Source organism: Dendrobates tinctorius, unplaced genomic scaffold, assembly GCF_039654945.1.
Source record: "Dendrobates tinctorius isolate UK_male_01 unplaced genomic scaffold, ASM3965494v1 ptg000158l, whole genome shotgun sequence".
NCBI lineage: Eukaryota > Metazoa > Chordata > Amphibia > Anura > Dendrobatidae > Dendrobates > Dendrobates tinctorius.
This window is the reverse complement of record NW_027361825.1, coordinates 37,937,263-38,009,351: the sequence shown is the minus strand read 5'-3', so window position 1 is coordinate 38,009,351 and position 72,089 is coordinate 37,937,263. Positions and strand designations below refer to the sequence as shown.

The following is a 72,089-nucleotide window of genomic DNA, read 5'->3' as shown; positions in this document are numbered from 1 at the left end:
TGCTGCTCCTCACGTGGCCGATCACCAAAGTCATGGAACATCTGGCGACATATGCGCCTCCATGACGCCTCCTTTCTTGCCCGGTTTGCCTAAATGGCATCCCGTTGGTCCCAGAGTTCTGGCCGCTCCTGTACCAGTACAATGAGTATCTCCACATTTAGGAAATATGGCGCCATGACGCTGCTGTACTCCGTGGAGGCTGACTTCCTGGATGTCTGGAGCGCTATTTGTGGTGCTTTGCATGTCTAGGCTTCCTGATGATGGATTGGGCCATTTCCTGTCACCAGCCAAAAGACCTGCGTATTTCTCGCAAGTCACACGTGTGGTCCGTGTGTAATCCGTATTTTTTGTGCACCCATAGACTTGCATTGGCGTATTATGGGCGTAGTACGCTGACAATCGCAGCATGCTGCTATTGGCACGGACCGTAGAATACGCCCGAGAAATATACGACTGTTGGGAGCAAACCCATAGAGAATAATTTGTCTGTGTGTAATGCGTGCTTTTAACGCCTCTCACTCATCCGTATTCCTCGCCAGTGTGACCCCGGCCTAAGAGTAGAGAGTTCAGAAGCCAGCTCTATAGTCCTCTGTATCGGCCAGAAGGGCCTCTATAACGTCCAGCAATTGAAACCTCCATATATACCTGCCAGAGAGATGTCCATAACAGTGTACCATCTATAGAAGATTCTATAAGTGTCAGCCGTAGATGCCCCCATAACTGTGCCAGTTATATATTTCTCCATAAGTACCAGAGATGTAGATTGTATCAGTACCATTTTGTGTTCCATACGACTTTGTAATCTCTTTTATTCTCTTTTTCAAAGATGAACTGAACAAAAAAATGGTGAGTCTGCCATTTCAAACTTGTTTTTTGTGTTCAATTTGACGTTCACCATATGGAATACATATTATGATATTTTACTGATATGGACGTGGCAATACCAAATGTTTGTTTTTTTTAATCTTTTGTTTCTGGAAAATGGGGTGGGGTGTAAAGTTTTGTATTTGTTTTTTTTTATTTATTTATTTTTCTTTTTTCATTTTTTAAAAAATTTTTTAGTACATTTTGTATTGATTCCATCAGAGGACTTGAACCTGCAATCAGTTGAACACCACAATACTATCCTAATAGTGTGTATTGTAAAATTACTGATATTCTATGCAGTCTAGCCACAGGTATACAAGTATGGCAAAATATGGGCTACCACAGTAGTGCCATCTGTTCCTGGCAATCATGATGCAAGTCGGCCAGTTGGCATTGGACATCTTCCACCATCTTAATCCGCTGAAATGCCACTGTCATAATTTACAGCAGTTCTAAAAGGTTAAACTGCCACAATCAAAACTGGCGTGTAGAGGTGCAGAGTGTGCCCTCCAAACTACATGGGTCCAGGTGCTGGCACCGGATTTGAGGCCAGGTCTGTCTCAAGTCCACCTGCAAATTTTACTGCAAATTCTACAAGTTTACCATATGGATTTCTCTGTTCACTGATTCATGGCGAGTTTCACGCCTCTACATTGATAGATGTGAAATCTATGGTAAAATTAGAATTCTGCATATTGTAAATCCGTACGTCAGGTCAGTTTCCATTCAGAAAAGTGTCTCTGCATGTGGATGAGATTTGAAACTGGTACAGGTTTGGAAATTGGAATGGAACTGGTCAATTTATTCTACAGAATTTCTTTGCATCATGTGAATGAGATTTGGCGAAAAAAACAACACATTTTAACCCATAAAGATCAGTTTAAAAAATCAGCTTCAATAATCAAACCCTCTTTACCTCTTGTGTTGGCCATGACAGAAGACATCACATGACAGCTGCCATTCTCCGCAGCCATGATCACGGCCAAGGAGTTTCGTGAAACGGTGTGTGTGTTACTGGTATTATACTTCAAATAGTCTCTTCCGTTTTAACATAGATTGCATAGGAAATGAGACACTGAAGATTTGGGAACTAGAAGAACTTTAATGGCTGGGTTATAAGGAATTCATTGCAGCTCCCAAACATTCCTCTTGTGCGTGTTGTGCTTTAGAATTCCAATAGTCTCCCTAACTTACCAAATGTGAAATGTCCTAGAAAATGCAGCATCTTAGTATTTGGCTTTAGGCTGACTTGCAAAGAACGCTATAATTTTCAGACTAGATGACAAGAATCTGCATAACTAATCTTATGCAACATAGTTGCAAGTCAAATTTATGATTGAGATAGCCAAGATGATTGTCTCTAAAATGATGGTAGTCGCTCTCATTCTAAGCAGTAGTGTATGGAGAGTTATGGAACCTGAAAGTCAAAAGTTCAAAACATTGTTAACCTATTGCTCGTCTGTGTTGAATATAGAAACAATTAGTGCTGGCAACTCTGGTGGTCTACAGTAATTAAGGCTAAGGATATGGTGGTCCAGTGTGAATGAAGTCCTGGGAAAGAGAGGATGAGGGGAAAGAGAGGGCGAGCTCTATCTAAGCATAGTAGATGAGTAAATCTTACTTGGTGAGAAAAGTACAACTTGAATCTTGCTCACCTGGTGTGGTTGTGTAAGGAAGCACAACACTGGGAAAAATTTGCAAACAAGGGTGATCCTTCCACCGGTATGCTGCCTGTCTGTAATAACATGGAGATGATTTTAAAACTTCTTTATTCACGATATGGTGGTCCAGTGAGTTACCTACCTTTTCTTGCAGCTTTTCTTCAGCTTCCTGATCATAAAGATCTGGGTAATGATCTGGGTAATTAATAGAGAGGGCTTTGGTAGCTATCTTTTTTTTTTTATTTTATTATATTTCTTTATTTTTGTTTATTAATTTACATAAGAAACAACCAGGTTGGCGGCTCTGGGGAGAAGACATGCTTGGCACGAGCTCCTGAACAACCCTGGGCAAAATAGGGTAAAAGTGGACCCTTTTTTTTTTTACATTGACCCTCAGAGCCTGGTTGAACCCCCCTGTATATCCTGGGGGCAACTTTGGGATCAAGGAAGTACCTCTGACATTCCTGCAGACCTGAGAGATTGTACCAGTGGGTCCAACAGGGTGAGGACAGACGCCGTCTTCCCGCCTCAGGACCTGCTTCTGACGGCAATTTGGGGCGCGGTTGCCTTGCAGCATCTTTGACCCTCACTCCTGCCTAGGATGACCACTTCCCCCCTCCTCCTTTCCGGGCTTCGGTGCCTGCATACTTGGTGATGCAGGACATTTATGTGAGCCTCCGGTCCCTCCTCACCAAGTTGGGTGGGCGGAGGAGCACGTCTGTCTGTACGGCGTGTCGGTCCTGCCTGCTGTGGAGCGCAGTATGCATCCTCGGCTCTCCTCTCCTCCGGCTTCCCGAGGTGCGATCCTGCCGCACTGGGACTGAGGCTGCAGCCGCGGCACCTGGGATTCCTCTCCTCCACAGGGCTTCCAAAAGTAGAAAAGAAGTACAGAAAAACGTGCACTCACAGCATGAATTAGTATCAAAAAAGGCTTTTATTAGACATACATATACCAAACAGGAAAATGTGCACAATAAAAAATCATTAAAAACAAGTGAAAAGACATGATAGAAAAGGCACACAGAATAGGCCCCTCAAGGTCAGCTCAGAATGGCGGAAATACCAGGCCCCGCCCAGTTATAGCAAAATACCTCAACTGGGCCGTAAAAGAAAAGGTCTTAAGGGCGTATCGACAACAACGAGAACTATTTGTCCATGATTCAAAGATATTAATCTTTCAGGACTTCTCGGCAGTTGTGGCTTAGAAACGTAAGGCATTTGTACCTATCTGCCGTTTACTGATTGAAGAAAATATCAGGTTTCAGCTGCTTTACCCGGCTAAACTGAAAGTCCAAGTTGGAGACCAAGTAACCATTTACGAAGATCCAGAGGTGGCGAACAGATGATTCCATCATGTCGGATATGTCGCAGTGGGATGATTCACAGAACTGATTATTCATGTTGCCTTTCGCTTTAGGGGGACTGTTGTTCTAGTTATAAAATATTCTTTGTGGTGATGGCGTGGCTCTCCTGGTATACTCCGGGCGAGCCTCTGTCACTGACTCATAAAGTTAACTATGCTGTTTTGCTTGTTGTTCCCTGTTGTCTCTGCCCTCTTGTTTCCCCCCTCTTCGTTCAGGTACCAACGCATAGGGAAACCCACCTCAGATGATGCCTTTAATATCTGTTCATACCCACGGCTCACTGGGACCGAAGGTGATGGACGCATTTTATCGCTGCACACTGTGTTGCCCTCGCCCTTTAGAGACGATTACGTTACTTCAGTCCTCTGTGTCCAATCCTTGTGGTCTTTGGCAAACTTCAGCCTGGCTCTCCTTTGCTTCTTATTGATGAAAGGCTTTTTTCTACTTTTACATGACATGAGCCCTGCCTCTAGGAGCCTGTTACGAACTGTTCTTGCTGTTCCCTTCACCCCAGCTGCCATTTGCCATTACTTTTGTAGGTCACTTGAGGTCATCCTGCGGTTGCTAAGTGACATTCGAATAAGATGAAGGTCATCCCAGTTATTGGAGAGTCATTTTCGCCATCTGCCGGTCTGTAGCTTTGTTGTCCCCAATATCTGCTGCTTGAACTTGTTGAAATAAACTGCCGTCTTAGAAATTTTAAGGATGGAGGCATCCTAGAATGCTGTAGATAAGCCCCCGATGTAACGTGAAAGATAGGAAAAACAAGTTAAATTATACTCACCCAGGGGGCGATCCGGTCCGATGGGTGTCGCAGGTCCAGGGTCCGGCGCCTCCCATCTTCATGCGATGACGTCCTCTTCCTTGCTTCTGTCGCGGCTCCTGCGCAGGCTTAATTGTCTGCCCTGTTGAGGGCAGAGCAAAGTACTGCAGTGCGCATGTGCCACGGATGTAAGGTCCCATAATGCTGGTGTTAGCTCAAACCGTTTGAAGAAATGGTTCCATAGTAAGTATAAAAATTAAAGGCGATAGCAGGCCATGTAATCTCTGACAGCGGCATTTAACATGATCGTGGAAGCACATCACTTATCCCCACCCATCGCCGCCCATCTCACATGACTGCGGGTTGCCGATGGGTTGGCATGACAAATCCCCCCCCCCATTTTCCACATTCAAAATAAAGCAATAAAGCAATTTTAAAAAATGCACATATTTGGTATTGCTGCGTTCATAATCGACCTATCAATATATAAAAATAATCCGATTGGTATACGAAGTAGCGAGAAAAAGAACTCAAAACTCCAGAATTTAGTTTTTTTGGTCGTTGCAACATTACAATAAAATGCAATAACAGGTGATTAAAAGATCGTACCCATACTAAAATGGTATCAATAAAAACGTCGGTTCGGTGTATAAAAAAATAAGCCCTCACTTAAAGCCCCCTTAAATAAAAAAGAACCTATACATGTTTGGTATCTATGAACTCATAATGACCTGGAGAATCATAATGTCAGTTTTTACATTTGGTGAACATGGTAAAAAAACAAAATAATTGTGGAATTGCACTTTTTTTTGCAATTTTACCGCAGTTGAATTTTTTTTTTCCTGTTTTCCAGTACATGATATGGTAAAGCCAATGGTGTCGTTCAAAAGTACAACTTGAACTGGGGGTGTGAGGTTGTCCCCAGTTGTCAGGGATTTATTATATCCCACCATTGGTCACAAATTTACTATTTATTAGTGGTCGTGGGTCCTATAACCACCCACAACTTTTGTTTCCACCTTCAGTTCCAGTTTTGGAATTTGCAGCTCTTTAGCCCCCTCTTACCCTCAGGTCAGTCAGGGAACTACACCTAGGATAAGGAGTTGCCAGAAAGGCTGTCTTGCCGTGTACTGGCTGTTGGGCACTCTGCAGGGAGGGCGATATGTATGTCTCCAGTCTCAGGTGGGTAATACACACATAAAACCTCCGTTCCGGCCCTGCCAGAGTCTTCCAAATCCCCAGAACACTGTGCTGCCACCAGCTCCTCGTTCTACATAAAAATTAATATCGGGTGAGGAGCCAACCCACACGGTAGCGTAAATTTAGAGTGGAAGAAAAATGAAACTAGTACATTTTTATAGATTTACTCCAGAAAATATAGGCAGTGTTTACAAAAATATAAAAGATATTAAACGAGACAAGATACAATATATAAAGGCAATTGCAAAATAAAATGGATTAAAATAGGAACTTGCATATCTCAGACAATGGCACACCATGTGGAGGAGGGGCGCCTTCCCCAAGGGAAAATGGTCTATCTGCACAGCTTTCTAGCTGGCACCTCGGGCAAATGACAACTTCCTAATTGGGCATCCTAGCCTTATACTTTCTTCTGGCGGACCTCACTGGGTGGGCAGAGCTAGGGAATGTACTCCCCTTTTGAAAGTTACTGAAAACTTATGTCTGCCTTATCTCTGGCTGCGATGCTCACAGCGTCTTGACAGAAGTATCATGTTATCTATTGCGAATTTATCTTTCTATCAATACCAAACAAGAACTATCTGTGAGGGGGGATGCAGCATGAGGAGTTCAGTGTTAACTGCACAAACCAGTGGGGGATGGGGCAGCACGTCAACCCCAGTAGATGCAGCGGAAAGTTCTAGAGGTGTAATTGAAACCATGAAAAATGAGTAATATTTTCCTGACACCTTCCCTTTTGGACTGTGCTATGGAGGCAGAACCTCTCGGTACTCCTCCATGCGCACCTCGGCAAGCTCGCCCTGCCTGGACAACCCGTCTGCATTGCCATGCTCGCTGCCCTTTTTGTGGGTGACAGTAAAGTCGTACTGCTCCAGCGTAGCAACCTTCCGTTGGTACAAGTAGGGCTGCCAACGTTGCAGGGCCCAAACCATGACCAGGCACTACTTTTCTATGGTGGAATAGGCCACTTCCCTCAACAGAAGCTTCTGGCTCAGGTACAACAAGGGGTGCTCTTGGTTCCCCGAGTTGACCTGGCTAAGCACAGCACCGAGGCCAAACTCGCTGGCGTCGGTCTGTATTAAGAACAGTCGACTGCTATTGATTGACTATGGTAAAGGAGAGCTGCTCAGGTCTGTTTTCAAAGCCCTAAAGGCCACCTCACATAGTCGACTGTATGGCGTAGCTTTTCCCTGGTGAGGTCCGTCAAGGGCTTCACAAGACTGCTATGGTTTTTTACAAAGCGCCGATAGTACCCTGCAGTGCCCAGTAAGGACATCACCTGCTTCTTGGTTCTGGGGGTGGGCCAAGACACGATGGCGTCCACTTTCCCAGGCTCTGGCCTCACTTACTCACATCATGCTGACCTAAGGTCTAACAGTTTTGGCTCCGTTACTCCTCACTCTCCTTTACTATCCGCAAACCCCAGCACCCTCTAACCAAGTAATAATCTCTCCTCTCTTGCCCCCCCACCTGACCTCTTCTGCCTATTCTGTGCAGCTAGATGTTTTAAGTGCTGTTCCAGTTTTGGTCATTAGGTGTCATAGTTGCCTTTCTCTTTCTTATTCATGTGTCTGGAATCTTCTGTTCCCCCAAATGGTTAACTGTTCAGAACCGCCCCTTCTTCCTGCCTGGGTTTTGCAGCATGTAACCATTCCTGCGGAACTCCTGAGTAGCCCACATGTGCTCAGCTCCATGCAAAGCCACTGCTTATAATAAGTGGATTCCGGTAAGGTTCAATGCATTTATGTAAACTATGCTATGCATCTGTGTTAGCTGGCCATAATGCATGCCTCATGTTTGCTTTGCATTTTCAGCTCCTGTAGTGCTAGTACACTGCATGATAGTTATGCATCTTCTGTTCAGTGAGTGCAAAGCTAGCAGCCATTAGTTGTTTTAGATATCTTTCTCTTTTACTGCTGTGTATGTTATATTACTCAGCTTCTATATAATGCATGCTACCGATATAACAGCATCCTGTATCATTGCTACTGTTGTGATAGTACCTTGTATTGCTGTGATTACCTGCCAGTATTTGTGTATTGTATATTATCTACCAGTACCGACATGCTGCATTATCTGTTTCTTATAGTTTTTATCTGAATCATCCATAACTGTGTTCAACAATCTCTGATATCATCTACAACTTTGTACAACAGCCCCTGATCTCATCTACTACTGTGTTCTACTATACCATCTGTTATCATCTCCCACTGTTGTCCATATCATCCCAATAAATAATAGACTTAAGCACCCATACAGTCTTTTTTTCTGGGAGTGGACGAAAGGTTAAGCGGTATGCTGGAATCCACACAGCGTCATACGTGGAAGAAGGCAGAACAGTAAAAACGGAGCCGCTATCATCCAAACTGCTCAGCATATAGGTACTACAGCAGCCGCCATACAGCCGCAGGGGACAAGAGTCCAGGGACCAGTAAAAACGGACCGCTGGTCGCACGCGGTGGTTACACAGACTGTAAGGGACCTCTATCACCCAGACGGCACCGCATATGGGTATTACAGCAGCCACCATACAGCTGCAGGGAATAAGAGCCCAGGGCTCAGTAAAGGACCGCCGGTCGCACACGGTGATTGGATAGACTGTACGGGACAGCTAAAACCCACTCTGCTCCGCATACGGGTATCACAGCAGCCGGCATACAGCCGCAGAACGCTACTGCAGCCCACCAAGAAGTGCTACATCTTTCCCGCCACGCGGAAGCCCGCCATGCATAGACTCAGCTTCCCTCCAATATACTCAGCAGTACTCAGCTAAACCCACAATGTCTCGGAAATGCACATCCTCACTCAAAACGAGGGCACAAGCAAGCTCCAGCAGATCATCATTAGCAGAGCTAGCTGCTGTCGCTCGCGCCAAGGCCGAAGCAGCCAAAGCAAGATCCTCCTTTGCTGGACGAGAGATGCATCTAAAGCTGAGACAAGCAAATCAAGATGCGGAAACTGCACACCAGCAAGCCGAAACCTCATGTTTGCAGGCAGAGAGGCGGAAACTGCACGCCTGCAAACCAAAGCTGCACACCTGCAAGCTGATACCACACGTTTGCAGGCAGAGAGGTGGAAACTGCTCGCCTGCAAGCCGGAACTGCACATTTGAAGGCAGAACTAGAAAGACTTGCTGCAGACAAGGAGACAGCAGCTGCAATAGCTAAGGCTGAGTGTTTGGAAGCTATGAAGAATCCCGATTCTGAGAGACACAGCAGCATTCTCGGACCAGATCTAAAGCAGCAAGATCCAGCTCAGCGCTTCGCAGAGTACGTCCGTCAACATTCCGGCGTGGATGACAGCCCTGAAGCATCATATCGATCAGCCCATGCCGATTACCAGCGATCCAATCCCAAGCTTCACTACCATAGGCGAGGAGACGTCCAGCACAGAGACGTCGACCACAACTACCGTTCCACTAAGAAGAAGGTACAGCTCCCATCCCTCCTTAAAGAGACACCTTCTTCACCGAGAAGGTACTGCACATACAATCCGGAGTCAGAAGCGTCTTACAGGTATGGTGATACACCACACATTAGACATGACTATTACACACCGGCTCGTGCCAGCGCTGACAGAGCCACCAAGGACTTTGCAAAGTTCTTTGCCTGTCGAGAACTGGTTACAAAAGGACTTGTAACGTTCACTGACAAACCCGAGAACTATCGGTCATTGCGAGCCTCATTCCGAAACGCCATTCATGGTCTGGACCTTTCTTGTAGTGAGGAGTTAGATATCCTGGTAAAGTGGCTCGGAAGTGAGTCAGTCGAGCATGCCAAAAGACTGAGAGACAATACTGTAAAGCATCCTCGCACAGGTCAGCATAAAGTGTGGGAAACACTTGATGAATGCTGTGGGACAGTAGAAGTCATAGAGAATGCTTTATATAAAAGAATTGATGATTTTCCTAAGATAGGACCTAAAGGTTATCTAAAGCTTAGAGATTTGAGTGATTTATTGAATGAGTTGCAGGTTGCCCAGGAGGAAGGAGACTTGCCTGGATTGACATTCTTAGACACCGCTAAGGGTGTCAATCCGAAAGTACAGAAACTTCCTTACAACCTTCAAGAAAAGTGGATTACATGTGGTTCACAGTATAAACAAAATCATAATGTATCATTCCCTCCTTTTACTGTATTTGTTGATTTTGTCACCAAACAATTTAGGATTAGAAATGACCCTAGTTTTGACTTTACTCTGTCATGTTCCACTGCCCCTGGTGTCAAACCCGGTAAGACACATATGGCAGTCCACAAAACTAACATTGTTTCCACCAGGGCTGTGGAGTCGGAGTCTTGGAGTCGGAGTCGGAGCTCATTTTGGTGGAGTCGGAGTCGGTATAAAATGGACCGACTCCGACTCCTAAAATATATAATAAATTGGGTACAGTAATTCAATGCAGAATGTGCTGAATATTTGTTCATAGGAATTTGGGAAAGTTATGAAATGTCCTATAAATGACTGTTCTATTCCTGATCTAAGGCTACATTCACACACAGCGTTTTTGCTGCGTTTTTTGAGGATATGTTTTTCAGCTGCAAAAGCAGGTCAGATTTTTAAAAAAACACATCACCTAAAAGGTTTTTGAGCTCATAATGTTTTCAATAGCAAAAGCAGATTAGAAATCTGCTCCATCCATTTATCCATATCTCTCTGTCCATATCTTATCTGTACCAAAAACAATGAAAGCCGGATAGCACAGAGACTAAAGGCCCTGTCACACTTAGCGATGTACCAGCGATCCCGACCAGCGATATGACGCGGTCAGGATCGCTGGTACATCGCGAAGTGGTCGCTAGTGAGCTGCCACACAGGCAGATCTCACCAGCGACATCGCTGGGGACGGGGATCGCTACTTACATGTCACACCAGGCGATTCTGCGTCTTCCCGCCCGGCTCCTCGCGTCGCTCGTCGTCACAGCAGGAAGCGCCGCAGGAAGCTGACGACGAGAAACGGTCCTGAACGTTCTCGCGCGATCAGCGATAACCAGCGGGGGGAGCCGGTCGTAGGTAAGTATCACACACAGCGATGTCGCTAGCAATATCGCTATAACGTCACAAGTTATAGCGATATTGCTAGCGATATCGCTTAGTGTGACATGCCCTTAACACTCTTTTTTTTTTTTAGCACCAGTCAGGTACATCTCATAGCTGCCCCAAAGGACGCCCAGGACAGGTATTGCTCGTCTTCAGTAACACATCAACATCAATTGATAGTTGGAATAAATAGACTGCATTCACCACATCTTAAGGTGCAGGCTTTATTTTCAAGTGTAGGGGTGTGAAGTATGAGGTTCGCAGCAGCTGAGGTGTCAGTGGTGAACTCTAGCACCAGTGAAGCTCCTCCTCTACAGACAAGGGTACAACACAGACAAGTAAACATATTCAGAAAGAAGGAAGGCACTTATCTCAGAAGAATTGCTAGAGTGAACAGGATAACAAGATTAAGATAATTAATGAAAGTTTAAATATGCTTTAAGAAGTAAACTGTGCATAAATCAATAGTCCAGTATACTGTATATTCTCTCTGTATGCTTGATGCTTGTTTGTTTTTTCTTTGAGCTCATATACTTTTGGGAAGCTAGCTTTTATACAATATACATGCAATATACAGGGAAAATACAGCAACAGGATTGATGAGGACTTATATGAGGACTTGTATACTGTAGGTATAGAAGCCAAAACATCAAGTTATTAGCTCTGTTATCAGTTTCTTTGTTCCTGGAGTATGATACACAACAAACTTGCTCCCTCCCTCCTCCCCTCTTCATAGACTGTGAAGCATTTAGTGAGCTGTACCCTAATAAGAAAAGCCTTGGAAATTCAAAGTAAAGCTATCTAATAATATATTTTACAAACTTTATATTTGTCATCTGTACTATTGATTTATGCAAAGTTTGTTTTATTTCTATCTAAAACTATACGGTGGGGAAAGTATGTATTTGATACACTGTCGATTCCCACCTACAAAGAATGGAGAGGTCTGAAATTTTTAATCATAGGTACACTTCAACTGAAAGAAACAGAATCTACAGGAAATGTCTGACCTCTGTAATTGCAAAGGTTTCTGTACCAAATATAAAGTTCTGTTTTTCTATTGTATCAAATACGTATTTCATTCAATAAAATGCATATTATTTAAATCATACAATGTGATTTTCTGAATTTTTTTAGTCTGTCTCTCACAGGTGAAGTGTACAATTGTAGACCTCTCCATTCTTTGTAGGTGGGGAAACATGCAAAATTGTCAGTGTATCAAGTTCTTATTTTCCCAACTGTACATGGTTCCCTGTTCTTGCTCGAATTATAATATACATTATTTTATAGGACAAAATTATTTTGAGAATAAATTTATATGATTACAAAATGTCTAAGAAGCTCCTCATGAAGTCAGCTGTATTTGAGCATTTCACAGTGACTCAAGATGAAAAATATTTTGTGTGTCAATGTATTGCAAGTGACCCAGAGGAAAATAAATGCTGTGATGCCAAAATCAGTGCATATTCAGGCAGTGATAAAAATGCTCCTACAAGAGCTTCCAATCTAAAAAGACATTTACAACGCTTCCACCCAGAAGTTTTCAAAGCTGTGACTGAGAAAGATAACAGCAGCACCAAGAAACCCACGCCCAGCACTTCCTGCCAGGCAAATGAGGAGGAAAGAGCATCTCAAACATCATTAACAAGATATTTTGTAAGTGACAAGTTACTGTAACAATGACAGCAGATATATTTAAAAGACAGCTCATACAGCTTGTTGTGAAGAACGGTGTACCATTATCACTATTTGCACGACCAGCTTTTACAGCTCTTAATGGAGAAATGGCCCGCAAACTTGGTGTTTCTCTGGAAAGAGAAAGTATTAGAAAATTAGTGATTGAAGAAGCCCTTAAACAAAAGGAAGATCTTAAAAAGACTCTCAAAAGACGCTTCACGTTTCTTAAAATGGATGCCTGCACACGTCACAGAGTGAGCTATTTTGCCATCAGTGTTCTATATGTTTGTGACAACAAAGAAATTGTTACCAAGACATTGGCAGTAAAAGATACTAAAGCTCATCCCAGCAGCCAGTTTCTCCAGGCCTTAGTGGAAAAAGTCCTGCAAGATTACGAACTCAAAAAAGAACAGGTTCTTGCTATTGTAACGGACAATGCTTCAAACATGATAAGTACAATTACACTGATGAATGAGAGTAATGAACAACAGCTAGAAGAAAATTTAGGATTCAGTATGTTTGAGATGGAAGGCCACAGTGCTGTTCATGTAACTGAGGAACAAACAGATATTACAACAGAAGAACAGCAAAATTATACTGTAGAAATAGATGATCTTGTTGAAGCTGCTTCAAAACACTTTCCTATTCATCACATGCGTTGTGTCGTGCACACACTACAGCTGGCAATAAGAGATAGTCTGCAAGAGGGACATGCTGGAAATCTGATTGGAAAAGTGAGGAAATTGGCTATTGCTGCCAGAACCCCTAAAATTGATTCCATCTTGAAGAGACGTGCTGGGAAAGGGGCAATTGTTGATCAAGCCACTCGGTGGGGCAGCACTTATTTTATGATTGAGCGATTGCTTGAACTAAAACCGTTTCTTACAGATATGGCAAACCCTCAGGTAACCCTAAATGAAGGTCAATGGACACAGGTGGCTGAATTGAAGGAATTGCTTAACCACCCATTTACCGTGACTAAAAAATTACAAGCTGAGGATATAACTCCTGGCATTTTCATAAGGGAGTGGAAGAACTTGCTATTTTGCTTGTCCCAAAGAGGTGGTTTAATCGCAGATGGCATTTCTGCTTCAATGAAACGGAGAGAGACACAGCTATTGGAAAATAAAATTTTTCTGGCAGCTGTTTATGTGGACCCAAGTCATCGTATACTGCTTGATGATCAACAGCTTACTAAAGGTAAAGAAGCTCTGACTGAGGTAGCAGTTAGGATGAGTGGCCTACAGGAGGACTGCCAGGTGCAAGAGGACTTGGGTCCTGACAGTGCTACTGCTGCCATATCTTCACCCTCATCAGATGAGGAGTTTGACTTTGACAAGTATTTGGATGACATGGAGCAGGCAAAGCGTTGCCGCAAGGAAAAAGACTTCACTCCATCTCCTATAGCAAGCAGATTAACCATATTTCAGCAAAATGTTTCACTTGCTCTCAAAGAAATAGAAAAATTCAACCGTTCATCAAAACTGACTGTGCATGAGGCAATTCCTTTATAACCAGAAATTGTTAGAGATGCTGACCATGTGATTACGGCTTTGCCTCCAACCCAAGTTAGTGTAGAGAGGTTGTTCTCTGGCCTAAAATTATTAGGTCAGATTTGAGGTCATCTATGAAGGAGGATCTGATGGAGGCAATGCTATTTCTTAGGACAAATTCATAGACTGCACAAATGTTATTTAGTATGCTTTTGTTGAAAACTGTTTTTTACCACTTACATAGTTTATTACACAGTGTTATATATGTAATCGATATTACATAGTGTATTAGATATTTACAATTTATTAGTTTTTTGTGTTCTAAAGTTGTATTCCAATAAATATATATTATGTTCTATCTAAATATCTTGATTATTGTATCATAAAAATCATTAAGTGTCTGATGTTCACATTGTACTACAATACATTTTTCACTTGACTATAAGCAATATATGTGGGAGTCGGAGTCGTGGAGTCGGAGTTGATGTAAGGGAAATTGAGGAGTCTGAGTCGCAGGTTTGGCTTACCGACTCCACAGCCCTGGTTTCCACAGGCCCTCCTCACAAGGTGAATAAACCCCCTCCAGACGAGAGCAAGCCTCAGGATGTCAGTAAACATTGTCCTCTAAATAAGAAACCACATCCTCTACTAAAATGCAGAGCCTTCAGGGAGAAGTCTATAGAGGAGCGCAAAGGTTCCCTCAAGGAGAACAACATCTGCTTCAAATGTTGTGCCACAACCTCTCACTTCCCCAGGAACTGCGAAGCTAGCATGAAATGTGCAGCAGCACGGAGCACAATACAGCCTTGCACCTTGGATCACCTCCACGAGTGTTGTCGCAAGCAGATGGAGCAGCACGTCCACTCTGAACTTTTCTCCCACCTCTCATCTAACTTGCTCTTTGACAATCTACAATCTGGTTTACGCCCCCATCACTCCACTGAGACAGTCCTGACCAAAATTACTAACGACCTACTTACAGCCAAAGCTAACGGACAATACTCTATACTCCTTCTTCTTGACCTGTCCTCTGCCTTCAAGACAGTTGACCCTGCCTCCTACTACAGATCCTCTTTTCCTTTGGTGTTAAAGACCTTGCCCTATCCTGGATCTCCTCATACCTTACCAACTGCACATTTAGCGTTTCCTACTCCCATACTTCCTCTTCATCTCTCCCCCTCTCTGTTGGTGTCAGTCAGTGCTCTGTCCTAAGACGCCTTCTCAATCTCTACTCTCCAAAATCCCAGAGTGTCTATCAGCCATATGCCCCTTTTTCTCCTCTCGCTTCCTCAAACTTAATGTGGACAAATCTGAACTAATTATCTTTCCTCCATCTCGCATACCTTCCCTACCTGATCTATCACAATAAATGAATTCACAATTTCCCCTGTCCCAGTAATCTGACGCCTCGGAGTAACCCTTGACTCTGCCCTGTCCTTCAAACCGTACATCCAAGCTCTCGCCAACTCCTGTCGCCTCCAGCTCAAAGATACTTCCAGAATCCGTCCATTCCTCAACCCTAACTCTACCAAAATGCTTGTGCATGCCCTAATCATCTCCCACCTCGACTACTGCAACATTCTCTGTGGCCTACCTTTTAACACTCTCGCAACTCTCCAGTCCGTCCTCAACTCTGCTGCCCAACTAATTAATCTCTCTCCTCGCTACACTCCTTCCCCTCTTTGCGAATCTCCTCACTGGCTCCCCATTTCCCAGCATATCCAGTTTAAACTACTAAGACTGACCTACCAAGCCTTCCATAACCTTTCCCCTCTGTATATTTCCGAACTAATCTGTCAATATCTTCCCTCACATAATCTCTTGTCATCCCAAGACCTCCTCTCCTCCATGCTAATTCACTACTCACCCAATCGCCTCCAAGATTTCTCCCGAATATTCCCCATCCTCTGTAATTCTGTGCCCCAACATGATCGGTTCTCCATCACATTTGGATCCTTCAAACAGAACTTGAAAACCCATCTCTTCAAAAAAAGCTTACAGCCTGCAATGAGCACGCTGCCACCTCAACAACATTGGAGCTACTGCAACCTCCGACCTGCTGTCTCCGTCCCCATAATCATGTAGAATTTAAGCTCACAAGGGCAGGGTCCTTCTCCCTCTGTACCAGTCTGTCATTGTTAGTTTGTTTACTGTAAGTGATATTTGTATTTTGATGTAACCCCGTCTCATGTACAGCACCATGGAATTAATGGTGCTATATAAATAAACTAGCTGAAGAGCCCGGCGTTGCCTGGGCATAGTAACCAACTATGGTTAGTTATAACAAATTATAATGATTATATTCCACATAAAAACATTTCACCTCATATATTCAACACTACAGATTTGCAACACAAATTAACTAAACGATTACCAAGTATTGATAGTATTTTATTTTCAACTCATTCAAGATTTTTGGTTTCTCCTTTCGGTGCAAAGATGAACAGATTTTTGGCAGTTCCAACTCTTGAACAGACTATGTAAAGTTGACCATGAGAAAAGCATGGAGATTGCAAATCGATCCCTACTACTTTCAAGGACTGTCCCTGAGCATTGTTAATGGACATTGCAAATAGCAGTTGAACTGGAAACTGGAGGCGTTTAAAATAAAAAAACAAATCAGATGGAATGAGTGGACTTCTTGGAATGAAAATGTCCTCTCCTTTGGCACATCCTGTTTCTGAGCTGTGTATCTAACCCTATCCTGTGTGATACTTTCTGCTGAGCTGTGTATCTAATCCTATCGTGTGTTACTGACTGCTGTCGTGTATCTAATCCTATCCTGTGTGATACTGATTGCTGAGCAGTGTATCTAATCCTATCTTGTGTGATACCGTCTGCTGAGCAGTGTATCTAACCCTATCCTGTGTGATACTGACTGTTGAGCCGTGTACCTAATCCTATCATGTGTGTTACTGGCTGCTCAGCCGTGTATCTAATCTTATCCTGTGTGATAATGTCTTCTGAGCTGTGTACCTAATCCTATCGTGTTACTGACTGCTGAGCCGTGTATCTAATCCTATCCTGTGTGATACTGACTGCAGAGCCATGTATCTAATACTATTCTGTGTGATACTGTGTGCTGAGCTGTGTATCTACTCCTATCCTGTGTGATACTGACCACTGAGCTGTGTATTTAATCCTATCCTGTGTGATTCTGACTGCTGAGCCATGTGTCTAATCCTCTCCTGTGTGATACTGACTTCTGAGCCGTGTATCTAATCCTATCCTGTGTGATACTGACTGCAGAGCCATGTAGCTAATCCTATTATGTGTGATACTGTCTGCTGAGCCGTGTATCTAATACTATTCTGTGTGATACTGTGTGCTGAGCTGTGTATCTATTCCTATCCTGTGTGATACTGACTGCTGAGCTGTGTATCTACGCCTATCCTGTGTGATACTGACTGCTGAGCTGTGTAGCTAATCCTGTCCTGCCAATCCTATGTGATACTGACTGCTGAGCCATGTGTCTAATTTTCTCCTGTGTGATACTGACTGCTGAGCTGTGTATCTAATCCTATCCTGTGTGATACTGACTGCTGAGCTGTGTACCTAATCCTATCGCGTGTTACTGACTGCTCAGCCGTGTATCTAATCCTATCCTGTGATACTGACTGCTGAGCCATGTATCTAATCCTATCCTGTGTGATACTGACTGCTGAGCCATGTATCTAATCCTATTCTGTGTGATGCTGTCTGCTGAGCCATGTATCTAATACTATTCTGTGTGATATTGTGTGCTGAGCTGTGTATCTAATCCTATCCTGTGTGATACTGACTGCTGAGCTGTGTATCTAATCCTATTCTGTGTGATACTGTGTGCTGAGCTGTGTATCTAATCCTATCCTGTGTGATACTGTCTTGAACTTGTTTGGATGTTAGTCGAAGTTCTTTATCCCACATCCGCACAATCTTGCGTTGAAATCTCTTGTCAATTTTTCTTTTCCGTCCACATCTAGGGAGGTTAGCCACAGTGCCATGGGCTTTAAACTTCTTTATAACACTGCGCACGGTAGACACAGGAACATTCAGGTTTTTGGAGATGGACTTGTAGCCTTGAGATTGCTCATGCTTCCTCTCAATTTGGTTTCTCAAGTCCTCAGACAGTTCTTTGGTCTTCTTTCTTTTCTCCATGCTCAATGTGGTACACACAAGGACACAGGACAGAGGTTGAGTCAACTTTATTCCATGTCAACTGGCTGCAAGTGTGATTTATTTATTGCCAACACCTGTTAGGTGCCACAGGTAAGTTACAGGTGCTGTTAATTACACAAATTAGAGAAGCATCACATGATTTTTCAAACAGGGCCAATACTTTTGTCCACCCTCTTTTTTATGTTTGGTGTGGAATTATATCCAATTTGGCTTTAGGACAATTCTTTTTGTGCTTTTTCATTTAAGACAAATTAAATGAAGATAATAATACCAAAGAATTTGTGTTTGCAATCATTTTCAGGAAGAAACTGAGTATTATCTGACAAAATTGCAGGGGTGTCAATAATTTTGGCCACAACTGTAGATGCTTTTGTTACTTTAATTGGTCAAAAAGGAAGCCAACATACAGTGGGGAAAATAAGTATTTGATCCCTTGCTGATTTTGTACGTTTGCCCACTCACAAAGACATGACCAGTCTCTAATTTTTAGGGTAGGTTAATTTTAACATTGAGAGATAGAATATCAAAAATAAAATCCAGAAAATCACATTGTGAGAAATATGTATTTGATCCCCTACCAACCATTAAGAGTTCTGGCTCTTACAGACCAGTTAGATGCTCCTAATCAACTCGTTACCTGCATTAAAGACAGCTGTCTTACATAGTAACAACAGACTCATGTCCACAGACTCTAACCTCTACAACAAAGAGCTTTCTAAGGATGTCAGGGACAAGACCAAAGACCTGCACAAAGCTGGAATGGGCTACAAAGCTATAAGTAAGACGCTGGGTGAGTAGACAACTGTTGGTGCAGTAGTAAGAAAATGGAAGCTTTGATTTGATTGAATTGCCCAGGACCAAAGGGACCTAGCGATTAAACCACTTACATTTCATTGTACTTAATTTAATTTCTTATAGAACACAAGCAGGTACATCCATTTTTATTCAGAATAATTACATATGGAAGCCATAAAACCTGTATAGATGACAGAGTCTTGGACATATGATGTACATATAAGTAGTGTCGCACTCAAGGTTAGCCAATTTGGGTTGAGATACATACGATCTCCAGATCTGCCATTGTTGTTTCAATTAAAACGATGCATCGGAGGCAAGAAAACACACACAGCCAGTGGACAAATCATGTCTGACATCAGATCCCAAGCAAGAAGTATTTTATTACACCTACAGAAAAAAGTGAATGGCTAAGTACATTACCTAAGAGAAAAGATATGTAAGGTGGGTCTAACAAAGTTGTAAATTATGGATTTTGCTGAGTTCTTTCAAACTAGTTCTATCCAGCTTTATTTGCCTTCAGTGAGAAATCAAAATTAACTCAGACACCTCTATGTCGGAAACAGCACCCTGTGTTATTGCTTTTATGAATAACACTTGTAAAGCTAATATAAAAAAATTATCACAGATTACATATATATATATATATACACATACACAGTACAGCCCAAAAGTTTGGACACACCTCATTCAAAGAGCTTTCTTTATTTTCATAACTATGAAAATTGTAGATTCACTCTGAAGGCATCAAAACTATGAATTAACACATGTGGAATTATATAATTAACAAAAAAGTGTGAAACAACTGAAAATACTGTGTCTTATATTCCAGGTTCTTCACCTTTTGCTTTGATTACAGCTTTGAACACTCTTGGCATTCTCTTGATGAGCTTCAAGAGGTGTGAATGGTTAAAACTAAAATCAGAGCTGAAGTTTCATTTTCTCCATTCTCTGATGGTTTCGTTTCTCCATTTTTGTTGCTGTAAGATACATTTTTGTAATTGGGATGAAAAGTTCAGGCTGTCATGAAACCAGACTGTTCCTCATCAGGTGCAAGATAAGGGACCCGGGGGTATATTACTCTGAAGAATATGCCATTATACTACTTTCTATGCTATGTAAATACGGGCATAGGTTTTCTTGCAATATAATTGGCTTATAAAGTGAAATGATGCTATTGGTAGTTGAGAACTTTGCATAATTAAGCAAAATATTATAAAAGAAGTGACTAAAATAAAGGGGACTAGTGATCTCTTTGGATCATCCCATACAGAGACACGTCTCCGTGTGGTCATTTGAGTTGCTAGCAACACTCTGTGGAATAATTTGGAAATCACTGGATCAACCGTGAAGGGTTAATTCAACCCTCTCCCTATCAGAGGTAGTCACCGGAAATATTTTTTACTTCACAGGTGTGCCCTGTCAGGTTTAATAAGTGGGATTTCTTGCTTTATAAATAGGGTTGGGACCATCAGTTGTGTTGTGCAGAAGTCTGGTGGATACACAGCTGAGAGTCCTACTGAATAGACTGTTAGGCCTCTTTCACACTTCCGTTTTTGACAATCAGTCAAGATCCGCCAATTTTGAAAAAAAACGGATCCGCCATTTTTCTTTGCGGATACGTTTTTTTCCCCATTGACTTTCATTATTGGCGGATCCTTACTGATTGCCGTCCGTTGCATCTGTTGTTTTGAGCATCCACCACAAAGTTAGTGTCCGTCAACATCCTCAAAATTTCCAAACGGAGCTTGCAAGGTTTTTTTGTCCGGCGGATCCTCCAGACACTGAATTAACCCCAAAATCTGTCTGGCTGCCGGACCAAAAAAAAAATCAATCTCTCTCTCTCTCATCCCGGCCAGCGATTCCTTTAAATTTCCTCATTTTCAGGATCCGTCTAAAAACGGATCCTGTGCCATCCGTTCACATCACTTGAGAACGTATCCGCTTGTCCACCTTTTTGGCGGATTATAACTGATGCAAAAAACTGAAGTGTGAAAGAGGCCTTAGCTGCTTTTTTCTTGCTATAATACAAATTCTAAGTAAAGAAAAACGAGTGGCTATCTTTATTTTAAGAAATGAAGGTCAGTCAGGCCAAAAAATTCGGAAAACTTTGAAAGTGTACCGAAGTGCAGTGGCAAAAACCAAGCGCTACAAAGAAACTGGCTCACATGAGGACCGCCCCAGGAAAGGAAGACCAAGAGTCACCTCTGCTGCGGAGCATAAGTTCACCCGAGTCACCAGCCTCAGAAATTGCAGGCTAACAGCAGCTCAGATTAGAGACCAGGTCAATGCCACACAGAGTTCTAGCAGCAGACACATCTCTACAACAACTGTTAAGAGGAGACTTTGTGCAGCAGGCCTTCATGGTAAAATAGCTGCTAGGAAACCACTGCTAAGGACAGGCAACAAGCAGAAGAGACTTGTTTGGGCTAAAAACACAAGGAATGGACATCAGACCAGTGGAAATCTGTGCTTTGGTCTGATGAGTCCAAATTTGAGATCTTTGGTTCCAACCACCGTGTCTTTGTGCGACGCAGAAAAGGTGAACGGATGGACTCTACATGCCTGGTTCCCACCATGAAGCTTGGAGGAGGAGGTGTGATGGTTTGGAGGTGCTTTGCTGGTGACACTGTTGGGGATTTATTCAAAATTGAAGGCATACTGAATCAGCATGGCTGCCACAGCATCTTGCAGCGGCATGCTATTCCATCCGGTTTGCGTTTAGTTGGACCATCATTTATTTTTCAACAGGACAATGACCCCAAACATACCTCCAGGCTGTGTAAGGGCTATTTGACCAAGAAGGAGAGTGATGGGGTGCTACGCCAGATGACCTGGCCTCCACAGTCACCAGACCTGAACCCAATCGAGATGTTTTGGGGTGAGCTGGACCGCAGAGTGAAGGTAAAAGGGCCAAGAAGTGCTAAGCATCTCTGGGAAATCCTTCAAGACTGTTGGAAGACCATTTATGGTGACTACCTCTTGAAGCTCATCAAGAGAATGCCAAGAGTGTGCAAAGCAGTAATCAAAGCAAAAGGTGGCTACTTTGAAGAACCTAGAATATAAGACATATTTTCAGTTGTTTCACACTTTTTTGTTAATTATATAATTCCACATGTGTTAATTCATAGTTTTGATGCCTTCAGAGTGAATCTACATTTTCATAGACATGAAAATAAAACTCTTTGAATGAGAAGGTGTGTCCGAACCTTTGGTCTGTACTGTGTGTATGTGTATATATATATAGAGCCAGTGCACGTGTCCTGAGTACAGAAGCAGTGCTAAGAGTTACCTGGGGAGCAGGGCAGCAGAGGTGACCATGCGTGCTTCAGGCTAACAGTGTCAGGGTCCAGTCAGCGCTGGAAGGTAAAGAAGCATAGGACCTGCGGACACTGAAACTGAATAGTCTGCACGGGACCTATGGTCATGTGACTGCAAGGGGGCGGGGCTTAGCGTCCTGTATTCAGATAGGACAGGACACCATACAACAACTCAGAGTCAGGCAAAACAGTGGTCACAGCAGTACGGGCAAACGAGGCACAGGAGCGACAAACAGACGGGTAGTCAGACAGAGCCAAAGGTCATACACAAGAGGGCGATGTGGTACCAAGGGGACGAGCAGAGAGGAGTCGGGTCACAAGCAGAGAGTCATACACGAGAGGTAGCGCAGTACAAGAGGGTCAGGCAGAACTCGTAACAGGGAAAGAACCAGATCACAACCGAACAAGCAAGCAAGATATCAGGCACAAGGCACACGTATACAAGAGGTCACTTAACTCAGCCGAGGGCAGGAGTATAACTGACACCGGACCCAGGTCCAGTGAGCACTAAATAGCCTCCTGCTGCCAGAGAGAGGCAGCACAATTAACCCATAGTCTAACCAGGACGGGTCAAAGTGAAATCCCGTCCTGGATCATGACTATATATATATATATATATATATACACACAAATTGTCTAAATCAAAGCAAAGTATAAAATATTTACCATAACAGCAGGTAATAGCTAAGATACAAGCATAAACCAGTTCAGTACACCACTTACTACACAGCTGTCTGATGTATATGATCAGCTTTGCTTTCTATTTTATCTTTTATGCTATATAGAGGACAGTGTAAATCCTCTTCTTGCTTAGATTCAGCTCGTAGGGAATCTTTAGGGCAATGCTCCCTGGCAAAAAATATATGATAATATGAATAACGGTATGTTTCCACGGGCCGTATTGCCAGCGATTTGGGTGCTGCAGAAACCCCGATCCGCCCAAAGCGCCATACCATTTTGTACTTGCGGTGATACCGCATGTGTTCATTGAACACATGCAGTATCACCGCATCGTATCCATAGACTGGGTTATTTATCTTGCGTAGATGGAGTGTCCGCGCAAGAAAAATAGACATGCTGCGGTCTAAAAAGACGTACCACATGTTTGGATATGCAGGGATGCCAGACACAGCCCAGCACGCATAGTGGAGACGAGATTTTATAAAATCCCCTCCACTATGCTGTAACATCTGGACGCTGCGGAATGGACTCTGCGACTGTACGTAGCGTCCAATACGCAGCAATTCCTGATGTAATCCGGCCCGTGGAAACATACCCTTATGGCATTCAAAACTTTGTCGAATGGAAAAATAAAATAGGTAATGACACTTGAAATATAGAGAGAAAAAAACCAAAAGCGCAAAACTGAAGATTGGCCTTGGTGGGAAGAGGTTAAAGAGGCTTAAAATACAGCTAAGGAGATCATCATGGCAATGTTATCACTCCAGTAACTTAGGGTATGTTCATACAATGATTATCTAAGCAGAATAATCCAAGTCAAATTTGCAAGTGAATTTGTGCAATTTGAACACGAGCGTGGATTTCATATTAAAACCAATGGAAATGGAAATTCTGGCATGAAATTTGCCAAAATTGTGGCAAATTTGGCATATTTTAAGAATGTGGTGCCAAGGAGCTTCCAGCTGCACCTCAAATTGTAGAGTATCTAATATACCATATTTTACATCAGCTCTCACTGTCTACTAAATGTATCTATTTAAAGTGGTAATTGATTATAGCATTAGCGTCATGATAGGTCAGAAACTATGTACACAAGGAGCAATCTTAAGGTGCCCATATATCTTCAGTAGCTCCCAGTTGAACCCTTTCAACACTCTCATACAAAGGTCCAGCTGAGCAAATGAGTAGAGGAGAGTAATCTGCTGCAAGATACTTTGAGCAGTAACTTATCTTCCCTTAGAACGAAGGATCGGGTTTTAAACCTTATATCTGACATGATGTGTTGGTGTAGAGTTAGCAAGGCCCAAAGTCACAAATATATATCAGTAGATACAACCACCTTTACACTAATGTGCATGGGCATCTCTATGGAACTAAATGGATGTTTCTGTATTCTTCGATTCAGATGTTAGATTTGTCCTGTTGGAGTCAGGAGTAATTTCCTCTTCCAAGACATCCTTTAGAATGACCCTGATTGACCTTTTAAATTTACTTTTGAAGTTGTGACCAAATAGCACATAAATGATTGGATTGATACAACTGTTCATGAATGCCAATGCAATGAAAATATTAAAAAGATTTAGCGTAGGCTTATAATATGGTGAACTAACTGCACTCATAGCTATGATGGTTCCTGACACATGGTAAGGAAGCCAACACACAAAGAACCCAGTGATCACCACAATGGATACTCTCATCGTCTTAGTGTTTTGTGTAAATCGCAACTTCACCCGATGTATCAGCAAAGTGTAGCAACCAATGATGACCAAAAATGGGATGACAAACCCAAGCAGTAGACGGCAAATTGCGATGGAGTCTTCCACCTTCTGTCTTTGAAATCTGAGAATCCTATAGTCAGCTACACATTTTATCCTTCCCTCGTATTCCTTGACATTTCGAAAGACTAAATTTGGGCTACTTAAGATGATGGCTAGGATCCATAGAATGGCACATGACAAGTATGCCTTTTGCAAAGTTCTGTTATTCTGACACCATACGGGTCTCAACACCATGGCACAGCGATCAATACTGATCATAGTCAGGAGGAGGATACTGGCGTACATGTTAATTAACAGAATGGAAGGGATAAACTTGCAGGTGAAGAGACCCAGGGGCCAGTATCCAAGGCTTATATTCATGATACTAAAAGGCACAGAGAGGCAGCACAGGAGATCGGCAATTGCCAGATTTTGGAACCATATGGTATTCACAGAGCGCTTCATTTCAAAGGCTGTTATCCACAAAACCAAACTGTTCCCAGGAACGCCAAGCAAAAAAACAAGGACGTACTGGAATATGGCAACTCTATCTGTGACTGAAACTTGATCATTCTCATTTCGAGAAATGATGGGGGGAAATGTGTGGTTTTCATCATAGTCATACTCATAACTATCATTCCATGACATCTCCATGACAATCCAGAGAATTCTCAGTCTCTGTGAGACCCTGAAAAATATAACAAAAAGTGGTTCTCTTACTATCCAACATTATTCAACATTTAGAGGGTCAGTCTACACAATTCACAGCTAGTAACAAGTGCTATTGTGGGCTGCAGTCTACTGGTGTGGGAGGAACAACCATTGAAATGGTGATTGGTGGTGAAGTGCAATTTGGCCAAGTGCAATTTGTTATTATAGTCTTTTTAGCAAAAGCACTTGTGATTTTCCCTATTATCTATTCACCTCTATAGAGTAGCAGTCACACAAGTGGTCTCCTTTTTGCAGCCTGCTCTGTTTTTTGCATAGATAGGTGGCAACTTTAGTGCAATTATTATTAGTCTTTTCTGCCCCTTTCCCTGTCACCTTTTGCATGCCACCTCCCCGACAGGTTTCCATGCCAAATTGTGTCTCCCCTGCACCTTCCTACCACATAGCCTATTTAATTTGTGTGTCCCTATTTCCCTATTGCATCACCCCCTTCCACTGCTTCCTATCTCTTATATATTGGCCCCCACACGGTGGAGATCACTAGACCCCTCAAATTTCTTTTTATGAACAAATCAATGGGCTTATGTCTAACTTCAACAGAAAAAACTATGTTATCAAATTCAATTGATAAAACATGGAAATGCAAAAAACACCTTCAGTGAAAATGTCATTGCACCCAACATCCTAACTAGAGATGGGGAAAAAAAAAGATTTTTAGTAACCTGGTCTGGCGTCCACATCAGTACTCCATGTCAGCTGGGCCAAGGCAGTGCAAATGTCCCCTGATGCATCAAAGACTGAAGGAAACCTTGGAGGAAACCTGGGCATGTCTTGCATTTACTAGGACCCAGTAATCACAAGAGGTGCTCAGAATGCTGGGAATGGAAATTTGCCCTACATTGATCTAGTAAACCAGGGTCTCGTGAATATTTTTAACTCCAGTTTTGACCTCCATCAGGACTTAGTGTGGCAGCGCTGGAAATAAAGAGGGCTGTAGAGTACAACAACGGAAATATATGTTGTCAGATTACTGCCTCCTTTATCCTACCTTAAGTGGTTTCCTTTTTCCCAGTCCTTTTCTCCTACCCACAGTACTCTCCTGCCTAGTCTCACCCCATCGCTGCCTGGCAAAGCCCCTGTTCACGTACTATCTGCCATAACACAGAGCCCCTGGTAGTTTGCACCTCACCCCTAATCTTCCACCATACAACCTTCCTGCCACTTTTTTTTGCACTATTCCCTTTTAATAAGTAGTGTAAAGGCCAAGACCTATTGGCTTAGTGGAACCCATAAATTCCTTATGGCAGCGATCAACACTGTATAGGAATTTGGCAAATGTTTGATTGCTCCACAGCACCTTCACAGGGGACATGAAGCATTGCGCTGGTCCTATTAAAATCAGTTTACTCTCTTTGTAATGTGAGAGGAGCTCTATTTGTAGATTTTGTCTACTTTTGTTTATAGATAAGTCTGAGCTCAAATAAAGGTATATTTGAATACCAAAGTAAGAAGTTTGTAAGAAAGAAGTTTCTGCAACTCTCCCATATATCTGAAATAAGTGTGCAGATACCAATGTACAGTGGGTACGGAAAGTATTCAGACCTCTTTAAATTTTCACTCTTTTGTTTAATTGAAGCCATTTGGTAAATTCAAAAAAATTATTTTTTCTCATTAATGTACAGTCTGCACCCCATCTTGACTGGAAAAAAACAGAAATGTAGACATTTTTGCAAATTTATTAAAAAAGAAAAACTGAATTATCACATGGTCATAAGTATTCAGACCCTTTCCTCAGACACTCATATTTCAGTCACATGCTGTCCATTTCCTTGTGATCCTTCCTGAGATGGTTCTACTCCTTCATTGGAGTCCAGCTGTGTTTAATTAAACTGATAGGGCATGATTTGTAAAAGCACACACCTGTCTATATAAGACCTCACAGCTCACAGTGCATGTCAGACCAAATGAGAATCATGAGGTCAAAGGAACTGGCCAAGGAGCTCAGAGACAGAATTGTGGCAAGGCACAGATCTAGCCAAGGTTACAAAAGAATTTCTTCCATGCTCAAGTTTCCTAAGCGCACAGTGGCCTCCATAATCCTTAAATGGAAGAAGTTTGGGACCACCAGAAGTCTTCCTAGACCTGGCCTTCCAGCCAAACTGAGCAATTGTGGGAGAAGAGCCTTGGTGAGAGAGGTAAAGAAGAACCACCAAGATCACTGTGTCTGAGCTCCACAGATTCAGTAGGGAGATGGGAGAAAGTTCCACAAAGTCAACTATCGCTTCAGCCCTCCTCCACTAGTCAGGCCTTCATGGCAGAGTGACCTGACGGAAGTCTCTCCTCAGTGAAAAACATATGAAAGCCCACATAGAGTTTGCTAAAAAAAAAAACCACATGAAGGACTCCCAGACTATGAGAAATAAGATTCTCTGGTCTGATGAGACAAAGATAGAACTTTTTGGTGATAATTCTAAGCGGTATGTGTGAAGAAACGAGGCACTGCTCATCACCTGCCCAATAAAATCCCAACAGTGAAACATGGTGGTGGCTGCATCATGCTATGTGGGCGTTTTTCAGGTGCAGGGACAGGACTACTGGTTGCATTTGAAGGAAACATGAATGAGGCCAAGTACAGAGATATCCTGGATGAAAATCTCTTCCAGAGTGCTCTGGACCTCAGACTTGGTCGAAGGTTCACCTTCCAACAAGACAATGACCCTAAACACACAGCTAAAATAACTATGCGACCATTCTTGACTGGCCCAGCCAGTGCCCTGACCTAAACCCAGTTGAGCATCTCTGGAGAGACCTGAAAATGGCTGTCCACCAACGTTCACCATCCAACCTGATGGAACTGGAGAGGATCTGCAAGGAAGAATGGCAGAGGATCCACAAATCCAGGTGTGAAAAACTTGTTGCATCATTCCCAAGAAGACTCATGGCTGTACTAGCTCAAAAGAGTGCTTCTACTCAATACTGAGCAAAGGGTCTGAATACTTATGGCCATGTGATATTTCAGTTTTTCTTTTTTACTAAATTTGCAAAACTTTCTACATTTCTGTTTTTTTTCAGTCAAGGTGGGGTGCAGAGTGTACATTAATGAGGAAAAAAATGAACTTTTTTGAATTTACCAAATGGCTGCAATGAAACAAAGAGTGAAAAATTTAAAGGGGTCTGAATACTTTCTATACCCACTGTAAATGTTAATGGAAATTTACCCTAAAGTATATCTTTCCATAATTCAATTTTAAAGTAAGGTTCTTTGTTGTTCAGAAATTACCATTTGCTGCTTTCTCTTTTACATATTAATAGAGTAGATTTGTAGCCAAAAAAAAACTGCCAGCATCCATCAAAAAGTGGTGCCAAAGTACGAAGTATTGAGGAACACAACTCTGCTTTCATGTTACGTAAACATATAAAAATATAAAACTACTGCATATTACCGGTATGTATTTTGCATGCAATAAGTGTTATCTTACCCAGAGTCAAGATTTCACGTTTCTCGAGACTTCTAACTGGTAATGTAGTAATTCTCTACAAGTCCTCTCTTTTATGAAGCGGTCTGGTGGTAGATGTCACTCCAGATAACATCATTTGCATATTTGTAAGAAGCTGTTCAAGAATTATCTGTGCACTCCAATGGAGACCTGTAACATAAAAGTAGCACAATATTAGTAATGGCTGTAAAGATCTATTCAACTTTGCCATTCCAATTTCTTTTTTGCCGACCCTGTAACTTTGCGATAGGACTCTTTAAGAATATCCAGTTGTTTTGTGTCAGCAGCTTCTATTTATTTATTTATTTTACTCATTTATATAGCACATTAATTCCACAGTGCTTTACATACATTATCATCACTGTCCCCAATGGGGCTCACAATCCAAATTCCTTATCAGTATGTCTTTGGAATGTCTTTCTATGTTTTCCTATGTAGATCTTTGCATCTCTATGGTAAAAGATTACAAACAATCTTTGTTTAATCTGATCCTGCGGTTCTTTATGGGCAGTATAAACCCATTTCAGAACTTTGTAAACCATTGTTCTAGTCATTGCGGCACTACTTCCATTAGGAGTATCATGGGTTGCATAACAAAAGTCTACAAAGAGGGTCAATTTCCGCGTTTGCATTTACACCCACTTAAATAAAGTCCATTTTGAAAAATAGTCATTAATGGTTATAGGAAGTTTCGCCCCCAGCAATTCGCCCCCAGCAGTTCACCCCCGCACATTTCGCCCCTATCATTTCGTCCCCAGGAGGATTCGCCCCCACACATTTTGCCCCCGCACATTTTGGCCCCCAGCAGTTCGTCCCCGGATGTTTCGCCCCCAGCAGTTCGCCCTCAGCAGTTCGCCCCCGGATGTTTGGCCCCCGGATTTTTCACCCCTGGTAGTTTGCCCCCGGATGTTTGTACCCTGTTTTGCCCCCACAATTTTGTGTTTGGATGTTTTGTCAGTTTGTCCTTGTGGTTCATGAATTCCCATCCGTCATCAATCCACATGTCACAAAAGTACTGTACAGAGTGCTGCACTTTTGTGACATTTTAAATCAACTGTTTCCATCTGTAAACCTCACAACTGATTACATTATAGTGTCAGAGCATTTTGCCCGCAACTTTAACAAGACATTTTCCAAAACGTTTCTGAAATGTTTTTGTGTTGCAAAAACATAACAAAAAAAATAAACGGATTCAAAAAATGTAGTGTAAATAAGACCTGATTAGGTGGGGAATGTAAACCACTCTAAACTCAAAACAATTTGTGAACTTTTACCTGACCCAGCACTGAGCTGCTTTTTTGCAAGTTTTGTTGCAGATGTAACAATTTTCATGTCAGGTGTCCTGCAAGTTACATTAGACTAGCTCTTATTCCATCTTTACATCAGAATATAGCAGTATCTAAAATCTCTACAAAGAGAGAGGTGCACTAGCACAAAACATCAGTCAGCTTCCACAGCAATTCACTTTCTACAAGTATTAATTCAGTTCTATCCCAACATGGGAAGAAGAAGTTGGTCTACGAGAATCACATTTACGTATTATCCAAACGAACGGCTCACAATGTCCATTCCATCTGGGTGTGTAAAAAATGGTCGACTTTCAAGGGACGTGTTTGGACCAAAGAAGCATCTGGTTGAGTGGTGAAAGTAACCAATCCCCACAACCACGCAGCACAAGCAGCAAGACCTGAAGCAATCCGACTTGTCAATGAGGCGGTCACCAGGGCAAGGACAACACAGGAGACACCACAACAGATTCTCACAGAAGTCATTTCAGGAGCCCATTCTAATGTTGTAGCACTTCTCCCAAGGAAAGCATCACTGAAGAGAACAATACAATTATCAAGGCAACGTGGCAATATTCCAAGGTTGCCCCAAATTCTTGATCAACTTGTTATTCCCCAGGAGTTCCAGGGGATTAATATTGATGGTATCCAGCAGCAGTTACTTCTGCATGACTCTGGTAAGCATTTAACATTTCCATTATGCAAAATTATTGCAAAGTTTATATTGCACAAATGTGAAAAATTATCTATTGCAAAGTCCTGATATAGAATACTATGTGATTATTTTGCCTTAAAGGGAAACTTTGAGAATAGTGTAATGTAGGGTGAGGCCTACTGATTCCAACTATGCCTCACTTGTTTAGTTGCAGTCTGATTTTCTGCTCAGCTTCAAAGTAGAAGTCCTGCCTTTAAGATACAGTGGTTTGCCATGTTCACAAGCAGAGTGGTAACCTTGTCCACCAACCATGATTTGCAGATATCCAGCCATTGTCAATCACAGCCAGAGGACAAGGTTGTCGCATCAAACCCGCATCACTAGATGTCAAATTTAGTGTAGAATTTTCTGCTATAAATTAGCTGCAGATCGTCTGCTGCAACTACTTAGTGCATGTGAATGGACCTCAAGGATTCATTAACATGTCTCCTAACTTCTGTGGATTGTCCATGACTGTAGATCTACAGCTATTCTGGTGTAGATAATTCTACACCAAAATCCCTATTTAGTTCTATGGATTTAGGTGCAGGTTTTAGTACGAGATTTTAGCCCCTTGTCTGAATGGCTGGAATCTTTTTTGCATAATGGCAGCATACATTCACATGCAGGGACATAAGTAGTTTGGCCCAGGCCCCATAGCAAAGTTTTGAAGGGGCCTGGGCCCCCCTTCCTCCACGATGGAATGCCCCCTGCCAACAGCCTAAAATGAAGTTCCAATGCTGAATTAGTATTGGGAAGAGGGTACACCATGCTTCGGTAGGTGCCTGTCACCTACCGGAGCTTGGCAGGGGGTGAATTAATATTCACCACCTGCTGCCACACGATGCGGTCCTCTGCTTTAATACATGACATGCAATGATGTATACAATCATGTGATCCCTCACGTCTCAGGATCTGCATCAAAGCAGAGTGAGGAAAGCAGCGCAGCAGCAGGCGGTGAGTATAAATTTATCCTTGCCAAGCTCCAGTCGGTGACAGGCACCTAACAGAGCATGGTAGAGCCAGGGTGCCCGATGTTCATGGACGTATAACACTCCTTGGTGGCAGGCCCCCTGATGGCCTGGGGGCAGTGGCGTCCTCTGCCTACATGGCTGGTCCACCACTGCTGCACTGCATGTCATTTTTTTAACTGTGCATTTTTTCATCAGCATGTGGATGGGATTTAGACATTTACGCTGCATATGACCCCGACCTAATGAACCATTGAGTTAGTATGCTTTTTTTCACAAATACTTCTTACATGTTTGCTCGTTTTTTCTGATGTAAACCTTTTATTATCATGGAATTCTGCATTTTGCTAGTTTCTGCCGCCGTTAATCCTTTCACGACTTTGAAAATGTGACTTTTTTTAAGCTTGGAAGCATTTTTAAACAGGAATATATCATTTTCCACTGGGACAATAATTGTCGTAGAAAAAGCTATTGTTTAGCCCCATCACACCACATTTTGCTTCAGTTTTACGTTTCTGTTATAAAATCAGAAAATCTGAAGCTAAATGTGAGTTTTTAATGTGAGATATGAACAACGGATGCTTCTGATTAGGAAAATTTAGTGTGAATTCATCCCGAAATTCTCTGTCTGCTACTTGTTACTTTTTATTTTGTTTCTCATTATTTCCTGTACTAATACTTTCACTTTTAATTAGGAAGTTGACTCAGCCGTATCTTGATATTTGGAACAAGAGACACTCTCCATCTACTGGCCCAAAGTAAAGAGTGGTTTGCTGATGGCATGTTTTCCACTACACCATCCCTGTTCAAGCAACTTTCTACAATCCATGTAGTCCACAGCAGCCTTGTTGTTCCTGTAGTGTACGCCTTGCTGATGGACAAGAGCCGTTCAACATACCAGAGATTGCTACAAGAGCTGAAGAACTTGCAGCCTGGATTGCAGCCACACAACCTGATGTTGGATTTTGAACTAGCTGCAATCCAGGCATTTGAGTGTGAATTCCCCAACCTCGAGAAGACCGGTTGCTTCTTCCACCTATCACAGTCAGTTTGGCGTAAAGTTCAAAATGAAGGACTCAAGGTGCAATATCAAGGTGACCATGAATTTGCTCGTTGGATACGCATGATACCTGCCCTGGCCTTTCTACCACCACAGAATGTTGTGCCTTCATTTGAAGAGTTAATGGAAAATCCTGACTTTCCACAAGAAGCCATACCCATTGCCAATTATTTTGAAGATACCTATATTGGTCGAATGACTTGCAGAGGACGTCAGGCACCTTTGTTTCCAGTTCAACTTTGGAATATGTATGAACGAACATTAAATGATCAACAGCGAACAAATAATGATGTTGAAGGATGGCACCGTAGCCTTCAAGAATCATGTACTCTTTTCCCAAATATATACCGGTTCATTAACTGTCTGAAACATCAGCAAGAGCTCCACAGTTTAGAAATTATTCAGATAATAGCAGGAAATCCCACCACTGCAAGAAACAAAAAATACGCTGCAATTTCAGCAAGGGTTAAGCGTATTGTGCAAGATTTCAACAATAGAAGCTTAATAGATTATCTGAGAGGCATCGCCTACAGCTTTGAATTTTAGTTGATGGTCACATATTTAGCTGTAAAATAATTCAAACATTAACACCTGCAATTTTTCTTTTCTTTCCTCTTTTTCTCTAACTCTTCCCCCTCTCTACCTTTTATGTTTCTTGTTTAACAGTTTTAATTTTTACAGTTAAAGCGTAACTCTAAAAAAAACAAAAAAAACAAACAAGTTTTGCTATGTTATAGTACCTGTGGCACTGATCTTCTTTTCCAATGGCAACCCCCTTCCAGCAACTTTACTTCTGTGTGAGAAGTCCCATCCAAGTTCCAGCAGCAGGCTCCATGTGATGCAAGATTTCAGTGGCTACTAAGGAGGTAGTTTCACCTTAGTAGCAGAACTTGTGGACGGACTCTAGGGGGAGTGGCTACACAGGACGTGCAACTATCAGGCCTCTTTCAGACTAGCGGTTTTGCTGGCGATTATCGCAGTAGTTTAATAATATTTGATAATATTTTTCTGTCTGTTTGTAAAGTTACTTATCTAGAAAAGTCAAAGTTTTGGAATTAAAAAAATAGTAACTTGATCACATTTATACATCTTAGACCCAAAATAAGATTAGTGAGAAATGAACCTGCTGAAGTTCAGTTCGGGCAGTTCCGTCCCAAACACAAGAAAATCTAGGTTCGGGTTCAGCACCTCCAAACTATCATCTCCTATGAACTCAATGGGTATGGAGACTCAGAGGAGTGGAGAATCTGTCCACCACATCCTCATCACTGACCAGATAGTAAAAAGAAAATATACAGTTACTTACCCCTTTGCTGAGGTACCGGCAGACGCGGAGGGTCCTCTTCAGTCCTCTTCCATGCACTTCCACATTGTGTGAATATGTCATCGTACCCGAGGGAATACCTTTCAGAATTCCTAGCTAGGGATTCCCTTGGTCAAGAAGACCCTCCACACAGGTCGGGACCTCAGCAAAGGGGAGAGAAGCGATTTTTATTTTCTGATGAGCAAACTCCGAACATTGCCTGTTTGGGGTCAGTGTAGTTGAACCCGAGTAGGCAATGTTCGATACGAACCCTGAACTTTCCAGATCGGGTTTGCTCATCACTAGGTATAGTATGATATATAATGGATGACAAAAAGAAGCCATTAAGTGTAACACCACTAGTACATGACAGTAAAATGATGGTCACTTGTCTTAGATCAGGGGTGTCAAACTCATAATCACCAAGGGCCACACCAAGTTAATGGTTGTCCCCAAAGGGCCGTTTGTTACTGAAAGACCGGATGCACACAACAAAGTCCCATCCAGATCATGCATTTCTCTGCACAGAGCAGTGAATGCCCCTGTGTAAGGCATGTCACGGTGGATCAGCTCTTTACCATGCGCTGTCACATCTTCCCTGGATCTCACTGAAATCATGGAGAACTATGGCTGCAGCTTCCAGTCACTTGTCCTTGTCGTTGGTGCTGAAAGCTGCTGATAAACAGCTGGTTCAATGCAGAATCCAACTGGACCCTATTCTTGGCCTAATCTGAGGAATGGGCATCAATAGAAAAAGGGATCCTGAAGTGAGAATACCACTTTTATCTGCTGCTCCATTCTTTGGTATACTGGCAGAGTGTTCTGTGAGGGCTATTCCCAAAACCCCCCTTCTGAAGACCTGATAAAGAGGTTCTGTAGAAGCTGGTTAACCACCACCTTAGTTCAGCTAAGCCAATATCTCAGTTCTGCAGAGATGGTTGGTGGGATTAACCCTGTAGTCAGTCAACAGTCCCCCTGCTTCCATACATAGCCTGCATTAAAGGGGTATTCTCATGCCAAACAGCAAAATAAGGCAGCATGCTTTCAGCAATCAGGTTGCGGTAAGCATGATGCCGATCTTCCCCTCCTGGTACTTACCTAGAGGTCTTCTGCTCATCTTTGCCAGATCTCCTGACTGTGTGGGCTGGCGATCACCATGCTGGATCCAGAGGCCACCACGAGACCTCTCCTTCCCAGCGTCCTCTTCTTCTGCCTGATCTCATCGCGGCGCTGCGCATGCGCAGCAGTGTTTTGGTGACAGGCGAGGCATCCTGCCCCCTGGATTGACTGATGAATGGGGCAGGAGTGATGTCACGTCAGTGAGCAGCCAGGAGACATTCGGCCTCACTGCCGCGGCATTCATCATGCTTCATGAATCAGTGATCCAGGCAAGATGAAAAGACAGCCAGAAGCAGGAGAAGACATCACGGGGAACCGCTAGACTGCACTCCGGGACCCAAGGAGCTGCAGTTGCGACAGGTAAGTATGTCAGTTTTTTGTGCTCTAGGGTGATAATACTCCTTTAAGGCCAGCCAGTAGAGCTGCTGAAAAGGCAGCCACAAAAATCCCCAGCAATTGGGGTCCTGTAAATTTTATCCCCAGGTATGTTCAGCCCTAGATGTTGAGTTCCCTGCATGTTGACCCCAAAAGCTGAGGGTGAAACATCTGGGGTCAAAATGCTAGGGACAAACATCAGATGGTGACACATCCAGGGACAAAATGCTGTAGGTGAAACATCTGGGGGCAAACTGCTGGGGGCGAAACATCTGGGCGCGAAACATCCGGGGGCGAACTGCTGGGGGAAACATCCGTGGGCAAAAAATCCGGGGGCGAAACATCCGGGGTGAACTGCTGGGGGCGAAACATCCAGGGGCGAACCGCTGTGGGCGAAACAGGGGCGAACTGCCGGGGGCGAAACATCCGGGAGTGAACTTCCGAGGGCGAAACATCTGGGGGTGAACTGCTGGGGGCGAAACATCCGGGGGCGAACTGCTAGGGGATTGCTAGGGGCGATATGTGCAGGGGTGAAATGTGCAGGGCAAAACATCCTGTGGGCCAAATGCTGGGGACGAAATGTGCGGGGGCGAAATGTATCCGGGGCGAACTGCTGGGGGCGAAACATCCAAATCCCAACTACCAAAGCCTGAATAGTACATAAAATCTCAAGGTGCTCAGAGCAAAGTGTCCCCTTCAAAAAGCTGATTAGCGCCAAGAAGTAAACACCCATCGATCTAACATTGATCATTTTTAACCCCTTTCTGCCATTAGACGTACTATCCCGTCCATGTGCCCTGGGACTTAATTCCCAAGGACGGGATAGTACGTCTAATGCGATCAGCGGCGCCCACGTGGTGAGCGTTGCTGATCGCGGCCGGGTGTCAGCTGATTATCACAGCTGACACCCGGCACAATGTGTCAGGGGTGGTCACGGACCACCCCGACACGTTAACCCCTTGTACACCGCGATCAAACACGATCGCGGTGTACCGGGGGTTAATGGGAAGCATCGGCAGGGAGGGGGCTCCCTCCGTGCTTCCCTGAGCCCCCCACTGCAGCGCAATGTGCAGCGCTGCTGCGGGGGTCTGGTTTCCAAAGTGGAGTCACTTGTGGGGAGTTTCAATAGTTTAGGTACATCAGGGGCTCTCCAAACACACATGACACCCGCAGACCAATCCATCAAAGTCTGCATTCCAAAACGTCACTACTTCCCTTCCGAGCCCCGACGTGTGCCCATACAGTAGTTTTCTCCCACATATGAGGTATCAGTGTACTCAGGACAAATTGGACAACAACTTTTGGGGTCCAATTTCTCCTGTTACCCTTGGGAAAATAAAAAAATTGGAGACTAATTGATCATGTTTGTGGAAAGAATACGATTTTTTTATTTTCATGCCTGGGCATTATAAACTTCTGTGAAGCCCTTGGGGGTTCAAAGTGCTCACCACACATCTAGATAAGTTCCTTAGGGGGTCTAGTTTCCAAAATGGGGTCATTTGTGGGGGGTTTCCACTGTTTAGGTACATTAGGGGCTCTCCAAAGCATCATGACACCCGTAGACCATTCCATCAAAGTCTGCATTCCAAAACGTCACTACTTCCCTTCCGAGCCCCGACGTGTGCCCATACAGTAGTTTTATCCCACATATGAGGTATCAGCGTACTCAGGACAAATTGCACAACAATTTTCGGGGTCCAATTTCTCCTTGCACCCTTGGGAAAATGAAAAAATTGGTCACTAAATGATCATGTTTGTGGAAAAAATACGATTTTTTTATTTTCATGCCCGGGCGTTATAAACTTCTGTGAAGCACTGGGGGTTTCAAAGTGCTCACCACACATCTAGATAAGTTCCTTTGGGGGTATAGTTTCCAAAATGGTGTCATTTGTGGGGGGTTTCTACTGTTTTGGTACATCAGGGGCTTTCCAAACGCGACATGGTGTCCGATCTCAATTCCAGCCAAAAACGTCAAATGGCGCTGCTTCCCTTCCGAGCTCTGCCATGCGCCCAAATAGTGGTTTACCCCCACATGTGGGGTATCAGCACACTCAGGACAAATTGCACAATATCTTTTAGGGTCCTGTTACCCTTGGAAAAATAAGAATTGAGTGTGAAAAGATCATTTTTGAGGAAAAAATATGATTTTTTAATTGTACGGCTGTATGTTATAAACTTCTGTGAAGCCCTTGGGGGTTCAAAGTTCTCACCACACATCTAGATAAGTTCCTTGGGGGGTCTAGTTTCCAAAATGGTGTCATTTGTGGGGGATTTCCACTGTTTTGGTACATCAGGGGTTTTCCAATCGCAACATGGTGTCCGATCTCAATTCCAGCCAAAAACGTAAAATGGCGCTGCTTCCCTTCTGAGCTCTGTCATGCGCCCAAATAGTCATTTACACCCACATATGGGGTATCAGCGTACTCAGGACAAATTGCACAATAACTTTTAGGGACCTGTTACCCTTGGAAAAATAAAAATTGGGGGTGAAAAGATCATTTTTGTGGAAAAAATATGATTTTTTAATTGTACCGCTGTACGTTATAAACTTCTGTGAAGCCCTTGTGGGTTCAAAGTTCTCACTACATATCTAGATAAGTTCCTTGGGGGTCTAGTTTCCAAAATGGGGTCACTTGGCGGGGTTTCCACTGTTTAGGTACATCAGGGGCTCTCCAAACGCGACATGGCGTCCGATCTGAATTCCAGCCAATTTTGCATTGAAAAAGTCAAAGTCCTTCCCTGCTGAGGTCTGCCATGCGCCGAAACAGTGGTTCCCCCCACATATCAGGTATCAGCGTACTCAGAACAAATTGCACAATAACTTTTGCAGTCCAATTTCTCCTGTTACCCTTGGTAAAATAAAAAAATTGAACCTGAAGTATTTTTTTGTGAAAAAAAGTTAAATGTTCATTTTTTTTTTTAAATATTCAAAAAATTCCTGTGACGCACCTAAAGGGTTAATAAACTTCTTGAATGTGGTTTTGAGCACCTTAAGGGGTGCAGTTTTTAGAATGGTGTCACTTTTGGGTATTTTCTATCATATAGACCCCTCAAAGTGGCTTCAAATGTGATGTGGTCCGTAAAAATAAAATGGTGTTGCAAAAATGAGAAATCGCTGGTCAATTTTTAACCCTTATAACTTCCTAACAAAAAAATTTTGGTTTCAAAATTGTGCTGATGTAAAGTAAACATGTGGGAAATGTTACTTATCAAGTTTTTTGTGTGCCGTATCTCTGTGATTTAAGGGCATAAAAATTAAAATTTGGAAAATTGCGAAATTTTCAAAATTTTCACCAAATTTCCGTTTTTTTCACAAATAAACGCAAGTTATTTGAATGAAATTTTACCACTAACATGAAGTACAATATGTCACGAGAAAACAATGTCAGAATCACCGGGATCCATGGAAGCGTTTCAGAGTTATTACCTCATAAAGGGACAGTGGTCAGAATTGTAAAAATTGGCCTGGTCATTAACGTGCAAACCACCCTTGGGGCTTAAGGGGTTAAAGGGGCAGGAAAACCTTTCAAATTATAGTTTGGCTAGAGTTATTGCTTTTTATGAGGTATTTAAAGCAGGTTAACAGAGGTTTTTGACGTGGGGGAACTATGGATGGTAGCCTACAAGCTCTTCATAGGGCTTCCAACAACAGGTTTAGTGCAAGCCGCTCTGTCAAACATAACCCAGGAGTTTCCCTAGTCTTTACCCTTTAACTCCTGTACAGGTATGTGGACTTGCACAGAAGCCCCTAGATTGGGTCCATAAAGTAGCTTTTGGCCAGTGGAGTGGGCTGGCAGAGGATAGTTAGGAAGTTGTGTGAATACTAGGAGGTCAGGGACAGGAAGAAAGGCAGAAGGATAGTCTACACATGAGTTGAGGTCAGAAGTGTGAAAAAATTAAGGCTGGAATAGAGTTTAATATCTGTCACCTCACAAAAGTATGCTAGGAGTTTTAGAAGGTTGTACTGCTGTCCCATTGGCCACAACAGAGAGCTGATTACTCCTGACAAACAGCACAAACCCATACTGCCAGACTGAACTGTATTACAGGTCCCAGCCACCCTTGCATTTCTGACTGGACAGAGTTTGCGCTGTCCAGAGCTTCTGTTCCTGATGTCTCCTCTATCACCAGTGCCGCCAAAAGAATGAAGACTGCGGCACCTGGTGACAGAATAACACATCACAGGAGCAGGTCCAGGTGGTAGTGCTATAATCAAGCAACCCTTGCTAATAAATCACTGGTAAGATTACATGTAACATAGTAACAGTTTTTAAGGCTGAAGGAAGACCTTATGTCCATCTAGTTCAGCCTATTTTTAGTGCAGCTGTTCTGCATTGTTATCCTGGGGAAGGCAAAAAACCCACAGAGTAGAAGCCAATTTTCTCCATAGGGAAAATAATTCCTTCCCCTAAGCTGAGTCAACCATCTACCTATAATATTATGTTATTCGTAACCTTCTATACTGTTGCTCACAAGAAAAGCATCCATTCCTTTCTTAAATTCATTCAGTGAGTTGGCCATCACCACTTCCTCAGGAAGAGAATTCCAGAGCCTCATTCAAATGTCCATTCACGTAATACATTGACCTAATGTACCTGCCGAATGAGAGCATCTCCTACAGAACCACTCTCCAGTTTGGCACATACTGTAGAGACGAGGTTGGTTCTTTTATGTGATGCCAATGTAAGCCATAACACCCTGATATTAGACAACCCTTTTAAAACCAAGGACCGATACAATGAGAAGGAAAAGAAATTCTACTAGGGTATTTAGCCTTTTATCCTCAGCATGGACCTGCCAAGGGTATTCTCAACTCGATAAATGATGACAAATAGCTACCATATTCCATCATCACTGAAGGACCAGCCTTGGTGACCACTAATCTTGAGAGTGACGGGACATTGTTAGGATTTACCATCACTTAATTATCATTGGGATTCCAATCTTTTTGAGCCTCTTTGATCCTGAGAATGAAAGGCCCACGTTGCAGCTTCACAGTTGTTCCTTTGCATAGGAGCATTCCGAGCCGCCGCTGCAGTGCAGGTAATGAGGCCAGCTGCAGTTCCCTGCACATCTGGATGGCCAAAGCTCTGCTGTGCAGGGAAAAACTACAGGGAGGGATGGAGCACTGAAGTATCAGTGTGGCCCTTTCATTGAGGAATGGTCTGGAGGCCAGACGTTGGCCAACCGATGTCCTAGCGATGTGTCACAATTTACTACGATGGGTATTAAGTAGACAACATCCTGTTTTTTCTGCTGGACGATTGTGTCCGGTGGAAATGCCAGCATTGTAGAAGTCCAGAGTCAGTCCACTGTACAGTTACAAAAAATATTAATATTGTAAATTCTGCATTAAAATAGTTTTTCTTCTGAAACTGTTCATACTGGAGCAAAGCATTTTATCTCTAGTGATGAGTGCAGATAATTAGAACAATCTGGCTGCTATTATCTAGCTCTTATCTGCATCAAATTATCTGCATCCGGTTATTTTACTAAACTAAAATGGTAACTGATTGAATTGCTTGAAGAGAATGTGTCATCAAAAAATCATCTATTGTTTAATATGTGTAAATTAGAAATATTTTAATTTTTGCACTGATCACTAATACTGTTCTGTACTGATCATACTTCCTGTTCTGTACTGATCATACTTCCTGTTCTGTACAGGTGTCTTTTCAGCAGTCTCATCATGACATGAAGGATAACAATGAAAGGTGTGACACCTCTTATATACAGCAGATCACATATTATCCACTATCCACATTCAGTGATTACAACTCACCCCCTCCCCTTCCTGTAAAATGAGCTTTTTCCAGATTAGAACATGACCAGAATCATTTATATTCAAGGTAATAGGGTTAATGACAGAGGACAGAAAATTAGGAATTTAATATTATACCTAGTGTGAAAATTACAAAAATTTCAGATTTTATTTCAATAGATCCTAATATGAAAAATAAAACCCAACTTTAAAAAATAGATTTAAGCTAAAAACGTGATCTAAGCAAGTGGTCATTTTTTGGTGACACATTTACTTTAACTATAAAAATCACTTTTAATTCCCTGTTAAATGTAAATATTTCTATGTAAAAAAAAAAAAAAAAAAAAGACGCGGTCTGTCACCATTAGTGGGTAATCAGAAAAAATTATATTTTGGAGTACAGAGAAATGAATGACTGAGTCAGGAGCAAAGCATGTAAAATACATTACAACACTTTTGCCCCCGTGGCATACCTCACAACCGTTCCAGACCCAATGGGACATTCCCAGACTTGGGAAACAGTCCCAGAAAGTTGGTTGTATGTTCCTAATACAATGATGGAGCAGGTAGTCCTCCCTGATCCACCATTCAACTCAGTATCAGAACTGCCATTGTAGTAGCCATGGCCCTAAATTTCAGTGGGCTCGGGAGTAGAGCTGGTTCAGTAACAATGGCCCCTGAGTCCCTGCCACATACAGTAAGAATTCCACCTGAGAACCCCCACATACAGTAATAATTGGCCCTGCGTACACCCACATAAAGTAATAATAGCCCCTGAATACCCCCAGATATAGCAATAATGGCCCATGACTCCCTCACATACAGTAATAATGACTCCTAAGTCTCCACCACATACAGTAATAATGGCCCCTGACCCCCCACATACAGTAATAATGATCCCTGAGTACCCCCACATACTGTAATAGCCACTGAGTACTCCCACATGTAGCAATAATGGCCCCTGACTCCTCCACATACAGTAATAATGGCCCATGAGTACCATCACATACAGTAATAATGGCTCCTAAGTCCCCCTACATACAGTAATAATGGCCTGTTCGTACCACCATATACAGTAATAATGGCCCCTGAGTCCCCCCACATGCTGTAATAATAGCCCCTGAGTCCCCCGACATACTGTAATAACAGCCCCAGAGTCCCCATCACAGATCTCATCACCACTGCAGTCAGTCACGGAGCTCAACATCTTGTGCCATCTACATAAGTAGAGACACTGATTGGTAGCAGCGGCGATGTGAGTTGTCAACATGATTTCACCGCCGCAGCCAAAACACTAAATTAAAAGCAGCAGAGGAAAGTTGGCACTAGACCTGAGGAGGATGAATACTGTTTGATGTTGTTTTTACATGACTCTTGATGTTTGGGGACAACTTTTTTAAAATGTAAAAACCTCTTTAAGTTTAGTGTGATGGGGGCTCCGAAGCTAAGGGCGAAACAAGCACTGAGATCTGAGGTGAGGCGGGGTGCTCAGACGTTCTCTTCTGCCACTGTTTCCTTCAGGCCACCACAGTGGCAAACAAATGATCTGTGTAAGTGCCAGATATCGGACCCCACCAATGTGATGTTTACCCCCTTATAATTCATTCTGTTTAGCCAATAAAGATATTACTCCTAAAATTAGAGTATTTTTTACTTTTTTTCTATAAAAGTATTTACATCCACTTTTCTCGCTAACATGGCATCAAAATATACATTTTTAATTTATTTTTCTAGGCATATTGTACATCTTGTACCAACATGGGATTAGATTGTCTAACTTTATTACCAGCCTCTGAAGTCATTTGCCATACACACTTGCATCACCTCCGAGGTCACTTGCCTCGTCAGACTGCTCGTACAAAGGCTACAGCGGGGGATTAACAGTTGAGCAACATTTGTTTTTCTTTTCCTAACATTTAGTGAGATTAGTGCAACAGACAACCCAAAACTTTATGATCATCTTTATGCAGGAATAACAATTGCCTGTAGGAGGCGCTGGGTGTCCATTAGTTTACACATAGCTGTTTACAGTGTGTAATAAAGAAAGACATATACATTCAGCTGATTTAGTTGTGTATTGGGAAATATGCAAATTTTCTTTATTACGTGAAACAAACCCTTAGCTTACATATTAGCCAATGTCATTATTAGAAGCGCTCCCTCCGAGCTTTGACAACTGCAGGATTGGTGCAAACCATCCACTTGGCCCTCCACCAATCGCTGGAACAGGAGTTTTATGTCCCCAGATTACAAAGAGCAGTATTTCCAATATAGAGAGCATTCTGATGACGTTGGACCATATTTTAACCCCTTCACCCCCAAGGGTGGTTTGCACGTTCATGACCGGGCCAATTTTTACAATTCTGACCACTGTACCTTTATGAGGTCATAACTCTGGAACGCTTCCATGGATCCCGGTGATTCTGACATTGTTTTCTCGTGACATATTGAAATTCATGTTAGTGGTAAAATTTCATTCAAATAACTTGCGTTTATTTGTGAGAAAAACGGAAATTTGGCGAAAATTTTGAAAATTTCGCAATTTTCCAACTTTGAATTTTTATGCCCTTAAATCACAGAGATACGGCACACAATAAACTTGATAACTAACATTTCCCACATGTTTACTTTACATCAGCACAATTTTGGAACCAAAATTTATTTTTGTTAGGAAGTTATAAGGGTTAAAAGTTGACCAGCGATTTCTCATTTTTACAACACCATTTTATTTTTAGGACCACATCACATTTGAAGCCACTTTGAGGGGTCTATATGATAGAAAATACCCAAAAGTGACACCATTCTAAAAACTGCACCCCTTAAGGTGCTCAAAACCACATTCAAGACGTTTATTAACCCTTTAGGTGCGTCACAGGAATTTTTTGAATATTTAAAAAAAAATGAACATCTAACTTTTCACAAAAAAAATAATTCAGGTTCAATTTTTTTATTTTACCAAGGGTAACAGGAGAAATTGGACTGCAAAAGTTATTGTGCAATTTGTCCTGAGTACGCTGATAAATGATATGTGGGGGGGACGACTGTTTCGGCGCATGGCAGAGCTCAGAATGGAAGGAGCGCCGTTTGACTTTTTCAATGCAAAATTGGCTGGAATTCAGATCGGACGCCATGTCACGTTTGGAGAGTCCCTGATGTACGTAAACAGTGACCCCATTTTGGAAACTAGACCCCCCAAGGAACTTATCTAGATATGTGGTGAGAACTTTGAACCCACAAGGGCTTTACAGAAGTTTATAACATACAGCGGTACAATTAAAAAATCATATTTTTTCCACAAAAATGATCTTTTCACCCCAATTTTTATTTTCCCAAGGGTAACAGGACCCTAAAAGTTATTGTGCAATTTGTCCTGAGTATGCTGATACCCCATATGTGGGGATAAACCACTATTTGGGTGCATGGCAGAGCTCGGAAGGGAAGCAGCGCCATTTGACGTTTTTGGCTGGAATTGAGATCGGACACCATGTCGCGATTGGAAAACCCCTGATGTACCAAAACAGTAGAAACCCCCCACAAATGACACCATTTTGGAAACTAGACCCCCTAAGGAACTTATCTAGATGTGTGGTGAGAACTTTGAACCCCCAAGGGCTTCACAGAAGTTTATAACATAAAGCCGTACAATTAAAAAATCATATTTTTTCCACAAAAATGATCTTTTCACCCTCAATTCTTATTTTTCCAAGGGTAACAGGATCCTAAAAGTTATTGAGCAATTTGTCCTGAGTACGCTGATACCCCACATGTGGGGATAAACCACTATTTGGGCGCATGGCAGAGCTCGGAAGGGAAGCAGCGCCATTTGACGTTTTTGGCTGGAATTGAGATCGGACACCATGTCGCGATTGGAAAACCCCTGATGTACCTAAACAGTGGAAACCCCTCACAAATGACCCTATTTTGGAAACGAGACCCCCTAAGGAACTTATCTAGATGTGAGGTGAGCACTTTGAACCCCCAAGGGCTTCACAGAAGTTTATAATGCCAGGACATGAAAATAAAAAAAATCGTATTTTTTCCACAAACATGATCAATTAGTCCCCAATTTTTTTATTTTCCCAAGGGTAACAGGAGAAATTGAACCCCAAAAGTTGTTGTCGAATTTGTCCTGAGTACGCTGACACCCCATATGTGGGAGAAAACTACTGTATGGACACACGTCAGGGCTCGGAAGGGAAGTAGTGACGTTTTGGAATGCAGACTTTGATGGAATGGGCTGAGGGTGTCATGTTGCCTTTGGAGAGCCCCTAATGTACCTAAACAGTGGAAACCCCCACAAATGACCCCATTTTGGAAACGAGACCCCCTAAGGAGCTTATCTAGATGTGTGGTGAGCACTTTGAACCCCCAAGGGCTTCACAGAAGTTTATAATGCCCGGGCATGAAAATAAAAAAATCGTATTTTTTCCACAAACATGATCAATTAGTCCCCAATTTTTTTATTTTCCCAAAGGTAACAGGAGAAATTGAACCCCAAAAGTTGTTGTCCAATTTGTCCTGAGTATGCTGACGCCCCATATGTGGGAGAAAACTACTGTATGGACACACGTCGAGGCTCGGAAGGGAAGTAGTGATGTTTTGGAATGCAGGCTTTGAGGGAATGTTCTGCGGGTGTCATGTTGCCTTTGGAGAGCCCCTAATGTACCTAAACAGTGGAAACCCCCACAAATGACCCCATTTTGGAAACGAGACCCCCTAAGGAGCTTATCTAGATGTGTGGTGAGCACTTTGAACCCCCAAGGGCTTCACAGAAGTTTATAATGCCCGGGCATGAAAATAAAAAAATCGTATTTTTTCCACAAACATGATCAATTAGTCCCCAATTTTTTTATTTTCCCAAGGGTAACAGGAGAAATTGAACCCCAAAAGTTGTTGTCCAATTTGTCCTGAGTACGCTGATGCCCCATATGTGGGACAAAACTACTGTATGGACACACGTCGGGGCTCGGAAGGGAAGCAGTGACGTTTTGGAATGCAGACTTTGATGGAATGGTCTGCGGGTGTCATGTGCGTTTGGAGAGCCCCTGATGTACCTAAACTATTGAAACTCCCCACAAATGACCCCATTTTGGACACTAGACCCCCCACGGAACTTATCTAGATGTGTGGTGAGCACTTTGAACCCCCAAGTGCTTCACAGAAGTTTATAACGCTCGGATGTGAAAATAAAAAAATAATTTTTTTCCACAAAACTGATATTTTTGCCCCCAATTTTTTATTTTCCTAAGGGTAACAGGAGAAATTGGACCCCAAAAATTGTTTTGCAATTTGTCCTGAGTAGGCTGATACCCTACAGGTGGGGGTAAAACACTGTTTGGGCGCATGGTCGAGCTTGGAAGGGAAGGAGCACCATTTGACTTTTTCAACTCAGAATTGGCTGGAATTGAGATCAGACGCCATGTTGCATTTGGAGAGCCCCTGATGTGCCCAAACAGTGGAAACCCCCAATTCTAACTCCGACCCGAACCCCAACAGACCCCTAACCATAATCTCAGCCCTAACCCTAACCCTAGCCCTAACCCTAGCCCTAACCCTAACCCTAGCCCTAACCCTAGCCCTAACCCTAACCCTAGCCCTAACCCTACCCTTAACCCTAATGGAAAAATGGAAATAAATACATTTTTTTATTTTATTATTTTTCCCTAACTAAGGGGGTGATAACGGGGGGTTTGATTTACTATTTATGGCGGTTTTTATATTTGGCAGCTGTCGCACGCTAAAAGACGCTTTTTATTGTAAAAATAGTTTTTGCATCACCACATATTGAGAGCTATAATTTTTCCGTATTTTGACCCACCGAGTCATGTGAGGTCTTATTTTTCGCGGGACGAGTTGAGGTTTTTATTGGTACGATCTTCGGGCACGTGACATTTTTTGATCGCTTTTTATTCCGATTTTTGGGACACAGAATGAACAAAAACCAGCGTTTCATTAATTTCTTTTGGGGGGGTGCGTTTACACCGTTCCGCGTACGGTAAAATTGATAAAGCGGTTTTATTCTTCGGGTCAGTATGGTTACAGCGATACCTCATTTAGGTCATTTTTTTATGTTTTGTCGGTTTTATGCAATGAAAACTATTTTATATAAAAAATAATTATTTTTGCATCGCTTTATTTTGCGAGCTATAACTTTTTTATTTTTTCGCTGATGATGCTGTTTGGTGGCTCATTTTTTGCGGGACAAGATGACATTTTCAGCGGTACCATGGATATTTATATGCGTCTTTTTGATCGCGCGTTATTACACTTTTTGTTTGGCGGTATGATAATAAATCATTATTTTTTGCTTCGTTTTTTATTTTTATTTTTTAAGGGGTTCGCTAAAGGGGTTAACTAATGTGACAGTTTTATAGGGCGGGTCGTTACGGACGCGGCGATACCTAATATGTGTACCTTTATTGTTGTTTTTTTTATTTCCAAAAAATTGATTTATTTGGGGGAATATTTTTTTTTTCTAATTTATTTGGTGATTTTTTTAAAAATTATTTTAACACTTTTTTTTATTTTTTTTTAACTTTATTAAATAGTCCCAGGTGGGACATCACTGTCCTGTGACAGATCGCTGATCTGTCACATCACAGATCACTGTGACAGATCAGCGATCTATCACAGGCAGTGCAGAAGGCTTCCTCATGCCTGCGCTTTGCAGGCACTGAGGAAGCCAGCTTCCTGCAGGCCCCCGAAGGCCCCCGTCGCCATCTTGGATTCGGTGGCCTGCAGGAAAGGAGCCCCCCGCAGCAGCGCTGCACATTGCGCTGCCGTGGGGGGCTCAGGGAAGCACGGAAGGAGCCCCCTCCCTGCCGATGCTTCCCTTTAACCCCCGGTACACCGCGATCATGTTTGATCGCGGTGTGCAAGGGGTTAACGTGTCGGGGGCGGTCCGTGACCGCCCCTGACACATTGTGCCGGGTGATAGCTGTGATAATCAGCTGACACCCGACCGCAATCAGCGGCGCTCACCACGTGGGCACCGCTGATTGTGGTAGACGTACTATCCCGTACATGGGCATAGGGGCCCGGGTCCCATGGACGGGATAGTACGTCGGATGTCAGGAAGGGGTTAAAATGGAGTAAGCAAGAATTTATATGGGGATGTCAATGGGAAAGAAAAATAAAATAGCTCCAACGGAAAGAAATTAATGGCGGATATTCAATATACAGGACATTCTACTGGCCGGTGTACAATGTAGAGAACATTTTCATTATGTAGCTAACAATGAAAAACTGCAACCACACACAGCCCACATTCAAAGATGCATAAAATTAGAGAAAAATAAAAATTAAATAAAAAAAGGGGAGAAGCCAGCGCTGCTTATGGTCAGAACGCAATACATAAAGTGCATATGCACATATTGATTTCCAACTCTATTTCAAAATGAGACATTTAGCAAAAAATTGATCAATTATTTGAGCCACTCCGCCATGCCAAGGCATTTTCATATGGGGCAGTCCTACTCTTCGTTTTTTATATTTGCTGTGCCATTATGGCCTCCTAAATGTATTAAATGCAGCGCTGGCTTCACCCCTTTTTTTACTTGATATTGGTTTGTGGCTGACCACCACTGTTGCCGTGCGTGCTGGGTTATGTTTGCCGTTCTTTCTGTGTTCATTGTGATTGATCTAAGCTGCTGTGCACACACACAGCAGCCCTGCCCTGCCCCAGGCTCTATTTGATTGTGCACATGTGTCTGGGCCTGTATCACCCTTCATCTGTGGTGCTGGTCAGACAGTGTGGAGGTTAGAACTGAAATGGCTATGTCCGGACCAGGTCAACCTTTATCTGTGCTCACCTTTTATGGCTCCATGGGAGTGATTCAGAAACGCTTCAGATACAGTTTGCATTTAATGTGGTCTTGCTTTTAATACATTTAGGAGGCCGTAATGGCACAGCGAATATAAAAAACGTAGAGTAGGACTGCCCCATATGAGAATTTGTTGCTAAATGTCTTATTTTGAAATACAGTTGGAAATCAATATGTACATATGCACTTTATGTATTGCGTTCTGACCATAAGCAGCGCTGGCTTCTCCCCTTTTTTTATTAAAAATAAAGATTAGTCCATCCTACGTGGAGCCAATTTACTACACTATCGCTATCCCACCCAAAAGGACTGTCCTGTCACTCCCACAGATAAGGTGAATATTTTCCGTAATTTAAAAATATCATTAATATCACTTACCCTTCGTCTGTACCAAATTGGGCCAAGTGGCACTGTCTATGGTGTTCTGCACTCAGTGATCATCTATAGCTCTGCCGCAGTTTCGAATTCTTAATGCTTCTTCCTGCTCTCCTCTGTAATATAATACAGATCTTCTTAACTGCAGTATCCATAACCATGTATCACCCCCCCTAATTAATCCTGGCCTGCATCCTAATGGCACATTTAAAGGCAAGTTCCATCTTCATGGAGATTACTACTAATTCACAGAAGACTTCTCCACTTCTGCTTTTGCAAACCACAAAAGTACCAGTGTCTTGGTATTAGCACTGCCTTATCTTTATGCTTGAATTTCCTGCCAAGTAAAATAATATAGTAATATAGTAGTAATATAGTAAGATACCTATCTTATGCATCTTTAACTCCTTAATAACCAAGCCTGTTTGGTCCATAAGGACCTATCTTTACTACATTATTTTGGTTATTACCATGTTCCAAGAGCCATCACCTTATTATGAGAGCTCGTTTCTTTGCAGGATGATTTTATTAGTCCCAATGTGGAATCCATACATGTTTAATTCTGGTTTTCTGGGAGGCTATAATCTTCAAGATGTACAGGAGAAACAATTATAGTGCAAAAATGTGCACAATCATTTTTCTAAATCATTTTCATTACTGACTGTGCAATAACAGCCAGGGCAGTGGAGTCGGTAAAGCTAAACCTCTGACTCCAACTCCGACTCCTCAATTTCAATGACACCGACTCCACGACTCTGACTCCCTCATACATGACTCATGTTTAAGTTTAAGTGATAAATTTACTGTAGGAAAATATTATCATAAGGCTTTCAATCATTATTTTGATACATACAATAGTCAAATCATTTAGATAGAACATAAAATATATTTATTGGAACACAACGTTAGAACCAAAAATTTTTGCATATTTACAATTTATTATGCACTATGCAGTAAGTGAAAAAAACTGAATAACATTTGTGCAGTCTATGAATTTGTTCTGAGAAATAGTATCGCCTCCATCAGATCCTCCTTCATAGACGGCCTCAAATCTGACCTAATTATTTTAAGGCTAGAGAACAACCTCTCTACAATAACTTGGGTTGGTCGCAAAGCAGTAACCACATGGGCAACATCTGGAGCAATTTCAGGGCATTAAGAAATTGCCTCGTGCACAGTCAGTTTTGATGAACGACTGAATTCGTCTACTTCTTTGAGAGCAAGTGAAAAATTTTGCTGAAATATGGTCAATCTGTTTTCTATGGGAGTGGAATCTTTTTCCCTGCAGCAATGCTTTGCTTGCTGTAACGCCAAGGAGAGGCGAGCTTCCAAGAGTGGACCCTCTGGATCGTGGTACCAAACCTCCCCTGGGCGAGCTAACCAGGCGGAACCAACCCCTATGCAGGGATTGTTAGGGGCAGGCTCAGGGGATTCAAATACCATGAATGCCGGAACAAAGGGCGGCTTAAAGGAATGAGGTAAACAAGCACCAAAAATACTAAGAATGGAAGGAACAGAGTGGACAGTGGAAGGGAAACAAACAGGGAGCAGAGGAAGTAGGACAGGAGGGAGGCTGATGCTAGGGACAGGATCCAAAGAAGATAGGAACTAGGGAACGGAGCAGGAAAAGGAGACCACCAGGAGCGGACAGAGGAGACTGGGGCTGTAGGAGACACAAAGGAAGAAAAATTAATGACCACAGGGTAGACAAAGGCACGGAAGAGAACATGAGAGAGAGCCTAAGTACTGGTACAAGGAAATACACAGTAATCGGGCACCTCCACTAAGGGAGGGCAGCCTGATATACCTGGCGCATATGCTCCATTGGCCCTGCGGTGCTTCCGGGTCAAGGCAAACAGCTGCAAAATGAATTGAGTGTGCGCAAGGCCAGGACCTAAGGCCCATGCGCGAAGCAGGAAGTCTCACAGTCGTGCACAAGGCTGACGGCGCAGAGGGAGCGTGCCGAAAGCGCCGATGATCAGCACGCTGGGATGCAGGCACAAGAGGATGAGTAGTGGGGGACCGCACGGACACAGCACTCACCGTAGGGGACCGGACGACCACGGCACATGCAGTCGGGGACCGCGCAGCCACAGCTGTAGCAGTACCCCCTTCCATACATCCCCCTTTCCTGTGATCATACAGAAACCTTTTAACGATACAGGGTGCATCAATATTCTCCCGTGGCTCCCTGGAGCTCTCCTCAGGACCCAAACCCCTCCAATCAATCAAAAAGAATGTTCTCCTAATTTTCTTCATGGCCAGTATGTCCCTAACCTCAAAGACATTGTTGGTACTAACCAATTGAGGGGTAGGGCCAGATGCTGAATGGAACCGACTAAGTATTACAGGTTTAAGGAGAGAGACATGGAAGACATTGGGAATACGAAGTGAGGCAGGCAGCTTCAATTTATAGGCTACATCATTGATGCATCCAAGAATCTCAAAAGGACCAATGTAACGAGGACCCAGTTTGCAGGAGAGAATCTTCAGTCTGATATATTTGGAAGAGAGCCAAACCTTATCGCCAGGTAAGTAAGGTGGAGAGTCCAAACGCCTCATCAGCATGTCTCTTCATCTGATCTCTGGTGTTTTCGAGCGCTTCTTTGGTCTCTTTCCAAATTTTGGAAAACTCCATAAATAGTCAGCTGCGGGCACACCAGAAGCTGATGATACTGGAAGAGGAATACCTGGATGTTGCCCAAAGACAGTGAAAAACAGAGAGTTGGTTGAAGACTTACTGGAGTGGTTGTTATAAGCAAATTGTGCCCAGGGAAGGAGGCCGACCCAGTCATCTTGATGAGCGTTGGAAAAATGACGCAGGTTGGATGTTAACAACCGGTTAATTCGCTCTACTTGACCGTTAGTCTGAGGATGGTACGCAGAGGAGAAATCCAAAGATACATCCATGAGTTTGCAAAGAGCTCTCCAGAACCCGGGATGTAAACTGGACTACTTGGTCAGACATGTTATGTCGTGGAAATCCATGGATTCTGAAGATGTGGTGAATAAACACTTTTGCTAACTCAGGAGCCAAAGGCAACTTAGGTAGGGGAACAAAGTGAGCCATTTTACAGAAACGGTCCACGACCACCAAATTAACTGTACAACGAGAGGAACGAGGGAAGTTGGTGATAATGTCCATGGCTATATGTTGCCAGGGAGCCAATGAAACAGGCAGAGGAAGCAATAGGTCCGAGGGTAAGCATCTTGGGACCTTGGCCTTGGCACAGGAAGGACAGGAGGCAGAGAATTCCTCAACATCTTGGCACAGAGAAGGCCACCAGTAGTATCGTGAGATAAGGGCGAAGGTCTTAACTCCGGCATGACCGGCGATTTTAGAGGAATGTCCCCAATGTAATGTTCCTCTTCTGTCAGCCTCAGACACCAAAGTCTTGTAACAAAGTTCAAAGGAGCCACGGTGATGATCTTGCTAGGATCAATAATGTGCGCCGCCGCTTCTACCGCATCAGAAGGCTTAAGTGATCTTAAAGGGAACCTATCACCCCCGAAGGCGTTTTTCAGTTAAAGAGCCACCTTCAGCAACACTAAGGCTGCATTCTGTGAAGGTGGCTCTTCTTTTTCTGACCCCTAGTAACTCTGAAATATCAACATTTAAAAATAGCTCCTCATACCTGTAATGTGTCCCATACAGTTAAGTCCATATATATTTGGACAGAGACAACATTTTTCTAATTTTGGTTCTAGACATTACCACAATGAATTTTAAACAAAACAATTCAGATGCAGTTGAAGTTCAGACTTTCAGCTTTCATTTGAGGGTATCCACATTAAAATTGGATGAAGGGTTTAGGAGTTTCAGCTCCTTAACATGTGCCACCGTGTTTTTAAAGGGACCAAAAGTAATTGGACAATTGACTCCAAGGTTATTTCATGGACAGATGTGGGCAATCCCTTCATTATGTCATTCTCAATTAAGCAGATAAAAGGCCTGGAGTTGATTTGAGTCGTGGTGCTTGCATTTTGCTGTGAAGGAAACATTCGGTCAAAGGAGCTCTCCATGCAGGTGAAACAAGCCATCCTTAAGCTGCACAAACAGAAAAAACCCATCCGAGAAATTGCTACAACATTAGAAGTGGCAAAATCTACAGTTTGGTACATCCTGAGAAAGAAAGAAAGCACTGGTGAACTCATCAATGCAAAAAGACCTGGGTGCCCACGGAAGACAACAGTAGTGGATGATCGTAGAATAATCTCCATGGTGAAGAGAAACCCCTTCACAACAGCCAACCAAGTGAACAACACTCTCCAGGAGGTAGGCGTATCAATATTCAAATCTACCATAAAGAGAAGACTGCATGAAAGTAAATACAGAGGGTTCACTGCACAGTGCAAGCCACTCATAAGCATCAAGAATAAAAAGGCTAGACTGGACTTTGCTAAAAAAAATCTAAAAAAGCCAGCACAGTTCAGGAAGAACATTCTTTGGACTGATGAAACCAAGATCAACCTCTACCAGAATGATGGAAAGAGAAAAGTATGGAGAAGGCGTGGTACAGCTCATGATCCAAAGCATACTACATCATCTGTAAAACACGGCCAAGGCAGTGTGATGGTTTGGACATGCATGGCTGCCAGTGGCACTGGGTCACTAGTATTTATGGATGATGTGACACAGGACAGAAGCAGCCGAAGGAATTCTGAGGTATTCAGAGCCATACTGTGTGCTCAGATCCCGTCAAATGCAGCCAAACTGATTGGTCGTCGTTTCATACTACAGATGGACAATGACCCAAAACATAAAGCCAAAGCAACCCAGGAGTTTATTAAAGCAAAGAAGTGGAATATTCTTGAATGGCCAAGTCAGTCACCTGATCTCAACCCAACTGAGCATGCATTTCACTTGTTAAAGACTAAACTTCAGACACAAAGGCCCACAAGCAAACAGCAACTGAAAACCACCACAGTGAAGGACTGGCAGAGCATCAAAAAGGAGGAAACACAGCGTCTGGTGATGTCCATGAGTTCAACACTTCAGGCAGTCATTGCCAACAAAGGGTTTTCAACCAAGTAAAAGAAATGAACATTTTATTTACAATTATTTAATCTGTCCAATTACTTTTGTTCCCTTTAAAAACAGGATGGCACATGTTAAGGAGCTGAAACTCCTAAACCCTTCATCCAATTTGAATGTAGATACCCTCAAATGAAAGCTGAAAGTCTGAACTTCAACTGCATCTGAATTGTTTTATTTAGAATTCATTGTGGTAATGTCTAGAACCAAAATTACTAAAAAGTTTTCTCTGTCCAAATATGTATGGACCTAACTGTAGGTATGGTGTGTCCCCCTGTATCAGCCGCCTACCATCCGTCCATCATGCCTGTCCTGTGTCTCCGGCGCCGCCCACCATCTGTCCATCATGATGCCCCTGTGCGTCGCTGCATCCTCCTGTTTTGAATGCCGGCACCTGCGCTGTGATAAGAGTTCTCGGGCATGCGCAGTGCGTGCTGCCCGAGAACTGACATCAGGCTATTGCGCCTGCGTGTTGTGGAGGCCCCAGATCCCGCCCCACAGTGTGCTGTGATGTATTCATACACCTAGGAAGGCCTCTCTTACCTAGCCTAGGTGGAAGAGTTTCCTGGCCTCTCTGGACAGGATCGGAGTAAGTGTGAAGCCACACCACAATAGAAGCACAAGCCCTGTGCAAGTCTCTCCTTTCAACGTAGCTCCACCACCTTGAGCTGATCCACCTGCATTGTAACGTATTCAGGCATCTATTTTAAGAAACGCAAAGTGTCTCTTTGTAACATCCCTGCTGGCATCACTGCATGGTTTCCCATGCTCCCATGCTGTGAGTTCTGTCCTCTGCCTGCTCCATGCTGTAAACCTCCTGTCCTTGCTTGCTGCATATTTCCTGGCTGTATGCTTAAGGTGGCAGTGCCTGCACTTCCTGAGGCTTATAGAGACAGTGTGCACATTCCTAATGTGTCCCCAGTCTATTGCCAAGAGGTACCGGTTAAGGCATCTCCACCAATAGGAAGATGCCTGGGCAACAAACTCTGTCAGTCTGTACTTTGCTACTGAGTTGCCAGGTCCTGTCCTGTTTTCCGCCTCCCTGGGGGCTGCATACCCAGGCCTGTTTCTGTGCTCTTAGTGTTTTGTTTCTGTCTTCCTGGGAGCTGCATACCCAGTTCTGAATCCTTGTCCTGAACCTGGATTGTGTCCTTCCTTGTCTGTATTAAGTCTGTTTCTTGTACCTGTTCGTATTCTTGCCCGTTTCCTTCCCTACTTAGCTGTGTGTAAACTTGTGTCTACTCCTTCTGCCCTGTGCTCCACTCCCTGTGGCTCTGCTCTCCAGTCTGTGTCCTGCAGCTCTGCTATCCAATCCACACCCTGCAGCTGTGCTCTCCGCTCCGTGCCCTGCGGCTCTACTATAATCTCCACTTCAATGCCCTGCTGCTCTGCTCTCCACTCCACTCCCTGCAGTTCTGCTCTCTGCTCCGTGCCCTGCTGCTCTGCTCTTCGCTCCGTGCCCTGTGGCTCTGCTCTCCGTGCCATGCGGCTCTGCTCTCCGTGCCACACCCTGCGGCTTCACTCTGCTCTCCGCTCCACATCTTGCGGTTATGCTCTGCTCCCGTTCCGCATCTTGTGGTTTTTCTCTGCTCCCGTTCCACACCTTGCCATTCTGCTTTGCTCCCGTTCGGCACCTTGTGGTTCTGCTCTGCTCCAGTCCCACGCTTTGCGGTTCTTCGTGCTTTTACTCTGAACTGGTTCCTAACAGTTCCTGTCCCTCCAGTCTGAACTGGTTCCTACCTTCTCCCTTATCCTACTTGTACCTGTCTGTGTCCCTACACTATCCGTAACTGTTCCGGTCCCTCCAGTCTGATCCATGCCCGCCTGCCCATAGGTCATTCAGAGCCGAGAACTCTACTCCCCATTCTGGTCTGGAAACCCAGCGTGGTGCTTCGTTTGGAACAACCAAATCGTGATAGGTGTCTGGTCCCCATATGTCAATCTCAGTCGGCAATGTCGTCATCTTCTCCACCTGGTCTGCTAGTCATTGAGTCATGGTGTGCTGAAGTCACCAAAGAGAATGGAATGGTGACAATTTCTCCTCACATCGCCAATGATTGTACCAATGATCTGATTCCAGGATCATCCCTGCCTCTAAGATGTCTTTCTCTGGATAACGGGCAGAAGATGGATCCTGTGAGGGTGCCTTCAGTTTCCATGTGGTCGGTTGATGAAGATGTCAAAACAGAAGCTTTCAAGTCTCTGCTTTCCACCAACCAGGAGGAAGAGGTCCAGATTGTTGTATCTTCTGTGATGGGAGCTGACCTTGTCGAGCAGAGAGATTTGGCATTCCGGGATTCCTGATATCACGCCTGACTCATTCTTCCCTAAGGAGGTCTTGATGGACTAGACGGTGCCTGGTCCTGAGGAAAGTCGAGCTATACTCCTTCAACAGACGATCCTGGTTGGCTTGAGGAAGAGGGGGCGTAAGGGTGGGTACTGTATCAACCCTGCTGGCATCACTGCATGACTTCCCATCTCCAATCTTACTCACCATTCCAGGCCATGCTGTGAGTTCTGTCCTCTGCCTGTCCCATGCTGTGAACCTCATGTCCTTCCTTGCTGCATACTTCATGGCTGTATGCTTAGGGGCGGTGGTGCCTGCACTTCCTGAGTCTTATACAGACAGTGTGCACAATCCTAATGTGTCCCCAGCCTGTTGCCTAGGGCAGTGTTCCCCAACTCCGGTCCTCAAGAGCCACCAACAGGTCATGTTTTCAGGATTTCCTCAGTATTGCACAGGTGTTTGAATTCTTGCCTGTCCAGGTGATGAAATTATCACCTATGCAATACTAAGGAAATCCTGAAAACATGACCTGTTGGTTGAGGACCGGAGTTGGAGAACACTGGCCTAGAGGTACCGGGTACTTAAGGCATCTCCACCAATAGGAAGATGCTTGAGCAACAAGTTCTGTCAGTCTTTACTTTGCTACTGAGTTGCCAGGCCCTGTCCTGTCTCCCGCCTCACTAGGGGCTGCATACTTAGGCCTATTTCTATGCTCTATGTGTCCTGTTTTCCACCTTACTGGGGGTTGCATACCCAGGCCCATTTCTGAGCTCTTAGTGTTTTGTTTCTGCCTTCCTGGTGGCTGCATACCCAGGCCCGAATTCTTCATCCTGAACCTGTTCCCGTGGCCGTCCTTGTCTGTACTAAATCTGTTTCTTGTACCTGTTCGTATCCTTGCCCGATTCCTTCCCTGCTCAGCTGTGTGTAGCCTTGTGTCTACTCCTTCTGCCCTGCTCCCTGCTCCACAGCCTGCGGCTGTGCTCTGCTCTCTGCTCCATGCCCTGCGGCTTCACTCTGCTCTGTGCCCTGCGGCTCTTCTCTGCTCTCCACTCTGAGGCTCTTCTCTGCTCTCCGCTCCATGCCCTGTGGCTCTGCTCTGCTCTCTGTGCCCTGCAGCTCTGCTCTCCGCTCCACACCCTGTGGCTCTGCTCTACTCCCTTTCCGCACCTTGCAGTTCTGCTTTGCTCTTGTTCCGCACCTTGCGGTTCTGCTCTGCTCCAGTCCCACGCCCTGCGGTTCTTTGTGCTTCTTGTTGTGAGCTCATTTTTGGGTTTGCCTCTGGCTTCTGGTGAGGGTTATGGAGCTGGCTGTGCTGACAGAGGAGTACTGAGTTCTCTATCTGGACTCCCTCTGTTGGTGAAGGGAGGTAATGAAGCTGATATAAATGGCAGAGACTGGCCACCTGAGGAAGAGGACTGCGATTGGACATCAGGAGTTTCTGATTGGATTTAAGGCAGCCGACTCCCTAGTTTCTTGCTGGTAATTTTTCCTGACTGTGGCTTCTGGTTTCCAGTTTGGTTCCTGCCTTCCTAAAGCTAAGTTTTCTCTGCTATTGTTCATATGAGTTTTTGTCTGGTTTACTTAGTTTTTGTGTTCAGCCAGCCCTGGCTGGGACTGGGCTGAATCCCCATTTTGTCTCTGATCAGTTGATCTCTTTTGCTCTGTCTTCAGAATATACCTGAGTGCTGATATAGTGATTTGAAGTCTAGCGACTTCAGGGCCTTTTTCTATCAGACGTGTTGGACATTTTTTTGGCAGGATTTTTTGCGTGATTGCAGACAGCAGCTTTTCTTTCCTGTCCTTTCTAGTTAGTGAGGGCCCCATCGTTTGCTAAGCCTATCTTTCTACCTGTGTCTGTGTTTTCATCTTGTTTCACCGACAATACATGTTGGGGGCTGTCTATTGCTTTGGGGTCTGCTCTGGGGCAGTTTAGATTTTCCCTTTCTTTCTTTAGGCTTATTTAGTTCTCCGGCCGTGATGAGGCGTCTAGGACCACCGTAGGCACGCTCCACGGCTACTGCTCGTTGTTGTGGATAGGATCAGGGGTCTGCAATCCGCTAGTTACCAACCTCTCCGGTTTTCTGGGCATAGCTTGCTTTTTGTTTTTATCTCCTCGGTGACTCATTCATAACAGAATCACCAGCCATACTGCAGATACTCAAAAGCAGGAGAGAATTGTAAAAAAAGAAAAGAAAAAAAAAGTGTCAGAATTTTTATATATATATATATTTTCTCCTCTTTTTCTCTGGGGCCATAGGAGGATTTTTTTTTTTTTCTCCTTGATGGAGATTAAGCAATTGTCTGATCGTGTGGAGCAGCTCGCTGCTGAAGTGCGGGGAATTTCCGCATATCTCACTCATTCACATGCTGTTGAACCAAGGATCCCTGCTCCTGATGTGTTTTCTGGGAATCGGTCTAAATTTTTGAATTTTAAGAATAATTGTAAATTATTTCTTGCCTTGAAGCCTGAGGCTAAGTGCACACGTACCGGAACTCTCGCGGAAATTACCGTGAGAATTCCGGAATTCCATTCCGCAGGAAAATCGCATTTTAAATTCCCGCGATTTTCCAGCGGAAAAACTAGCATTTTGCATGCGTATTTAGCTTGCAAAATGCTAGCGTTTTCCAAGCGATCTGCAGCATCGCTTGGAGAACTGATTGACAGGTTGGTCACACTCGTCAAACATAGTGTGACCAACTTTTTACTACTGAGGCTGCCTATGCAGCCTCAGTAGTAAAAGATAAAATGTAAAAAAAAATAAAAAATGGTGTTATTCTTACCTTCCGATGTCCCGCGCAGCCGTTCCCAGTAATCCTTTGCGAAAATGCCCGCGATGACGTCCGTTCTCGCTGGATCGCGATGTCTCGCGGTAATTCGCGATGACGTCGCGCGAATGACAGCGAGACTTCGCGATCCCGTGAGAACGGATGCCATCGCGGGCATTTTCGCAAAGGATTACTGGGAACGAGAGCGTGAAGAGAAGCGGGAAGACTGCGCGGGACGTCAGAAGGTAAGAATAACAATATTTTTTACTTTTAAATTCTATTTTTTACAGGGATATGGTACCCAAAGCCCGGAGGACAGTCTCCACTCCTCCGGACCGTGGGTACCATCCGCAAATATTCTGCTTACTTTCTGCATGGTATGCACAGCCACATGTGGGAAGTAAGCGGAACAATGCATTCCTATGGGTGCGGGATCGCCGCGATTCCGCAAAATTAATGAGCATGCTGCGGTTTTTACCGCGAAGCGATTCCGCCGCGGTAAAAACCGCAGCATTAGCACAGCATTGCAGAATCCCATAGGAATGCATGGGATGCTTATTTTTCGCGTTTTCGCGGCAAAATCGCGCGGTTAAAACAGCCGCGGAAACGCGAAAAAAAGCCACGTGTGAACTCAGCCTAGCTCATTGGGGAGCTCTGCGTAGCAGGTTAAAATTGTCATCTCCTTGCTGCGCGGCGATCCCCAGGATTGGGCATTTTCTTTGACACCTGAAGATCTTGTTTTGACTAATGTGGATACATTTTTTCAAGCCTTGGGGTTGTTATATGATGAACCTAATGCTGTTGATCAAGCTGAGAGAGCCCTATTGGCATTGAACCAGGGTAAGCATCCTGCAGAGTTATACTGTCAGAAATTCCGAAAGTGGGCGGTCCTTACTACATGGAATGATAGTGCATTGGCAGCTTTCTTTCGGAAGAGTTTGTCTGAGACTTTAAAAGATGCTATGGTGGGATTTCCTGTTCCCTCTGGTCTTGACGATTCTATCTCATTAGCCATTCAAGTTGATCGGCGTTTAGGTGAACGCAAGACTACACAGGAGGCGCTGACACATTTTGAACAAATGTCTGAACCTATGCAATGTGATGGAGTTTTGTCTAGGGCGCAATGTCAGGAGTTTAGAAGGCGTAATAAGCTGTGTTTTTACTGTGGAAATGCCTCTCATGTTGTTTCTGTCTGCCCTAAACGAGAGAAACGTTTTGCACACACATTTGCTGTGGGTGGTGTACAACTTAAGTTTCTTTTGGCAATTACTCTGATCTGCTCCTTATCCACATTTTCCGCAAAGGCTTTTGTGGATTCAGGAGCGGCCTTGAATCTAATGGACTTGGATTTTGCTAAACATTGTGGTTTTCCTATGACACCTCTGCGGACGCCTATTCCTTTGAGGGGTATTGATGCTACTCCTTTGGCGTAGAATAAACCTCAGTTTTGGACCCAGGTGATAATGTGGGTCGCCCCAGACCACCAAGAAAATTGCAGATTTTTGGTGTTGCATAATTTACATGATACCATTGTTCTGGGTTTTTCCTGGTTGCAAATCCATAATCCGGTTTTGGATTGGAAATCTGTGTCTGGGGTGAGTTGGGGTTGTCGGTGTGCTCTTGGTGACACTCCTGTTTTCTCCACCTCTCCCCAGTCGCATGATGTTCCTGACTATTTGGCTGATTTTTATGATGTATTTAGTGAGAGCAAGTCTGCGTCTTTGCCTCCTCATAGGAGTTATGACTGTGCAATTGAGTTGAGACCTGGGTGTAAATTTCCCAAGGGTCGACTTTTCAATTTATCTGTACCCGAACACGAGGCTATGCGATCTTATATTAAGGAGTCGTTGGAGAAGGGTCATATTAGACCATCCTCTTCGCCCTTAGGTGTTGGTTTTTTTTTCGTGGCCAAGAAGGATGGTTCATTAAGGCCTTGTATTGACTATCGTTACCTCAACAAAATTACGGTTAAATTTCAGTATCCGTTACCCCTGATTTCTGATTTATTCTCCAGAGTTAAAGGTGCTTGCTGGTTTACGAAGCTTGACCTCAGGGGGGCATATAATCTTATTCGCATCAAGCATGGGGATGAATGGAAGACGGCGTTTAATACTCCGGAGGGACATTTTGAGTACCTGGTGATGCCTTTTGGGCTCACTAATGCCTCTTCTGTCTTCCAATCCTTCATGAATGATATTTTCCGGGACTTTGTGGATAAGTTTTTGATCATCTATCTGGATGATATTTTGATCTTTCCCAGGGATTGGGATTCTCATGTGGAACATGTTCGGACTGTGTTCCGGATTTTGAGGGAGAATTCCTTGTATGTTAAGGGATCAAAGTGCCTTTTTGGTATACAGAGGATTTCATTTTTGGGATTTATTTTGTCTCCATCAACTATTGAAATGGACCCGGCCAAGGTACAGGTCATTTGTGATTGGGTTCAACCCACTTCTTTGAAGGCTCTCAAGAAGTTTTTGGGTTTTGCTAATTTTTATCGTAAATTTATAGCTAATTTTTCTGGTATTGCTAAACCACTGACTGATTTAACTAAGAAGGGTGCTGATGTGCTGAATTGGTTTTCAGAGGCTGTTTCGGCCTTTCAGGAGCTGAAGCGGAGGTTCACTTCCGCTCCGGTTTTGCGGCAACCTGATGTCTCACTTCCTTTTCAGGTGGAGGTAGACGCTTCAGAGATTGGTGCAGGAGCTGTTTTGTCCCAAAAAGATCCGGTGACGTCTAAAATGAATCCCTGTGCCTTCTTTTCCCGAAAGTTCTCCCCATCTGAACGCAACTATGATGTGGGGAATCGGGAATTGTTAGTCATGAAATCGGCATTTGAGGAGTGGAGACATTGGTTGGAGGGAGCTAGACATCAAGTTGTGGTCCTCACTGACCACAAGAATTTGATTTACCTTGAGTCGGCCAAACACTTGAATCCTAGACAGGCTAGGTGGGCCTTGTTTTTTACGCGTTTTGATTTTGTGGTTTCCTTTCTTCCAGGCACTAAGAATGTTAAGGCAGACGCCCTTTCTAGGAGTTTCTTTGCTGATTCTCCTGTTGTGACCAAGCCTTCTACCATCCTAGGTGAGGGGGTAGTTCTTTCTGCCATCTCGCCCGATTTGAGACGTGCTCTGGAAGAATTCCAGGAGGACAAACCTGAGCGTTGTCCTATGGGAAAATTGTATGTTCCTGACCAGTGGAGGAAGAGAGTGATGTCTGAAGTTCATTGCTCCGCATTGGCTGGTCATCCAGGTATTTTTGGTACCAGAGATTTGGTGAGTCGGTCTTTTTGGTGGCCCGCCTTATCTCGTGATGTCAGGAATTTTGTGCAGTCCTGTGGGACTTGTTCCCGGTCTAAACCCTGTTTTCGCTCTAGTTGGTTGTTGATGTCCTTGCCGGTGCCTAAGAGGCCATGGACCCATATTTCAATGGATTTTATTTCTGATCTTCCTGTCTCTCAGAGAATGACTGTTATCTGGGTGATTTGTGATAGATTCTCTAAGATGGTCCATCTTGTACCACTCCCAAAGTAGCCATCTTCCAAAGAGTTGGTACCCTTGTTTTTACAACAGGTGGTTCGGTTGCATGGGATTCCTGAGAACATTGTATCAGACAGAGGAGTTCAGTTTGTTTCCAGATTCTGGAAAGCCTTTTGTTCCAAGCTGGGAATTCAGTTGTCCTTCTCCTCTGCGTTTCACCCTCAGACCAATGGGCAGACGGAGAGAACAAACCAGACTTTGGAGTCCTATTTGAGATGTTTTATATCTGCTGATCAGGATGATTGGGTTTCATTTTTGCCCTTGGCCGAATTCGCTTTAAATAATAGAGCTAGTTCTGCCACCTTGATGTCGCCCTTTTTCTGTAACTTTGGGTTTCATCCTCGATTTTCTTCAGGGCAAGTGGAATCTTCAGCCTGCCCAGGTGTTGACACTGTGGTAGAGAGAATGCAGCAGATTTGGGACCAAGTAGTGGATAAGTTGTCCCTCTCCCAGGAAAAGGCACAGCGGTTTTCTAATCGGCATAGGACCATTGGTCCCCAGTTTAAAGTGGATGATATGGTTTGGTTGTCATCAAAGAATATCTCTATGAAGGTGGCTTCTCCAAAGTTCAAGCCAAGATTTATTGGACTTTACAAGATTTTGGAGATTCTTAATCCGGTTTCTTTTTGATTGGCTCTTCCTGTTACGTTTAAGATCCATAACGTGTTTCATAAGTCGCTGTTGAAGAGATATGATGAGCCAGTAGTTCCTATGGCTGCACCTCCTGACCCTGTATTGGTTGAAGGTAATGTGGAATATGAGGTAGAGAAAATACTGGATTCTCGTCTGGCTAGGCGGAGACTCCAGTATTTGGTCAAGTGGAAGGGTTATGGCCAGGAGGACAATTCTTGGGTCTCTGACTCTGATATTCATGCCGATAGATTGGTTTGTGCTTTTCATCGGGCCCATCCTGATCGGCCCGGTGGCGTGGATGAGGGTTCGGTGACTCCTCCTCAAGGGGGGGTACTGTTGTGAGCTCATTTTCGGGTTTGCCTCTGGCTTCTGGTGAGGGTCATGGAGCTGGCTGTGCTGACGGAGTAGTGAGTTCTCTATCTGGACTCCCTCTGTTGGTGAAGGGAGTTAATGAAGCTGATCTAAATGGCAGAAACTGGCCACCTGAGGAAGAGGACTGTGATTGGACATCAGGAGTTTCTGATTGGATTTAAGGCAGCCGACTCCCTAGTTTCTTGCTGGTGATTTTTCCTGACTGTGGCTTCTGGCTTCCAGTTTGGTTCCTGCCTTCCTAAAGCTAAGTTTTCTCTGCTATTGTTCATATGAGTTTTTACTGGTTTACTTAGTTTTTGTGTTCAGTCAGCCCTGGCTGGGACTGGGCTGAATCCCCATTTTGTCTCTGATCAGTTGATCTCTTTTGCTCTGTCTTCAGAATATACCTGAGTGCTGATATAGTGATATGAAGTCTAGCGACTTCAGGGCCTTTTTCTATCAGACGTGTTGGACATTCTTTTTGGCAGAGTTTTTTGCGTGATTGCAGACAGCAGCTTTTCTTTCCTGTCCTTTCTAGTTAGCGAGGGCCCCATCGTTTGCTCAGCCTGTCATTCTGCCTGTGTCTGTGTTTTCATCTTGTTTCACCAACAATACATGTTGGGGGCTGTCTATTGCTTTGGGGTCTGCTCTGGGGCAGTTTAGATTTTCCCTTTCTTTCTTTAGGCTTATTTAGTTCTCCGGCCATGACGAGGCGTCTAGGACCACCGTAGGCACGCTCCACGGCTACTGCTAGTTGTTGTGGATAGGATCAGGGGTCTGCAATCCGCTAGTTACTAACCTCTCCGGTTTTCTGGGCTTAGCTTGCTTTTTGTTTTTTTCCTCCTCAGTGACTCATTCATAACAGCTTCTAGTCTGAACTGGTTCCTAACAGTTCCTGTCCCTCCAGTCTGAACTGGTTCCTATTTGCTCCCTTATGCTACTCATACCTGCCCGTGTCCCTGCTGTACCTGTAACTGTTCCGGTTCTTCCAGTCTGATCCATGCCCGCCTGCCTGCAAGAGTTGCAGCCGTGCCCACCTGCCTGCGAGAGTTCCAGCCGTGCCTGCCTGCCTGCCCATAGGTCATTCAGAGCCAAGAACTCCCCGTTCTGGTCTGGAGACCCAGCATGGTGATTCGTTTGGAACAACCAAATCGCGAGAGGTGTCTGGTCCCCATACGTCAATCTCAGTCAGCAGTGTCGTCATCTTCTCCATCTGGTCTGCTAGTCGTTGAGTCATGGGATTCCTGATATCATGCCTGCCTCATTCTTCCCTAAGGATGTCTTGATGGACTGGACGGTGCCTGGTCCTGAGGAAAGTCGGGTTATACTCCTTCAACAGATGATTCTGGTGGGTTTCAGGAAGAGGGGGCGTAAGGGTGGGTACTGTAACAATCCTGCTGGCATCACTGCATGGCTTCCCATCTCCCATCTTACTCACCATTCTGGGCCATGCTGTAAGTTCTGTCCTCTGCCTGCTCCATGCTGTGAACCTCATGTCCTTGCTTGCTGCATACTTCCTGGCTGTATGCTTGGGGCGGCGCCTGCACTTTCTGAGTCTTAAAGAGACAGTGTGCAAATTCATAATGTACCCCCAGACTATTGCCATGAGGTACCGGGTATTTAAGGCATCTCCACCAATAGGAACATGCCTGATCAACAGGCTTTGTCAGTTTGTACTTTGCTACTGAGTTGCCAGATCCTTTCCTGTTTTCAGCCTCCCTGGATTCTGCATACCCAGGGCCATTTCTGTGCTCTTTGTGTCCTGTTTTCCACCTACCTGGGGGCTGCATACCCAGATCCGAATTCATTCGTCCAGAACCTGTTACCATGTCCGTTCTTGTCTGTACTAAGTCTGTTTCTTGTAGCTGTTCATATCCTTGCCCATTTCTTTCCCTACTCAGCTGTGTGTAGCCTTGTGTCTACTTCTGCCCTGCTCTTTGCTCTGCATCCTGCGGCTTTGCTCTCCTCTCCATGCCCTGAGGCTCCACTCTGTTCTCTGCGTCGCACCCTGAATCTCTGCTCTCCGCTCCACGCCCTGCGGCTCTGCCCTCTGCTCCGTGCCTTGCGGCTCTGCTCACCACACCCTGCGGCTCTGCTCTGCTTTCCGTTCCGTGCCCTGCGGCTCTGCTCTCCGCTCCACACCCTGCGGCTCTGCTCTGCCCTCCACACCCTGCAGCTCTGCTCTCTGCACTGTGCCCTGCGGCTCTGCTCTCCACTCCACGCCCTGTGGCTGTGCTTTCCACTCTGCGCTATGTGGCTCTGCTCTGCTCTCCGTGCCCTGTGGCTCTGCTCTCCGCTCCACACCCTGTGGCTCTGCTTTCCGCTCCGCGCCCTGTGGCTCTGCTCTCCTCTCCACGCCCTGCGGCACTGCTCTACTCTCCGCTCTGCGCCCTGTGGCTATGCTCTCCACTCCATGCCTGCAGTTCTGCTCTCTGCTCTGTGCCCTGGGCTCTGCTCTGCTCTCCGGTCCGCACCCTGCAGCTCTGCTCTCTGCTCCGCACCCTGCAGCTCCACTCCGCACCTTGCAGTTCTGCTCTGCTCCCGTTCCAAACCTTGTGGTTCTGCTCTGCTCTCGTTCCGCACCTTGTGGTTCTGCTCTGCTCCAGTTCCACACATTGTGGTTCTGCTCTGCTCCCGTTCCACACCTTGCGGTTCTGCTTTGCTCCCGTTCCACACCTTGCGGTTCTGCTTTGCTCCAGTCCCACACCCTGCGGTTTTCGTGCTTCTAGTCTGAACTGGTTCCTAACAGTTCCTGTCCCTCCAGTCTGAACTTGTTCTTACCTGCTCCCTTATCCTACTCATACCTGCCTGTGTGCCTGCCCTACCCATAACTGTTCCAGTTCCTCCTGTCTGATCCATGCCCACCTGCCAGTGTGCCAGCCGTGCCAGTCTTGCCCATCTGTACTTGCCCGCACCTGTCAATTCCCCAGTGGGATCAGCTGCTACTGCCAAACACAGCCCCGGAGTGGTACCTGGAAGCTACCTACTGCAGAAGCCTGACCTCACCATTAGAGGCTCCTGCGAACACCAAGATAGCTGCTTAGTCATGCCCTCCCAGAGTAGTCTGGTTTGTGGCGCAGTGGGGCCACAATCCTTGCTCGTGTCATCCTTTCTGGGTGCGAGTGTTACACTCTTAAGAGTCTTTTTAAGATCTTCCATTTGGTTAAGAGCTTCTTTGAACACTAATTTTCTAATACTTTCGCTTTCCAGAGAAACATGAAGTTTGATGGCCTTATCTCCATTAAGAGCTGTAAAAGCTGATCGTGCAAATAATGATAATGGTACATTGTCCTTCACAACAAGTTCGATGAGCTGTCTTTTAAACACATCTTCTGTCATTGTTACAGCAACTTTGTGACTTACAAAATATCTTGTAACTGATGTTTGAGATGCTCTTTCCTTTTCCTTTGCCTGGCAGGAAGTGCTGGGATCTAGTTTCTTGGTGCTGCTGTGATGTTTTTCAATCACAGCTTTGTAAACTTCTGGGTGGCAGCGTTGTAAATGTCTTTTTAAATTGCAAGCTCTTGAAGGAGCATTTTTACCACTGCCTGAGTATGCACTGATTTTGGCATCACAGCATTTGTTTTCATCTGGGTCACGTATACACTGACACAAAATGTTTTTTATCTTGAGTCACTATGAAATGCTCAAATACAGCTGACTTCATAAGATTGTTCTTATACATTTTGTAATTATGTAAATTTGCTCTTAGACATTTTGTAATTATGTAAATTTGCTCTCCAAATAATTTTGTCCTGTAAAAAATTAAGGTCTATTGTAATTCTTGCGGGAATAGGGGATCATGCACTATATACTTTGGGATAGAAATAAAACAATCTTTGCATAAATCAATAGGACAGATGATAAGTATAAAGTTTGTAAAGTATGTTGTTAGATAACTTTTCTCTGCATTTTCAATGTCAAGCTTGTCTCAGGGTACAGCTCTCTAAATGATTCACATCATATTTTATCACAGTCTATGAAGAGGGGAGGAGGGATGGAGCATGTTTGTGCTGAATCTTATTCCAAAACACCCACACACAAATAACATGTCCTCATCGATCCTGTTACTGTATTTTCGAATTTAAGATGTTAGAAAACAGTTTTTCCCCTTATATTCTATGTATAGTGTATATATACAGCTCTGGCAAAAATGAAGAGACCACTTTCAAATGTTCAGTTTGTCTGATTTTTCTCTTTATAGGTATATTTTTAAGTAAAATGTTAATTGTTCGTTTAGTCTATAAACTTCTGAGAACATATCTTTGAATTTCCAAGCACTAAATTTTGTATTTTTTTCTGACTAAGAAAAATGATCAAATATAAAAAAAACCCAGTGCTTTCAGACCTCAAATGATGCAAAGAAAACAAGTTCATAATCATTTAGAAACAGCAATACTAATGTTTTAACTCAAAACAGTAAAGAGAGGGGCGCAATAGCGCAGTTACCAAATTAACAGTTAGGCTATATGCACACGTAGCGGAACTCTCACGGAAGTTACCGTGAGAATTCCGTAATTTCATTCCGTGGGAAAATCGCATTTTAAATTCCCGCGATTTTCCCGCGGAAAAACTAGCAATTTCCAAGCGTAATTAGCTTGCAAAATGCTAGCGTTTTCCAAGCGATCTGGAGCATCACTTGGAGAACTGATTGACAGGTTGGTCACACTCGTCAAACATAGTGTTTGACTAATGTGACCAACTTTTTACTACTGAGGCTGCCTATGCAGCGTCAGTAGTAAAAGATAAAATGTAAAAATAATAAAAAAAATAAAAAATATTGTTATTCTCACCTTCCGGCGTCCTGTGCAGCCTTCCCGCCTCTCTTCACGCTCCCGGTCCCAGTAATCCTTTGTGCGAATGACCGCGAGACATTGCGCTCCCACGACGTCATAGCGAATGACCGCGAGACGTCGCACTCCCGCGAGATCTCGACGTCATCGCGGTCATTCTCGCAAAGGATTACTGGGACCGGGAGCGTGGAGAGAGGCGGGAAGGCTGCGCGGGACGCCGGAAGGTGAGAATAACAATATTTTTTATTTTAATTCTATTTTTTTACAGGGATATAGTACCCAAAGCCCGTAGGACAGTCTCCTCTCCTCCGGACCGTGGGTACCATCTGCAAATGTTCTGCTTACTTTTCGCATGGTGGTCACAGCCACATGCGGGAAGTATGCGGAACAATGCAATCCTATGGGTGCGGGATCGCCGCAATTCTGCTAAATTAATGAGCACGCTGCGTTTTTTACCGCGAAGCAATTCCGCTGCCGAAAAAACCGCAGCATTAGCACAGCATTGCGGAATCCCATAGGATTGCATGGGATGCTTATTTTTCGCGGCAAAATCGCGCTTTTAAAACCGCCGCAAAAGCGCAAAAAAACTGCAACGTGTGCACATAGCCTTAGTTTACTGTAAGGTAAAATTCTCACCTTTACATGTTGTAAGTATGCACAACACACATACAGTAGTAAATATGATAGGAGGGCTGCAGATGGCACCGGACCCATGAAAGATCTTCAAGAAATTCTGGATAGGATATTCAAGATGCCGACAATTCCGCGCTCCTCCAAAATCAGGCAAGGGAATCAGAGTTCAGAAGAGTTGCATGCTTTATTCAGGGCTATAAAACTACGTGTTTCTTGGATGTCCTGTCCACTTCCTCAGGTTCACAGCCAATACTAACCACATGGTATTACTCACATATATAGGGTGGGCTGGACATAGAAAAAATGGGCGTCAAGCACACCTGGCACCCTGAGCGCTGCAGTTTTATTTAAAACTAGCTGAAGAGCCCGACGCTGCCCGGGCATAGTAACTAAATGTGGTTAGTTATAACAAATTATAATTATCCTCCATCCCATAGTCGAGTGCCCATATACCCATCATACATATCCACCATCCCATAGGCCCTTGCCCATATACCCATCATACATATCCTCCATCCCATAGTCCCATGCCCATATACCCATCACACATCCTCCATCCCATAGTCCCATGCCCATATACCCATCATACATATTCTCCATCCCATAGTCGAGTGCCCATATACCCATCACACATCCTCCATCCCATAGTCCCGTGCCCATATACCCATTATGACATCATCACCATGGCAACCGTTATAACATAACCGTCACCATTGCAACCTATTAAGACATCATCGTCACCATGACAACCATTGTGACAGCATCTTCGCCATTGCAACCTATTGTGACATTATCGTCGCCATGGCACCCATTATGACATCATAATGAGGGGCGGGGCTTGATACACACTTTTTCCCCATTATGTAGATAGGGGAAAAATTGTTTGGGGAATTGGACCGCGCAAGGTTAAAATTTTGCCTCACAACATAGCCTACGATGCTCTCGGGGTCCAGATGTGTGACTGTGCCAAATTTTGTGGCTGTAGCTGCGACGGTGCGGATGCCAATCCCAGACACACATACACACACACACACATACATACACACATACATACACACTTTGAGCTTTATATATTAGATATACTAGCTGAAGAGCCCGGCGCTGCCCGGGCATAGTAACTAACTATGGTTAGTTATAACAAATTATAATGAATGTATCTATATATATATATAAACCTGAGTGTATAGCCCCGCCCACTGCACATAGCCATATTCACCATAATATGCCACACCACACAATCCCGTCAGCCAGAGCTACCGGACAACTACCCCTAATATGCCACATCATCCGTCAGCCAGAGCCACCAGACTACTAATTTTCCCACATCATCCCTTCAAAGCCACCGGACTACTACCCCTAATATCCCACATCATCCCGTCAGCCAGGGCCACCAGACTACTCCACCTAATATCCCACATCATCCCGTCAGAGCCACCGGACTACTACCCCTAATATCCCACATCATCTTGTCAGCCAGAGCCACCGGACTACTACCCCTAATTTCCCACATCATCCCGTCAGCCAGAGCCACCAGACTACTCCCGCTAATATCCCACATCATCCCATCAGCCAGAGCCACCAGACTACTACCCCTAATATTTCACATCATCCCGTCAGCCTGGGGTCAGAACCAGAGCGCTGAGTGGAATGGCCCTAACTTCCATACCGGGGATCCCTTTAAGAGAGGCCTGGCATCAGAACCAGAGCGCTGAGTGGATTTGCCCTGACTTCCATACCAATAATCCCTTTAATAGAAGCCTGGGGTGAGAATCAGAGCGCTGAGGGATTTAGCCTAACTTCCATACCTGAGATCCCTTTAAGAGAGGCCTGGGGTCAGTACCAAAGCGCAGAGTGGATTTGCCGTCACTTCCATACTGGGGATCCCTTTAAGAGGGCCCTGGGGTCAGAATCAGAGCGGAAAGTGGATATGCCCTCACTTCCATACCAGGGATCCCTTTCAGAGGGGCCTGGGGTCAGAACCAGAGCGCTGAGTGTAATTGCCCTAACTTCCATACCAATGATCCCTTTAATAGAGGCCTGGGGTCAGCATCAGAGCATTTGAAGGCAATTGCCCTGACTTCCATACCGGGGATCCCTTTAAGAGAGCCTGAGGTCAGAACCAGAACGCTGACTGGAATTTCCCTCACTTCCATACCTGGGATCCCTTTAAGAGAGGCCTGTGGTCAGAATCAGAGCGTTGAGGGATTTGCCCTAACTTCCATACCAGAGATCCCTTTAAGAGAGGCCTGGGGTCAAAACCAAAGCACTGGATGGATTTGCCCTGACTTCTGTACCGGGGATCCCATTAAGAGAGGCCTGGGGTCAAAACCAAAGCACTGGATGGAT

The 72,089-nt window shown here is 43.9% G+C and overlaps 1 protein-coding gene across 1 annotated transcript; it reads right to left on the bottom strand.

Annotated features, from left to right (window-relative positions):
• Window positions 1–24,389: 24,389 nt before the first annotated feature.
• On the bottom strand, window positions 24,390–52,616 carry LOC141051644 (C5a anaphylatoxin chemotactic receptor 1-like). The gene is made up of 3 exons (XM_073548660.1): window positions 52,448–52,616; window positions 28,981–29,089; window positions 24,390–25,461 (listed from the first exon to the last, which is right to left on the bottom strand). Exons 1-3 carry the CDS (start codon window positions 52,614–52,616, stop codon window positions 24,390–24,392), a joined length of 1,350 nt encoding a protein of 449 aa, XP_073404761.1.
• Between the last annotated feature and the right edge of the window lie 19,473 nt (window positions 52,617–72,089).

What these genes read in the sequence shown, in the direction of transcription:
- LOC141051644 (XM_073548660.1), bottom strand. Translation starts at nt 52,616, where the DNA reads ATGGATGTATCTTTGGATTTCTCCTCTGCGTACCATCCTCAGACTAAC. An exon ending in TGCTTATAACAACCACTCCA is followed by an intron (nt 29,090 to 52,447) that starts GTAAGTCTTCAA and finishes TTTATGTTACAG; the next exon opens with GTCTCCATTGGAGTGCACAG. An exon ending in CTTCATAAAAGAGAGGACTT is followed by an intron (nt 25,462 to 28,980) that starts GTAGAGAATTAC and finishes TATATTTTTCAG; the next exon opens with GGTCTCACAGAGACTGAGAA.